Below are 72,089 nucleotides of genomic sequence, written 5' to 3' on the forward strand. Positions count from 1 at the left end.
ACAGAACTACAACAGAACTATAGTTCTAAAATTTTTTTATGGAAACACATGAATAAAAGTTCCCAAATAGCCAAAACTAGCTTGAGAAAGAAGGACAAAACTGGAAATATCATGAGCCTTTATTTCAAACTCTACTATAAAGCTAATTAATCAAAGACAGTATAGTACTGCCACAACAACAGACACATAGATCAATGGAACAGAATAGAGAGCCCATAAGTAAATCCAGGTTTCCTGTCAGTTAATCTACAATAAAGTAGGTAAGAAAACACAATGGGGAAAAGGCAGGTTCTTAAATACATGGTATATTCAGAAACTTGCATAGCTACATGCAAAAGAATCAAATTGGTTTATTTTCTCATACCATATACAAAAATAAACTCAAATTGAATTTAAAACTTAAAATAGGATATGAAACCATAAAGCTCTTAGAAGAAACCATAGACAGTATGTTTTTTAACGTCAGTCTTAACAGTGTATTTTTTTATCTGTCTCCTCTGGCAAGGGTAACAGAAGTAAAAAAAAAAACAAAAACAAATGGGACTACATTAAGCCAAAAATCTTTTGTAGGGTGAAGGAAACTGTCAACATAATGAAAGGGCAGCCTACTGAATAGGAGAAAATATTTGTGAACAATATATCTGATAAAGTGATGATATCCAAAATATATAAAAAACTATTGCCACTCAACTTCAAAAAAACAAAACAAACATAAAACTACAACATGATTAAAAAACAGGCAGAGGATCTGAATAGCCATTTTTCCAAAAGATATACAGATGGCCAACAGGCCTTAACTAACCTTATTTAATATTTTCCTGTTAAAAATATCCAATCCACCTTCTCTTCCTAAACTGATTAAGCTTTTACTAATACTGAATTATAATAAAAGAGAAGTTCTGGTCCCACATCATTTTTGTTATCTATACACTTAAAAAAAACAGATAAATTCTAAACATAATTTTTAATTTAAAAACTGATTTTTAAAAAAATAATATTAAAATTAACTTATAAAAATATTTTAGAAAAATGACATTCTTATCAACTTGGGCTTACTAAATAGAGTAGTACGTCTCTGATTTTAATGTAGTCTTTTAGTCATACTGCAGTTTTAAAGGAATTTTTAAATAGAGATCCTAATCTCATAAATATTTTTACTAAAGATATAAAGTTAATTGTATGAATGCTATCTTTCCCTTCAGTATATTTTCTAACTGTTTGGTATTTAAATATAGGAGAACAGAATTAGCAACCACAATCTGTCTTTGAATTTGTGATTTAGAGGGCATTTGTCATATCATGAAACATAGCTATATCAAGATATACAGGTAATAATTTCAAGTGAATTTTTCTCTTTTCCCCTTGTTTTTACTATCATCAGACTATTTACTTGTACCTAAGGTTACTTCAGTCCTCATGGACAACAGCCCGAGAGTCTTCACTTATGGCACCATAATTGACTTTACGATTACTCCTCTCCCAGTGGAATCCATCACAGAGGATGAGCAAAAATTCAGTGCTGAAATATCCTGAGGAAGGTTTCACAGGCTTTAAATAACTAACACCATCATAAACACCATTACCCATACTCGAGCTGATGATCATGGACTCTGGACGATGCAAGTTGCTATGGCCTTTAAATATCCATGGTTATCCAATTATATTGATCTTTAGACACCTAAGGTTTAACAGAATTCAAAAAAGGAATTTCCCTTTATGTATATCAGTGAAGTTTACTTGCATTATCTAAACAGTGAGGTCTCTTGAATTGATGGAGCCTTGGTAGAAAGTCATTCACTGCAGTGTAAGCATTGGAATATTCACTACCTTCTTTCTCTGCCTCAAAAAGAAGTCGAAATGACTGTGATATTTTTTAAATGACTGTTAATGGGAATGAAATATTTATAATGAGGCAATAAAAATGTATATATTGAGAGAATGACTTTGACCTGAGAAAGGGAAAATATTTGAAAATTCCATTAGAGAATTTTATCTACACTCAGTAATTTTTGGATGTTATTAATTATGCCAATAATGTCTATTTTTATTCTATTTTCAAAGATGGACTACATAAATAAGGAAAATGAAATATATTGAGCTAAAATAAGGTAAAAATATTTTCAATTTATTCACTACTCTCATGTAATGAATCAAACACTAACCTCGCTCTCATAAGGGCTATAAACACTATCATAGCGATTACATGAGATACTTCTATTTTAGATAATGTGCATACTACAATTTTAGATGAAGAAAGCCTCTAGCTATAAATATTTTAAGACTAGAAATTTAGAATGTGAGTGATTTTAGGCAATAAAATATGCTAATTTCTTGCAGAAATCCCTGGCAATTAAGATTTAAATAAAATAACCAAAGAACATCTTTCACTGCTTAATAGAATAAGAGTTTAAGAAGCATAATCTTAAAAGCTTTTGCACAACAAAGGAAACTATAAACAAGGTGAAAAGACAGCCCTCAGATTGGGAGAAAATAATAGCAAATGAAGCAACAGACAAAGGATTAATCTCAAAAATATACAAGCAACTCCTCCAGCTCAACTCCAAAAAAAATAAATGACCCAATCGAAAAATGGGCCAAAGAACTAAACAGACATTTCTCCAAGGAAGACATACAGATGGCTAACAAACACATGAAAAGATGCTCAACATCACTCATCAGAGAAATGCAAATCAAAACCACAATGAGGTACCATCACACGCCAGTCAGGATGGCTGCTATCCAAAAGTCTACAAGCAATAAATGCTGGAGAGGGTGTGGAGAAAAGGGAACCCTCTTACACTGTTGGTGGGAATGCAAATTAGTACAGCCACTATGGAAAACAGTGTGGAGATTTCTTAAAAAGCTGGAAATAGAACTGCCATATGACCCAGCAATCCCACTTCTGGGCATACACACCAAGGAAACCAGATCTGAAGGAGACATGTGCACCCCAATGTTCATCGCAGCACTGTTTATAATAGCCAGGACATGGAAGCAACCCAGATGCCCATCAGCAGACGAATGGATGAGGAAGCTGTGGTACATATACACAATGGAATATTACTCAGCCATTAAAAAGAATTCATTTGAATCAGTTCTAATCAGATGGATGAAACTGGAGCCCATTATACAGAGCGAAGTAAGCCAGAAAGATAAAGACCATTACAGTATACTAACACATATATATGGAATTTAGAAAGATGGTAACGATAACCCTATATGCAAAACAGAAAAAGAGACTCAGATGTATAGAACAGACTTGTGGACTCTGGGAGAAGGCGAGGGTGAGATGTTTCAAGAGAACAGCATTGAAACATGTATGTTATCTAGGGTGAAACAGATCACCAGCCCAGGTTGTATGCATGAGACAAGTGCTCGGGCCTGGTGCACTGGGAAGACCCAGAAAGATCGGGTGGAGAGGGAGGTGGGAGGGGGGACCAGGATGGGGAATACATGTAAATCCATGGCTAATTCATTTCAATGTATGACAAAAACTACTGTAATGATGTAAAGTAATTAGCCTCCAACTAATAAAAATAAATGGAAAAAATAAAAAAATTTAAAAAATTAAAAAAAAAAGAAGCATAATCACATCTACTTCAAATTTGTGCACCTTCCTGATGTTAAAATTGTTTTGTATGCAATATCTTCTTAAGCTGTAAATAATATAATTCTATATTTAAGAAAGTATTAATAGCACTAGAATGAAAGCCACAGTTTCATTTATTTTGCCTCGCGCCTCTCAGCAGATTTCTGCCATGGGTGACAGGGAAACAAGCAACCACTCAGAAGTCACTGACTTCATTCTTGTCGGCTTCAGGGTCCGCCCAGAGCTCCACATTCTCCTCTTCCTGCTTTTTCTGCTTGTCTATGCCATGATACTTCTAGGAAATATTGGCATGATGGTCATTATTATGACTGATCCTAGGCTGAACACACCAATGTATATCTTCTTAGGCAACCTGTCCTTCGCTGATCTCTTCTATTCTTCTGTTATTGCACCCAAGGCTATGATCAACTTCTGGTCTGAGAGCAAGTCCATCTCCTATGCAGGCTGTGTGACCCAGCTCTTTCTCTTTGTCCTCTTCATTGTGACTGAGGCATTTCTCCTGGCAGTCATGGCTTATGACCGCTTCATTGCCATCTGCAACCCACTTCTCTACACTGTCCAGATGTCAACACGTGTCTGTGTTCAGTTGGTGGCTGGTTCCTATTTTTGTGGCTGTATCAGCTCAGTTCTTGTGACCAGCATGACATTTACTTTATCCTTTTGTGCTTCTCGGGCCATTGACCACTTTTACTGTGATGACCGTCCACTTCAGAGGATTTCTTGTTCTGATCTCTACATTCATAAGATGGTATCTTTTTTCTTATGCAGCATTATCATTTTGCCTACCATAATTGTCATTACTGTGTCTTATATATATATTGTATCCACAGTTCTAAAAATACGCTCCACTGAGGGGCGAAAGAAAGTCTTCTCCACTTGCAGCTCCCACCTGGGAGTTGTGAGTGTCCTGTATGGTGCCATCATTTTTATGTATGTCATCCCTGACAGATTTCCTGAGCTGAGTAAAGTGGCCTCCTTGTGTTACACCCTAGTCACTCCCATGTTGAATCCTTTGATTTACTCTCTGAGAAACAAAGATGTCAAAGAAGCTCTGAGGAAGATGCTGGGCAAAAAAACTATTTTTATTTAATTCTATATTAACTGAAAATAGCAATCAAGTAAATGTAATATTCTGAAAGTGCTGAGCTTTATAACAACTTAGAGAAGCACTGATTCAAATCTTAAGAGACTTCATTTGTTTGAATCCCATATACCAAGAATACATACTTTGGAAAATGTATTTGGACTTAATCAGAACACATACATCAGGAAGATGGAATATATTTTGTCTGGCTGTTGATTTTGGAATGGAAAGACTTTCTCTGTACTTTCTTTTGGATAATGATAATGATTTCCATGTAATTTGTTTTTAAGACATATATATTCCAACTTTACTTCTGACTCTTGGAGGTTGTTGTTTGGGATGTATTGTTTATCTTGAGTCAGTACCATATGTTATGTAGATGTGTGTGTGTGTGTGTGTGTGTATATATATATATATATATATATATATGCATATTTGGTGGAGGTAACACAGTCTGATGTATTAAGAAAGACAGAACAAAATACGAGATTTACTAAAGAAATCTTGGTGAATGTCTAGTGAGAGAATCAGATACTCTGAAGTACACAGTCTGAAGTGTGAAATGTAAGTAGCTTAATTGTCCAGAGGCTAACGGAATGGCACATTCATTTCATGGTTTCTTTGGCTTGAATCATCATTATTTCTCCCCTTCATTTGAATATCTACTAAACTGATTAATTGTTTTTGAAAATTGCACCTTTTCACAAGGAAACTGTAATAAAAATAAGAGTAAAGACAATTTGTATTTTGTTATATATGCCTTAGTGAGAATTCATTCATCAAATTAATACTTATTGAATTTTTATATACTCTGTGCCCTATAAAAAGTCCCAATTTTAAATGATTTCTGTACTTGAGCTCACACTAATTGATGGAAAAAGTAGCTAAATAGAGAGCTACTAATAACATGTCATATGGTAAACCCAGTGAATAAAGTGAGTGAAAGTTGCTCAGTCGTGTCCAACTCTTTGCAACTCCATGGACAGTCCATGGAATTCTCTAGGCCAGGATACTGGAGTGGGTAGCCTTTCCCTTCTCCAGGGGATCTTCCCAACCCAGGGGTTGAACCCAGGTCTTCTGCATTGCAGGCAGACTCTTTACCAGCTGAGCCATAAGGGTAGAAGTTACAAAGACAGAGCAGCTTCTACAGATGAGTGATATAAATGATCAGGGAAAACATCATAAGTACATTTGTAAACATAAATGAACTTGAGCAAGGTGAAATAGAAAATTTTCTGTGCAAAGGCAATTAAATAATGATATGTTGAACTTGCAAAGTTTAATTCCTGATATTAATGTAAAAGAGAGGGAGTGAGAGTTAAGACTTAAAAGGAAATTCATGGAAATTGTGCACATCTAATTAAGAAGACAAGGAGGTTGGCTTATTTTCTGCAGACCACAGGGAAGCACTAGGGATTTTCTTTAAAGAATATATTGTGTTCAATTGGCATTTTAGAAAAATCACGTTGGTAACTTGTGGTAGATAAACATTCATAGAAGAAGATAATCACTATCTTATGACAGTGGAGAGAGGGAATACCTTTAAAATTACAGATAAACTAAACTGAATATTAATGGTTAAGGTAGAAGTGAGTAGACTTCTAATGTTTGAGCATCTCTAACTGGGGAAATACCACCTAACAAAATGAGAGGGAAAGTATGAGTAATAATATTTAATCATTAAGAGTTAAGAAAATACAGAGCGAAGTAAGCCAGAAAGATAAAGACCATTACAGTATACTAACACATATATATGTAATTTAGAAAGATGGTAACGATAACCCTATATGCAAAAAAAGAAAAAGAGACTCAGATGTATAGAACAGACTTGTGGACTCTGTGGGAGAAGGCGAGGGTGGGATGTTTCAAGAGAACAGCATTGAAACATGTATATCTAGGGTGAAACAGATCACCAGCCCAGGTTGGATGCATGAGACAAGTGCTCAGGCCTGGTGCACTGGGAAGACCCAGAGGGATGGGGTGGAGAGGGAGGTGGGAGGGGGGACCGGGATGGGGAATACATGTAAATCCATGGCTAATTCATTTCAATGTATGACAAAAAACCACTGCAATGTTGTAAAGTAATTAGCCTCCAACTAATAAAAATAAATGGAAAAAAAAAAGAGTTAAGAAAATAAAGTCAAATCAGACTGACTTTCTCATCCTGGTTTGCCTATGTGCTTGATAGTCAACTGTCTTGACTTTGCAGAAACTCTTATTTCTCAGTTTAATAAAAGAATACTAATGTCCAGTGAGCAAAGAACCTGTGCCTGGGATTTAGGTGAGGTGAAACTGAAAAGAATTATGAATTCCTTGAAGGCTTTTTCCATTATAGGACTCAGCGTGTTGCATGAAAGATTCTGTATTTTACAAGCAAAAGAGTGCTAGTAAAACATGCCTAAATAAATTGAAGACCTCATTTATCTAAAACATTATTACTAATTTAATCTAATCTTGTGGCATCCCATTACATTTATAATTATAGCTGACTGTAGAGTCGTAACTAGCTAATTTTACTAAATGGTAGTGTTCATGGTATTTAATCCTCACTCAGCTACTGCTACACTAACAGCAATTATATTTAAAAATTTAGCCTCCTTTTAATATTCAGTTTTTAATATAAGAAATATCTAAATAAATTGTTAGTTAATAATGAATGAATTATTTATTATAAATAATAAATATATAATTATTATAAATCAGCAAAACTAAATTTTCTGTTTTCTTGTGCAGCTTCCTTTTCTTCAGATGAAGATGAAACCTTTTCAAAAAAAAAAGATGTTTCTGAATCATTGCTCAAAAATATAAATTCTTGAATCTAAAGAAGACCTGCACCTTATTCTTTTAAACACTTTATTAAGGAATAATTGGTTTGAAATAAACAGTATGTATTTAAAGTAAAGAACTCTGTGAGTTTTGTGGCCAATAAAAGACCATCACATCAAGATACAAAATATTTCCTTCATTTCCAAATGGTTGATTACACCTTTTTTCAGGCCATGCTTCCCTCCAAACCCATCTCCAGATAACCTGGATAGTATGTAATAGAATCATACAGCATGTCATGTTTTCTCTCAGGCTTCTTCACTGTGTAAAATGATTTTGAGATTTCTTCATTTTGCCATGTATAAATAACCCAATCTTTTTAATGCTGGGTAATATTTCATTTTCCATTGTACATATATACCAAATTTTGTTTATGCACTCTGAAATAAATGGGCAATTGATGTTTGATCAGCTTTTAGATATTGTGAATACAGCTGATAAGTGTTCATATGTGTTTTCCTAGTTTGTTTTTCTTATATTTGCTGATTTTTGAAGCTTGAGATTCTGAGATCTCATAATAAATATGTTTGATTTGAAGAGACTACCCAGGGAAATATCTGGAAATAAAGAACAAACAAAAAAGTATTTACCGAACAAAATCTACTAAATCTCAGGAAGAGTGAGACTCTATGACATTTGAGCCAGGACCCACTCCCTCCCTGCCCTCTCTCATCCCAGCAGAGCTGAAAGTGCAGTCAGGCAAGTGCAGGCAGGAACACAGAGATCCCTCTGCCCCTGGGTCACAGTCAAAGGCTACCATGTCCCCTTGATTGTTGCTGCTGCAAACATTACTTGTCCCCTCCAGCTCCACATTGAAGACGGTCTATTCAATGCAAGGGTAGCTAAAACATATGATGATCTCTAGCCAGCCCCCATTCAAAAGCTCTACCCTAAGAATGCCAGGCCAAGAGTACTGGGCCCCAATTCCAGCTGCTCCCATTCTCTTAAAAGACAGAAGTTTTATGCTCAAAACACCATAGGCTAGTGACCTCACTCAGAAACCTTCTCAAAAGCAGGAGTGTCATTCTAAGCAAACTGGGCCACTGTGTCTGCTTATTTCAGAACAGAAGAACTCAGGTTTCACCTAGAAAGAAAGTTGTACCGTGATAACAGAGGGCGCCACAGCTCTCTCCACTTGAACTGACTCTATTTGGAAAAACATGTGAGGCAGTTCAAGCTTAAGTGAACTCCAAAACTTCATAAATACTCGGTATAAGCAATTAGGAGACTAGTGGTCCGATGTGAGCGAAAAGCTAACTGCAGACCAACTACAAGGCTCTCTGGTGCGCAGAGCCTTGCTCAGTCAGTTCAGTCCAGTTCAGTCCTCAGTCGTATCCGACTCTGTGACCCCATGAACCACGGCATGCCTGGCCTCCCTGTCCATCACCAGCTCCCCGAGTTTACACAAACTCATGTCCATTGAGGCGGTGGTGCCCTCCAGCCATCTCATCCTCTGTTGTCGCCTTCTCCTCCTGCCCCCAATCCCTCCAAGCATCAGGGTCTTTTCCAATGAGTCAACTCTCCGCATGATGTGGCCAAAGTATTGGAGCTTCAGCTTCAGCATCAGTGCTTCCAATGAACACCCAGGACTGATCTCCTTTAGGATCGACTGGATGGACTGGTTGGATCTCCTTGCAGTCCAAGGGAATCTCAAGAGTCTTCTCCAACACCACACTTCAAAAGCATCAATTCTTCTGTGCTCAGCTTTCTTTATAGTCCAACTCCCACATCCATACATGACCATTGGAAACACCATAGCCTTCACTAGACAGACCTTCGTGGACAATGTCTCTGCTTTTTAATATGCTGTCTAGATTGGTCATAACTTTCTTTCCAAGGAGCAAGCATCTTTTAATTTCATGGCTGCAATCACCATCTGCAGTGATTTTGGAGCCCAAAAAAATAAAGTCAGCCACTGTTTCCCCATCTATTTGTCATGAAGTGATGGGACCGGATGCCATGATCTTAGTTTTCTGAATGTTGAGCTTTAAGCCAACTTTTTCACTCTCCTCTTTCACTTTCATCAAGAGGCTCTTTAGTTCTTCTTCACTTTTTGCCATAAGGGTGGTATCATCTGCATATCTGAGGTTATTGATATTTCTCCCGGCAATCTTGATTCCAGCTTGTGCTTCCTCCAGCCCAGCATTTCTCATGATGTACTCTGCATATAAGTTAAATAAGCAAGGTGACAATATACAGCCTTGACGTACTCCTTTCCCTATTTGGAACCAGTCTGTTGTTCCACGTCCAGTTCTGCCAGTTGGTTCCTGACCTGCATACAGGTTTCTCAAGCGGCAAGTCAGGTGGTCTGGTAGTCCCATTTCTTTTAGAATTTTCCACAGTTTATTGTGATCCCCACAGTCAAAGGCTTCAGCATAGTCAATAAAGCAGAAATAGATGTTTTTCTGGAACTCTCTTGATCTAATCATGTGTTGATGGTTGCAGTTGCACTCCCAGCCTGGTAGTTTTCTGTCTGAGGCGATCCAGCCCTGAGGTCTACAGGCTTTATGGTCAGATTAATGGCAAATTCTAAGAGGGTTTACACGGAAGGGGACTGTCCAGACATCTGCTGCCAGTCCTGCCGTCCCTATGGTGAGTGCCTGATGACCCACACCTCCTCAGGACACCCTCCAACACTAGCAAATAGTTCGGTTCAGTTTGCTGTGGAGTCACTGCTCCTTTCTTCTGAGTCTTGGTGCACAAGGTTTTATTTGTTCCTTTAAAATGGAGTCTCTGCACATGCACCCCAATGTTCATCGCAGCACTGTTTATAATAGCCAGGACATGGAAGCAACCTAGATACCCATCAGCAGATGAATGGATAAGGAAACTGTGGTACATATACACCATGGAATATTACTCAGCCATTAAAAAGAATTCATTTGAATCAGTTCTAATGAGATGGATGAAACTGGAGCCCATTATACAGAGTGAAGTAAGCCAGAAAGATAAAGACCATTACAGTATACTAACCCATATATAGGGAATTTAGAAAGATGGTAACGATAACCCTGCATGCAAAACAGAAAAAGAGACACAGATGTATAGAACAGACTTTTGGACTCTGTGGGAGAAGGCGAGGGTGGGATGTTTCAAGATAACAGCATCGAAACATGTATATTATCTAGGGTGAAACAGATCACCAGCCCAGGTTGGGTGCATGAGACAAGTGCTCGGGCCTGGTGCACTGGGAAGACCCAGAGGGATCGGGTGGAGAGGGAGGTGGGAGGGGGGATCGGGATGGGGAATATGTGTAAATCCATGGCTAATTCATGTCAATGTATGACAAAAACCACTACAATATTGTAAAGTAATTAGCCTCCAACTAATAAAAATACATGAAAAAAAAATGGAGTCTCTGTTTACCCTAGTCCTGTGGAAGTCTTGCAATTAAATCTTGAAGGCCTTCAAGGTCAGATTCCCCAGGGATTCCTAGTCCCTTTGTCAGGTCCCCAGGTTGGGAAGCCTGATGTTGGGTTCTGAACCTACACAGCAGAAGGAGAACTTCTTGGTATTATTTTTCTCCAGTTTGTGGGTCACTGACCCAGTAGGTTTGGGATTTGATTTTATCATGATTGTGCCCCTCCTACTGTCTCACTGTGGCTTCTTCTTTGCCTTTGGATGTGGAGTATCTTTTTTTAGTAGATTCTGGCATCCTCCTGTCAATGATTGTTCAGAAACTTGTGATTTTAGTGCTCTCAAAGGAGGAGATGAGTGCACATCCTTCTACTCTGCCATCTTGACCTGGAAGCTGCCTGTATCTTTTTGAATTATGGTTTTCTGTGGGGTGACTTTGAAGTAACATAGGTATTAGCAAGATCAGACAGTCATAGCTGCATCTGTGATTGCAAGGCATGAGGAGAGGTGGTATTAAAGTATCATAGAAGCCTGGAAATCTCTTCAAGACTGAGAACCATGGTGACGTTTGCCCACTAGATGCTAGAACCAAAATAAGGAACAATCCAAGAAGCATACTGAAAGAGAAAGAAATACCTTCCCTCCTTACATCCTCAGTTCTGCCTTTATACTGTTAAAGCAGCCATAGACAAAGGTAAATGAATGAGTGCAAGATTTGCTCCAGAAGCTATAGTTGTATGATCACTACTCTAGAATATACAAAGATTCCACAACAAGCATGTTGGGAAATAAGAAACCATTTCTTTTAGTGCAAATTTGGCATAATGCATTCTATTAGTTCCCTTTATCCAATGAGTTTATTATTTTACCTTCAGTTCTAGCATGTTTTTCCTGGATATAGTGTTTTCATTTGGTCTCCCATCGTCCTGTCTTTTAGCACTTTAAGGAAAGTATTCTATTGTCTTCTGGTTTAAATTTTTCTGACAAAAACATCTATGCTTCACTTTTTGCTTGATAATATATAATGTTTTTTTTTTTCCTTCTTGTTGGTTTGACAGTATTTTTCATCCATTTTCAGAAATTTTATCCTCCTGTGCCTTCATTCCATTTTCTTTCCGTTTCCTTTACTTGGGTTTTTGTGAATTTTCTTGTATCTGTGTGTTTAGAGTTGCTATCCACTTTCAAAAGAAAATTTGACCATTATAGTTTCTAATATTTTTCTAATCACCTCCTTTCTAATTATATTTGTAATATTTTCTCAGTTATCACTGAATGTCTGTTAGGTCTTTTGTTTTTTTCATTTTTAACTCTATGATTGTGTTTGATTTGTTTCAATTGCTTTGTATTCATGGTTAAATTTTTCTTGAATTGTTTCCTTTTTCTCAGGAATTATGGTCATTTGCTGCTCATTGTACAGTATCTAAATATGGTTAGTTCATATAATTTCTACAAAGTTTAGATTTTGTCATGGAAGCCAGATCTTATAGTAATTACTTGCTCAAAAGTAGATGTGGAAGCATCTTAAGTTCTGTGTTTTTTCAATGTTATTTGAATTTTATATCTGTAGTATAAGCACACATTTCAGTGAGAATGTATTATTCTTTGTATATTGAAGTGCATTAGTTGTTAATATTGTGGTTATATCTTTTGAAGCTAAATTATTGATGGGGGTTGTGGCAAAGATGGCAGAGTAGGAAGACCCTGAGCTTACCTCCTTCCACAGACACACCAAAATTGCAACCACTTACAAAGCAGCTATCTATATAAATAACCTAAGGACTGTCAGAAAAATTTTCCACATCTAAAGACCTGAAGCAGGAACAACAGTGAGGTGGATAGGAGAGGCAGAGACACATTATAGTCAGGACTGACACCTCTAGGTTAGCAAACCACAAATGGAAGGAGTATCATATGTAGACATCCTTGCCAATGAACAGCACAGCTGTTCCACATCCCCACATTAGGCTTCTGAGCCCAAGATGGCCTGCACAGGGAAGACAAGCCCTCAGAAAATCTAGCTTTGACAGCTTGCAAGCTTTCTATTTGGAAAAGCTGGAAGGCTATAGGAAACAGAAACTTCACTCTTTAACAGTGCACACAAAACATCATACTCTGAGTCCCAATACACAAGCATTACTTTGAAAGAAGCATGGGTCAGACCCACCTGCTGATCTTGGAGACCCTCCTGGATAGGCTGAAGGCAACAGAGACGCCCCCTTGGAAAGGGAACACTGGGAAGTAGCCATTTGGAAGTAGCCATTTTGAGGAGCTCTTTCTACTGTGATGACATCAGCCTACTAAGTGTCACTTTGGAAACTTAAACCTATCAGTACTGGAGGACATACCCACCCATGCACAGTTCCAGCAGGTCAGTTCCAGAGCAAAGTCCATTGAGCTGTGCAGACAGCAAATCAGGGACCTCTCACCACCCCCAGAAGGCCAGCACCAGCCTGGCTGTCCCTTGGCTAAGCAGACAGCTGCATGAGGACCGGACTCTACACTCCAGTGGGCCAGCAGCAGCACTGCACACCACCCCCTGGCTACTCAACCAATCATGAGGATGGCCTCCTTTACCCTCCAATGGGTTCAAAGCAATTGTACAAGGCATAGCCACATAGCCAACTCAGCTGGGGTCCACCCCACCTGCCAGCATGCCTAATATACTAAGTCCTACCATTACAGAAGGGTGCATGCATCCCAAACGAGGGCAACACTAGGGCCTATACCTCTGATGACCAAATGAGAGAATGCCTCTGGACCTCATTGGATGTTTCCTACACAAAGTCACTTCTCCAAGATTGAAAACTATAACTGATGTACATAGGAAAATACATAGAGAACTGGGCAAAATAAGGAGACAGAGAAATATATTCCAGATGATAAAATAAGACAAAACCTGTGAAAAAGAACTAAACAGAGAGGAGACAATCAACCTACTTGATAGAGAGTTGAAGGTAATGATCTAAAAATGCTCATGGAACTCAGAAAGAGAATGAATGAACACAATAAGGATTTCAGCAAAGTTAGAAACTATAGATAAAAATCAAACAGAGCTGAAGAATACAATAACTGAAATAAAATCCACACCAGAAGGAATTAGCAGTAGATTAGGCCAGAGGAATGGATCAGTGCTCTGAAAGACAGGTCATTGGTAATTACACATGATGAACATAAAACAGAAGAAAAGAATTTTTTTAAATAAAATAATCTAAGAGACTTTTGGGATGACATCAAGTATGCCAACATTCACACTATAGAGATCGCAGAAGGAAAAGAGAGAAATGAACAGAAAACTTATGTGAAGAAATAATGGCTGAAAACAACCCTACCTCAGGAAGTAAACAGGCCCCTAGGTCCAGGAAGTATAGAAATTCAAGTTACATTAACTCATAGATCCACATCAAGACACATTAACATTAAATTATCAACTATTAAAGATAATGAGAGAATCTTAAAAGCAGAAAGACAACAACAAATAGTTACATTCAAAGCAACTTGTATAAGACTATCAGATGAATTTTTAGTAGAAAATAGGCAGGCCAGAAATGAGTAGCATGGGCATGATGCATTCAAAGTGATGAAAGGAAAAACCTACAACTAAGAATACTCTACCCAGCAATGTAATTATTCAGATTTGAAGAAGAGATAAAGATTTTTCCAGACAAATAAAAACTAAAATTGTTAAGAATCATTATATTGGCTTTATAAGCAATGATAAAGGAACTTTAAGCAGAGGGGGAAAGGCCACAACAAAAATGGGAGAATTATGAATGAGAAATCTCATTTGTAAAAAAAAAAACAAAAACATATAAAGTAGTGGATCAACCACTTATAAAGTTATAAGAAGGTTAAAAGACAAAAGTAGCAAAATATTTTATACTCACAATATGTGATAAAGATACCCAAAGCAAAAAGATATAAAATATGGTGTCAAAACCATTAAAAGTAGGGCAAGGATTTAAAATGTAAGGCTGCTAGAATGCAAAAGAATTCACCTGCCAATGCAGAACATACTAGAGATATGGGTTCAATCCCTGAGCTGGGAAGATCCCCTGGAGTGGGAAACAGCAACTACTCCAGTATTCTTGCCTGGAAAATTCCATGGACAGAGGAGCCTTATGAGCTACAGCCCTTGGGTGACAAAGAGTTGAACACAGTTGACCACTGACTGCACATACATGCACATTCAAACTTCAGAGATCATCAACTTAATCATATGTATAGAAAGAAAGAATGATAGATATATAGATAATGCTCAGTTGCTAAATTTTTTCTGACTCTTTGCAACCCCATGGACTGTAGCCTACCAGGCTCCTCTGTCCATGGGATTTTCCAGGCAGGAATACTAGAGTGAGTTGCCATTTCCTCCTCCAGGGGATTTTCCTGACCCAGGGATTGAACCCATGTCTCCTGTGTCTCCTGCATTAGCAGGCAGATTCTTTACCTTGAGCCATCTGGGAAGTCAGACTGCTGCTGCTGCTGTTAAGTCACTTCAGTCGTGTCCAACTCTGTGTGACCCCATAGATAGCAGCCCACCAGGCTCCCCCGTCCCTGGGATTCTCCAGGTAAGAACATTGGAGTGGGTTGCCATTTCCTTCTCCAATGTGTGAAAATGAAAAGTGAAAGTGAAGTCACTCAGTCGTGTCCGACTCTTAGCGACCCCATGGACCGCAGCCTACCAGGCTCCTCCATCCATGGGATTTTCCAGGCAAGAGTACTGGAGTGAGGTGCCATTGCCTTCTCCAGGAAGTCAGACAAATAGATGTTATATATATGTGTCATCTTGCTATAGAGAAGGCATGATATGAGATTAGACAGAGATATGAGACTAGACAGAGATATGAGACTAGAAATCAAGTATAAGAAAATAGCTGCAGAAAACCTTCAGAAACAAAATCATGTGGAGATGAAATAATTTGCTATAAAATAAACTGTTGGTCATTGCAGAAATCAATGAAGAAATCAAAATAACTGGAGACAATTGAAAATGAAAAACAATGATCCAAATTGTGGGAAGCAGCAAAAGACGTTCTAAGAGAGAAGATTATACTTGTATAATTCTAACTCTAGAAAGAGGAAAAATCTCAAATAAGCAATCTTATACATAAAAGAACTTGAAAAAAGAATAAATTTAAGACAATCAGACTATAAAGTGGGTAGTAAGAAAGAACAATGATCATAGAAGAAATAAATAAAATAGAGACTATAAAAAATGGAAAAGACTAATGAAGCAAATATCTGATATTTTAAAAGATAACAAAATTGATTGTCAGGGAATGTTTGACGGGAGGATTCCTTCATGCTCTTTCTCATAAATCCTCTCTTCCTTATCAGCTTCTGCCAGAAGCGAGTAGAACTGCAGGCAGCTCTCAGGACTGAGGTCATTGCGTGAGACAGTCTTGTGTCTACTTTAGTGAAACATTCTCTTTACGACAAAACTGCTTAGTCTCGCCCCCCTTTCTTGAGATATGGATTGTCTCCTGACCTTGTGACCATTATTATCCTTTGTTCCCTTGGTAACGGTTACTGTACGTTTGGTTTTCTGATCTTTATCATTATCGAAAGAAATTTCTTGTACTACAGCCTATATATACTCACAGAAAAATCATTAAAGCACCTTTGCTCCATCAGAGCTTGGGTCCCCATGTCTTTCTTTCTTTCTCTCTCTCCCTCCCTCCGGCTCTCTCTTTCACTTTCTTATCATTGACTCCGGACCGCCAGGTCCAGGTCCATTAAAGGACCCCAACATGTGGCACCCAAACAGGGACACTAGTATACGTGGCATTTCGGACGGAGTGACTCCAGGCTTGTTGAGGTCAGGGCCTATTGAGGTTGGTAAGTACTAAGACATGGGTCAAACAGCTGGAAAGCCCCATCATTTCTCTATTTTACTTCACCATTTGTTTAAAGCTCAGGGACTTTTGGTTTCACGCCAATGAATAGAGGCTTACTTTCAAACAGTGGTTAAATGTAATCCTTGGTTCCCTGATAAATGCAGTTTTGATTTAGAAATTTGGCACTGGGTCAAAGAAAATGTTGAATGAGCCACCAAACAAGGAAAAAATATTCCAATTGATTTCTGGCCCCTATGGGCTCTCATTAAAGCTGCCATTTCAAGGTAAATTCTAGCCCTTCCAATATTCGACAACAGACAGAACACTTATTACATGAATATAAATTAAATGATAAAACTTTACAAAAGGCCCAATTAAAACAACATAAAATATTTCAAAATTTTCTTACTAGCCCTGCCCCGGCTGCTCCAAATGCTCCTCCTCTGCCAACAGGCGCAACTCCAAAAGTCTCTCCTTTGTTGGAACCTAATGAAAGTTATGCTAATTTTTTAGCTAGATTAGAAACTGCTATTTCCCATACTGTAATCAGAGAAGAAAAAAAAGAAACAGCTAGAGAAATTACTTGCTTATGAGAATGCAAATCAGAAATGTCAAAGAGCTATAGCTGCAATTTGTGAGACTGGGACTATTATTGATTATTTGAAGGCTTGTCACAATCTAGGATCAAAAACTTAAAAGATGCAAATACTAGCTGAAACAATGCTACAAACTTTTAAAAAGAGAAATGAAGGATGCTTTACATGTGGAGATAAAAACCGTTTAAAAAGGGACTGCCCTAAGAAGGCTAATAAAAAGCCTCCAAAATTTGCCCTTGCTGCCACAGAGGAATGCACTGGGCCAAAGACAGTAAATTTAAATTGGATATTGAAGGAAAACCTATTCCAAGAAACTCCAAACAGGGGACCCCCCAGGTCCCCTACAACAAAAGCCAGGGGCAAATTCTATCTTTTCCCTCAAACCCTCAACATCCAGCAGTGCTGCCATCAATATACCAGCCCTAAATGATTTTTTCCTTTACCCTTAAGCAGTCCCTTCTAGAGTACCTACTGGAGTTTTTGGACCCCTGCACCCACAAACCTTCAGTCTTTTATTTGGCTGATCTAATTTGGCTTCTAAAGGAATTACTGTTCACCCTGGAATAATTGATTCAAATTATAAAGGAGAGATTCAAATTATGATGTCATTCCAGATTCCGTGGCAATTCAAAAAGGGGGACAAAATTGCTCAATTACTTCTTTTGCCTTACATTTCTATTAGCTCCTCTAATAATGTGTGGACAGGCATATTTGGCAGTACAGATCAAAAACAATCCTTATGGACATCATTGGTATCTGAATATGCCTGACCAAATATAAATATCAAAATTAATGGTAAAAGATTTTCTGGTCTCCTCAGCACTGGATCTAATATTACTATTATTTCCAAACACTTATGGCCCAAATCCTGGCCTATACAAAAGGTCTCTTGCCAAATTGCAGGAATTTCTCAAGCCAAAGTACAAGAAATTTATCAAAATATTCAAATCTACACATATGATAGACCAAAAGGCCAACCTACAACATTAAGACCTTATGTGATAGATGCACCCTTAATCTAATAGGAAGGGACTTACTTATGCAATGGCAAACTCAGATATACATTCCACATTTTTCCTAGGGGCCACTGCTCATTTTACAAACAAAACAGTTATTAAAATAACTGAGAAAATTGATGAGCCTATTTGGACAGAGCAATGGCCCCTTACGAAAGAAAAATTACAAGCTACTAAAGAACTTATAGACACACAATTAGAATTGAAACATATTGAGGAATCTTGCTCTTCTTGGAACTCTCCTATTTTTGTTATAAAAAAGAAATCTAACAAATGGTGTCTCTTAACAGACCTTAGAAAAGTTAATGCATCTATGAAACCTATGGGTGCATTACAACCAGAGATCCCATCACCTATTACTATTCCTCAAAATTGGCACATTATTATTACTGATTTACAAGATTGCTTTTTTAATATACCTTTACACCCTTTAGACTGGGAGAGATTCACTTTCTCTCTCCCTTATCCTAATCATATTGGGCCTCATAAAAGATTTCAATAGACTATGTTACCTCAAGGTATGCTTAACAGTCCTACTATTTGTCAAAATTTTGTAGCCAAGGCTTTACTTCCTATGTGACAACAATTCCATCATGCATATATCATTAATAATATACTATAACTACAAAAAGGAGAAAGGATATTTTTGACACTGAATGGCCATGATATTCTTTAGACTCCAGAGAAAACTGATTAAAATAAAATCTTTTTTGAAATTGCAAAACTGGTTCTTCTTACACGTGCAGTTAGGAAAAGGTTAACTTGTTAAAATACTTTTTTGGAGCTCCAGTTCTGCCTGGGAAAACAAAAACAGGCCTAAGAAAAAACCTAAAGTTAACTCTTATCATGTCCTTGGGATACACAGCCCACTCTATCTAGGACTCCAGCCATAAACAAATTGGTGGAGCTCAAAATAAATAAATAAAACAAATATATATAATAAATATATATATAAATAAAACAAAAATAAAAAGATATTTTAAATTTCAAATGGAAAACTATGCCTATCTATCTAAAATTATCTATGTCTCAATATATGTCTTTGTTTTTGGATAATATGAAGTTAATAAGCTCTATTTAAATTCAACTTCACATGAACTGAAAAATATTCAATATTAAATATAATGTTTATTTAAATATAAATATAATTTAAATATAATTATTTGTTAATCTAATTAAGACATGTCTTAAGTCATCAACATTATATAATACTTTTATTATGCCTAGGTTTAAGGTAAACTAAATTTGTCAACAAAAAGGTAACTCTTTTTATATATGATGAAAACTTTTAGATAAACTCTATTGAAAAGAATTGTATTTTTGATAGAATAATCTATTATTATAATCTAAAACAATCTCTTAGGATTGGGGTAACTTAAGTTTCTGGAGTTATACTAAACTAAATAATAAAAGTTTATTAAATAACTAGGTCATTTCCAAATGAAGTAAGATTTTAAAACATTAATTACTGAACATTAACTTCCTCTTACAAAAAGTTTTTCTTACAGAAAAACTAAAGAGATTTTAAGCTATTAATAAATATATAAATAAATATATACATTATAATATATAATATGATATAATAAATATATTCACCAATCTATAAAATACTAACATACAAGACACTTCATAGTTGCTAAAGAAAAATAAGATATATGCTTTTAATAAAAAGATATAAGAAATGGCAAATAAAATGATGAATACAAAAATATAAAAAAGGTTTATGACAAATGAAAGAGAATTTTATGGCAAATAGATGTAACTCATTGCCCTGAACTTTCTTCCTCTTCCTTCTTACATGTCTCGATCAATACAAATTCTTCTTTTCTAGGGGCCACACCTCTCCAAGGTAAAACTACACAACATGTTATAACCCACCTATCAACTTACTTTGTGATAATGAAAACACCTAATTCTATAAAAACAGACAATGGCCCTGCCTATATTTCTAAGCAGTTCAAACAATTTTTACATTCCTTCTCTATTAAACAGATTACAGACATTCCTTATAATCCACAAACACAAGACATAAAGAAACACATTACACACTTTCAGTTCAGTTCAGTTCAGTCGCTCAGTCGTGTCCGACTCTTTGCGACCCCATGAATCGCAGCACGCCAGGCCTCCCTGTCCATCACCAACTCTCGGAGTTTACTCAAACTCATGCCCATCAAGTCGGTGATGCCATCCAGCCATCTCACCCTCTGTGTAACTGCAAATAAAAAATTAAATAAGAGGAAATACACAGGAACACTTTTATCTTCCTTATCCAGAACAAACTTTACTAGATTCTAATGCAATATATTCTTTAAGCCTATAACTATTATTAATATAGCTTTATTTCTGTTTCCAGTCTGTAAGATTCTTAAAACAAACAACATCAACTTCAATGCCTGTTTCACAATACAAAACAAAAACAATATAAAAAAGACACCATTTGCCAAATAAGTTATTTGTTCCTAAGAATATCAAAAATGCAAAATATTCACCTTCTTTTCAGGTCTGTCTTGAAAATACAATCACCTTCTTTAACACACTGAACAGAGAGATTCAACAGCTGCCAGGCTGCATTCCTTTTCCAAGGACAAGGTCAAATATATTTGGATGTGAGCAACATTTCATTTGTCAAGTTGTTCTGCATCAGCTTTTCAATAATTTCACTTAGGAAAAAATGTTTGAATGTTTGCTTCTAATCCTTTGCCCCAAATAACACAAACCACTTAAAACACAGTCAGATTCCATTTCTTTTTATATCAGGAAAAATGTATGTACTGAATGAAGAGAAAATCAACCCATTAATTCAAAACCACAGCCAAATACCAGTCCCAAACAGATTTCTAGATGATTTTTTTCTTTTTTACTGAAATATTTGAAACCTTTTCTAATAATCTGCCCTCTTCCACTAATTTGGAAACTTTAGCTGAACAACTAGCTGATCAATTATCTAGGCTAGACCCACGCGGATGGTTTCAAAGCATTACTCACAGCATCAGGTCTGGAACTGTAATTTTAGTGATTGTCTTGACAATTATATTTGTCATCTACCATTACCTTCATGCAAAGATTGTTAAAACTAAACAAACTCTTATGGTCAGAACTCTTTTTACAAATATTATAAATAAATAAGGGAGAATTGTCAGGGAATGTTTGATGGGAGGATTCCTACATGCTGTTTCTCATAAATCCTCTGTTCCTTATCAGCTTCTGCCAGAAGCGAGTAGAACTGCACGCAGCTCTCAGGACTGAGGTCATTGTGTGAGACAGGCTTGGGTCTCCTTTAGTAAAACATTCTCTTTATGACAAAACTGCTTAGTCTCGCCCCCCTTTCTTGAGATATGGATTGTCTCCTGACCTTGTGACCATTATTATCCTTTGTTCCCTTGGTAATGGTTACTGTATGTTTGGTTTTCTGATCTTTATCATTATCGAAAGAAATTTCTTGTACTACAGCCTATATATACTCACAGAAAAATCATTAAAACACCTTTGCTCCATCAGAGCTTGGGTCCCTGTGTCTTTCTTTCTTTCTCTCTCTCTCTCTCCCTCCCTCTGGCTCTCTCTTTCACTTTCTTATCATCAACTCCAGACTGCCAGGCCCTGGTCCACTAAAGGATCCCAACAAGATAAGTTTTTAGCTAGACTCAACAGAAAAAAGAGAAAGAACCCAAATCTATAAAATCATAAATAAAAGTGAAGTTACAACCAACACCACAGAAACACAACTTATAAAACATTACTAAGGAAAACTGTATGCCAATAAAGTGGACAACTTAAAAGAAAAGGACAACATCCTAGAAATGTATAATCTCCTAAGACTGAATCAAGAAGAAATAGAAAACGTGAATAGACTGATTGCCAGTAAATAAATTTAATCAGTAATAGTAGCCTCCCAACAAACAGAATTCCAACAAACAGATTCACAGGTGAATACTACCAAAGATTTCAAGGATAGTTAACACCTATCTTCAAACTATTCCAAAGATTAACAGTGTAGAGATTCGTTTAAAAACTGGAAATAGAACTACCATATGACCCAGCAATCCCACTACTGGGCATACACACTGAGGAAACCAGAATTGAAAGAGACACATGTACCCCAATGTTCATCACAGCACTGTTTATAATAGCCAGGATATGGAAGCAACCTAGATGTCCATCAGCAAATGGATAAGAAAGCTGTGGTACATATACACGATGGAATATTACTCAGCCATTAAAAAGAATACATTTGAATCAGTTCTAATGAGGTGGATGAAACTGGAGCCTATTATACAGAGTGAAGTAAGCCAGAAAGAAAAACACCAATACAGTATACTAATGCATATATATGGAATTTAGAAAGATGGTAATGATAACCCTATATGTGAGACAGCAAAAGAGACACAGATGTATAGAACAGTCTTTTGGACTCTGTGGGAGAGGGCGAGGGTGGGATGATTTGGGAGAATGGCATTGAAACATGTATATTATCATATGTGAAATGAATCACCAGTCCAGGTTCAATGCATGAGACAGGGTGTGCGGGGCTGGTGCACTGGGATGACCCAGAGGAATGGGAAGGGGAGGGAAGTGGGAGGGGGGTTCAGTATGGGAAACACATGTACAACTGTAACAGATTCATGTCAATGTATGGCAAAACCACTACAATACTGTAAAGTAATTAGCCTCCAATTAAAATAAATAAATTTATATTAAAAACAAACAAAAATTGAAGAGGAAGGAACAGCTTTCAAATTCATTCTATGAGGCCAACATCACCCTGATGTGATGACACCAGACATGACATGACACCACATCCAAAGAAAAGGCCAGCATCATGTTTAACACAGATGCAAAATCCTCAACAAGATATTAACAAAAAAATTTTGAACAATATATTAAAAGTACCATACACCATCTTCAAGTGGGATTTATCCCCAGCATGCAAGTATGTGTCAGTACCAACAATTCAGTCAATGTCATCACCTCTTAGCTAATTAAAAATAAAAGCTATATGATCATCTCAATAGATGCACAAAAGCTTTTAACAAAAGTTAACATCCATTTTGACTAAAATGATCAACAGTGAGGGTCTAGAAGCACTATAAAGTGAAAGTGAAGTCGCTCAGTCGTGTCCAGCTCTTCGTGACCCCCTGGACTGCAGCCTACCAGGCTCCTCAGTCCATGGGCTTTTCCAGGCAAGAGTACTGGAGTGGGGTGCCATTGCCTTTGAGAAGCACTATATCTCAACATAATAAAGGTCGTATATTACAAGCCTCCAGCCAACCTCATACCTAACGTTGAAAACCTGAAAATGCTTCCTCTAAAATTAGAAATTAGACAAGGATGATAAAACAAAAGAAAAGAAAAAGAATCTGAATTGGACAGAAAGAAAGAAAACTTTCAATGTTTACAAAAAATATGATACTATATACAGAAAATCATAAAAATGCCATAAAAAATCTATTAGAAATAATATATGAATCAATAAAGTTGCAGGATAAAAAAAATTATATACAGAAATCTGTGTAGCATAGTGTTTCTATATACTAACAGTGAACTATCAGAAAGAGAAAGTAATAAAAATTCAATTTACAATTGCATCAAAAAATAAAGTAACTACACTTAAATCTCATTAAAGAGGTAAAAGATCTGAACTTGGAAAACTAGAAGATGCTGATGAAAGAAACTGAAGACAACGCAAACAAATGGAAAGATGTACTATGCTCATGGATTGGAAGAATTAAAATTATTAAAATAACAATACTATGCAAGGCAATCTATAGATTCAATCCAATCTCTATTAAAATACCAATGGCATATTTGGACAGAACTACAAGAAGTAATTCTAAAATTTGTATGGAAGCACAAAAGATCCCAAATAGCCAAAACATTCTTGTGAGAGAAGAGCAAAACTGAAAGTATCGTGGTCCTTTATTTCAAATTATACTACAATGCTAAGTAATCAAAACAGTATGGTACTGGCACAAAAACATACACATAGATCAGTGGAACAGAATAGAGAGTCCAGAAATAAGTCCAGGTTTATATATCAATTAATATACAATAAAGGAGGAAGAATACCCAATGGGGAAAGACGGGCTCTTCAATATATGGTGTTGAGAAACCTAGACAGATACATGCAAAAGAATCAAACTGGTGTACTTTCTCATACCATGTACAAAAGTAAACTCTAAATGGATAAAAACATAAATGTAAGCTCTGAAACCACAAAACTCTTAGAAAAAAACATAGGCAGTAAACTCTTTGACATCAGTCTCAGCAATGTATATATTTTGAGGAGGCAGGATCTGTCTCTTCTGGCAAGGGAAGCAGAAACAAAAAGAAGCAAATGGGACTACATCAACTGAAAAGCTTTTGCAGAGTGAAGGGATCTTTGAACATAATGAAAAGGCAGCCAACTGCATAGGAGAAAATACTTGCAAATAATATATCTTATAAGAGGTTAATATTCAAAATATGAAAAAAAAAACGCATACAACTCAACTTCAAAACCAAAAGTAAACAAACAAAAAAGAAGCAAAAAGCAATCTGATTAAAAGCAAGTAGAGGATCTGAATATCCATTTTTCACAAAGACGTATGATTGTCAACAGGCTTTAACTAACCTTAATTAGTATTTTCCTTTTTAAAATATCTAAACTGCTTTCTCTTCCTCTACTGGTTAAACTTTTTTACTAATACTGTATTATAATAAAAAGAAGACCTGGTCCCACATCATTTTGCTGTCTATACACTCATAAAACCCAGATAAAACTAAAAATGCTTTTTTTTTAATTTAGAAAATTATTTTCTAAAAATAAAATTAAATTATAAACATATTTATAAAAAATGGCATTCTTAAAAAATTAGGCTTGATAACTAGCATATTATGATTGTGACTTTAATGTAATCTTTCAGTCACCCTGTAGTTTTGAGAGAATTTTCAAATGTAGATCCTGATCTTAAACTATTTTTACAAAGGATTTTTAAAAAATGTGTTGAGTACTATCATATCGTCCAATAAATTCTCTCTGTTTTGTATTAAAATATAGGAATACATAGAATTATCAACAATTATCTCACTTTGAATTTGTGATTTAGTGGGCATTTGTCATATCATGAAATACACCTACATTAAGAAGCATAGATAATTACAAATTGAAGTGGAATTTTCTTCTTTTTAAAATCATAAGTATAATTTACTACATAACAAAATATTTACTAAACTTTTCTCATATGCAAACTGTTAAATCTCTTTTCTATGCTTACCGATATGTTGAGATAATACCATAAAGTTTTTCTTTGTCAGTAAAGAAAATAAAGTCTGGAAATATTTCCCAAAGGATATACACAACTATAGAAGGAAAAGTTCCTTGTATTTGGACTATTATCAAACTGTTTGTACCTGAGGTTATTTCAGTCCTCATGGACAACAGCCCCGGAGTCTACACTTATGTCTCCATAATTGACTTCACGCTTACTCCGCTCCCAGTGGAATCCATCACAGAGGATGAGTAAAAAGCTCGATGCTAAAATACACTTGAAAGAGGTATCAGAGATTTAAAAATAACCGAGGCCATTAAAAACACCGCTTTTGATTCACTAGCTCATGATCATAGACTCCGGGTGACACAAGGCCGCTATGATCTTTATATATCCATAGTTATCCAATTATCCTTACTTTAAGACATATCAGGTATACTAGAATTCAGGAATGGGATTTTCCTTATGTATATCACTGAAGTTTACTTTCTGTCTAAAGGGTGAGATCTCTGGAATTGATGCAGCCTCAGTAGAAAGTTGTTCATTGCGGTATAAGGATTGGAATAGTCACCAGCTTCCCTCTTTGCTTTTAAAAAGAGGGCCAAGTAATTATGACATTTTTTAAAATTAAATGACTATTAATGGAAGTTCAACATTTGTAATGAAGCAATTAAAAGTCATGTATTTTGGGGAGTGACTTTGATATGAGAAAAGGAACATATGTTTAGAAGTAGAGTTAGAGAACTTTATCTACTCAGTGAATTTTAATTTTACTTAACATACCAATATTGTCTACTTACATTGTTTTCAAAGATGGCTCCAATAACAATGGAAACTAAATATATTGAGGTAAAATAAAATAAAAATATTTCAAATATTTTGAATACTGTCATGTAATGACACAAATACTGATTTAGTTATCATGATGGCTATAAACACTACCATAGAGATTACATGCAATATGCCTATTTTAGATAAAATTTAATACTCCTAATTTGGATAAGATAATTTTTAACAATAAATATAATATGAGTAAAAATTCAGAATGTGAGTAATCTTAGACAATAAAATACACTAATTTCTTGTGGAAATCCTTGCCAATGTATGATTTAAATAAATTAACCAAATAACTTCTTTCATTGCTTAATAGAATAACAATTCCTGAAGTTCAGTAATATATAAATACAAATTCTTGCATCTTCTTGATGTTAAAACTGTTTTGTATACCTTTTCTCATTAAGAAGTAAATAATGTATATCTACATTTAAGAGAGTATTGATGAATTGATGATTCAAAGTCGCAATTTCATTTCTTTTGCCTTCTGCCTCTCAGCAGGTTTCTGCCATGGGTGACAGCGGAACAACCAACCACTCAGAAATGATTGACTTCATTCTTGTCAGCTTCAGGGTGCGCCCAGATCTTCACATTTTTCTCTTTCTGCTATTTCTGCTTATCTACACCATGATCCTTATAGGAAATGTTGGCATGATGGTCATTATTATGACTGATCCTCCACTGAACACACCAATGTATTTCTTCCTAGGCAACCTTTCCTTCATTGATCTCTTCTATTCTTCTGTTATTGCACCCAAGGCTATTTTCAACTTCTGGTCTGAGAGCAAGTCCTCTCCTTTGCAGGCTGTGTGACCCAGCTCTTTCTCTTTGCCCTCTTCATTGTGACTGAGGGATTTCTCCTGGCAGTCATGGCTTATGACCGCTTCATTGCCATCTGCAACCCACTCCTCTACTCTGTTCAGATGTCAACACGTCTCTGTGTTCAGTTCGTGGCTGGTTCCAATTTTCGTGGTTGCATCAGCTCAGTTTTTCAAACCAGCATGACTTTTACTTTATCCTTTTGTGCCTCTCGGACCATTGACCATTTTTACTGTGATGACCGTCCACTTCAGAAGATTTCTTGTTCTGATCTCTATATTCATAAGTTGGTTTCTTTTTTCTTATGCAGCATTATCATTTTGCCTACCATAATTGTCATTGTTGTGTCCTACATGTATATTGTGTCCACAGTTCTAAAAATACACTCCACTGAGGGGCGAAAGAAAGCCTTCTCCACTTGCAGCTCCCACCTGGGAGTCGTGAGTGTACTCTATGGTGCTGTCTTTTTTATGTATCTCACTCCTGACACATTTCCTGAGCTGAGTAAAGTGGCCTCCTTGTGTTACACCCTACTCACTCCCATGTTGAATCCTTTGATTTACTCTCTGAGAAACAAAGATGTCAAAGAAGCTCTGAGGAAGAGCCTAGAGAAAAGATACTTTAATTCTGTTTTTACAGTGATGTAACCGAAAGTCCTGGGGTATAACAACTTGGGGAAGAAACTGACTAAAAAAGGTACCCACTGATCTTAGAAATATTTAATCATAAAGTTTTCATTTATTAGAATTCCATATACTTACAGCTGAAAAGTATGTTTGGACTATTGTTTGCCTATTTTGATTCAAGAATGGAATGACTTTCTCTGTGCTTCATCTTCATCTTGCTTGCGTTAGTTAACATGTGTTATGTGGATATAAATGTACTTGGTAGAGGTAGCAAAATCTAATGTAATAAGCAAATGAAAATATCATATTTACTGAAGAAATCTTTGTGAAGTCTTAGTGAGAGAATCACTCTGCAGTTCACAGTCTGAAGGGTGACATGTAAGTAACTCTTAATTACCCAAAGGTTAAATGAATGACCCATTTATTTCATGGTTTCTCTGACTTGAATAATTATATCTCCCCATCATTTGAATAGTTACTAAACTGATAATTTTTGGATATCCTTCCTTTTTACAAGAAAATTAAAATAAACATGAGTAAATTTAATATTTTGTTATATGTGCCTTAGTGAGAATTCTTATATCAATTTAATATTTATTGAATTTTGATGTACTCTTTGCCCTATAAAAATTCCTAGGTATAAATAATTTCTCTACTTGAGGTCACAGTAATTGAGGGGAAAATAACTGACTAGAGAGCTAACATGCCATATGTTAAAGTGAAGTGAAAGTGAAGTCACTCAGTCATGTCCGACTCTGTGTGACCCCATGGACTGCAGCCCTACCAGCCTCCTCTGTCTGTGGAATTCTCTAGGCAAGAATATTGGAGGGTTGCCATTTCCTTCTCCAGGGGATCTTCCCGACCCAGGGATCGAACCCAGGTCTCCTGCATCACAAGCGGAAGCTTTACCACCTGAGCTACTAGGGAAGCTCTATGCTAAACCCAGTAAATAAAAGCAAATGTAGAAATACATATAGAGTGCAGTCTTTAAAGATGAGTGATCTAAATGATCAAGGAAAATTTCAAAGCTTCCTGAAATTTAGTTCTTGATTTTAATGCACAAGAGAGGGAGGGAGAGAAACGTAAAAGGAAATTCATGGAACTCATACAGACCTATATAACAAGACAAGGAAGATTTCTTTTATTCTGTGGCCAGCAGGGAAGCACTGTGGATTTTTTAAAGGATATACTGTGTTCAAATTGGTATTTTAGAAAAATTGCATTTTAACTTCAGATAGATAAATATTCATGGAAGAAGATAATCACAGAAAGCCTCTGATTATCCAAATGAGAAGTTATGATTGTTTTAATGATCTCAATCTTACATTAGACAGTGAAGAGAGGGAATATCTTTAAAACCATGGATAAACTAAGCTGAATATTGGGATGGTTAACAAAATGAGATCTGGGTGGAAGTGAATAATTATTCCAGTGTTTAAGAATCTCTCACTGGGAAAATGCTACCTCATAAAATAAGGAAGAAAATACAATTAATAATATTTAATCATTAAGAGTTAAGAAAATAATCTCAGAACTCAGACTGAGCTTTCAAATTCTGCTTTTGCCTATGTGTTCCAAGGTCAACTGTCTTGACTTTGCAGTAACTCTTGTTTCTCAGTTTAATATAAGATTACTAATGTCTAATGGGCAAAGACCCTGTGCCTGGGATTTAGGTGAGCAGGAACTGAAAAGAATCAGGAATTTCTTTCATTGAAGGTTTGTTCCATCATAGGATTCAAAGTCCTGCGTGAAAGATTTTTTATTTTACACTCGAAAGAATGCTATTTAATATATGCCTAAGTAACTTAAAGGCTACACTTGTCTAAGCATTCTTACTTCTATAAAATCATCTTGTGATGGCCCATTAGATTTATAATTATAGCTGATTGCAGTGTCATAACTAGTAAGATGCTCTTAATTTAATAATAATTCTGATAGTATTGAGTTCTCACCCATCTGCTGCTATACTAACAGCAATTATATTCAAAAGTTTCAACCTATTTTAATATTCAGATTTGTATATGAGTTATCTAAATAAATTGTGAATTAATAATAATAAATGATATTGTTTATTGTCATAAATAATAAAATATAATTATTACAAACAATAATAAATTTTCAAATTTTGTGCATAACTTTCTATTTTACAGGTGAAAAGAAAAACTTCTTTTAAAAACAAAGTATTTCTGAGTCTGCTTTACAATGAAAATACTTGGGTCTAAAAAAAGATCTAATCATTATTTTTTTAAAGCACTTTATTGAAATAAGTGTGTGAAATAAGCATTATGCGTTCAAAGTGCACAATTCCATGAGTTTTGGCATCGACGAAAATACCACTTCAAAATAGAGAATATTACCATCTTTTCCAAAAGATGATTATGCCTCCCTATCACTCTTCCCTCTAAACCCATCTCCAGATAACCAATGATCTGAATGATATATACTAGAATCATACAGCATGTGCTCTTTTTTCTCAGGCTTCTTCACCGAGTAGAAGGATTTTGAAATTTATTTATTTTGTCATGTATAAGTAACTTATTCTTTCTGTCGCTGGGTAGTATTCCATTTTCTATTATACACATATATGAAAATTTGTTTATATGCTCTTAAGTAAATGGGCAGTTGATGTGAGTTCAGTTTTTAGATATTATAAATAAAGCTAGTATAGGTTTTGATATATATTTGCCTAGATTTTTTTCTTTATCCTTGAGAAATTTTCTGCTTAAGATCCTGAGATCTTCTAATAAATATATGTTCAACTTGAAGGGCCTACCAGGGAAATATCTGGAAATAAGGAAATAGCAAACCAAACATATTTACACAGCAAAACCTAGATCTGAGGAAGAATAGCAAGAATCTATGACATTTGAGCCAGGACCCACTCCGTCCCTGCCCTCTCTCATCCAAGCAGAGCTGAAAGTGCAGTCGGGCAAGTGCAGGCAGGAACACAGAGATCCCTCTGCCCTTGGACCCCAGTCAAAGGCCACCATGTCCTCTTGATTGTAGTTGCTGCGAACATGTCCCCTCCAGCTCCACACTGAAGAAGATCTATTCCAAGCAAGAGTAGCTAAAATGGTTACATCTACCCAGCCCCCATTCATAGGGCAAAAGCTCTGCCCAGCGCATGCCAGGCCAGGAGTACCAGGCTCCAACTGTAGCAGTTCCAGTTCTCTCAAAGGACAGAATTCTATGCTCAGAATACTATAGGCTCCTGACCTCTCAGAAACCTGCTCCTCAAGCAAGAGTATAACTCTGAGCAAACTGGGCCACTGTTCCTGCTCCTGTTCCAGAACAGTTGAACACAGGTTTACCCTAGAATGAAAGGTGTACCGTGGTAACAGAGGGCTCCACAGATCTCTTCAAGTGAACTGACTCTATGTGGAAAAAATATGTGGGAAATTTCAACTAAAGTGAACTCCAAAGCTTAGTAAACACATGACGATAAGCAATTAAAGGAGACTGATGTTTCCATGAGAGCAAAACCTACCTGTAGACCAACTAGAAGGTTATCTTTTCCCGAGTTCTGTTAGTATCTTTGTGACTGTTAGTTTGAAGCCTTTATCAGATAGATTACTTCTTTCTGTTCATTAAGGTCTTGTTTCTGAGGTGTTAGCTTGTTCTTTAATTTGGAACATATTCTATTTCCTTGTTTTGCTTGTCTCTCTGTGTTGGTTTCCATGTATCGGTGAAGCATCTACCTCCCCTGGTCTTAACAGGAGATGACTGCGGGGCCTGGAAGTGCCATCCCCCCAGGCCGAGAGAGGCACGCGTGCGGGCTGTGTGTTCAGCCGTCTGGGGCGGCTCTCTGAAACCGTAGCGTGGGAGTCGGGCCAGGGGGCATGGCGGCAGCGCCGTGACTGCCAAGGACAGTGTTTGAGGGTTGTTCCAACCCCTGAAGTGCCTTTCTTACTGTTTCCTCCTGGGTTATTTTTAATAACCTTCCAGTTGGTCTGCAGATAGGTTCTGCTCTCATGGAACCCTCATGTGTGTCTCGTCGCTCAGTCGCGTCCGACTCTTTGTGACGCTGTGGACTGTAGCTTGCCAGGCTTCTCTGTCACGGGATTCTCCAGGCAAGAATACTGGAGTGGGTTGCCATGTCCTCCTCCAGGGAACATTCCTGATCCAGGGATCAAACCTGTGTCTCCTGGGACTCCTGCATTGCAGGCAAAGTCTTTACTGCTAAGCCACCAGGAAAGCCCCCTGAATATATACACAATTCTAAACACAACTGAATAAGGAAGATGCATGAAAATATACCTCAAGATTAGACAGATTCAGGTATAATTATTTGAAACTATTTTCCATTTACGTTCATATATTTTTGGAACAGCGAACGACATCTTACAGGACTCGATTTTGATGAGAGAAAGGAGGATAAACGGGACTGACAATGCCAGAAACAACTTCATCTCAGGAGGCAGAAAGGTGTTGGGGACTTTGCACATTGCTAGTTATTTCCAGTCAGCCTCCCCTGCTCAGGATGGTAGGGATGGAAACCAAGTAACTCAAAAATACTCTAATTTATTAACTGTTTTTTTTTTCATTTATTTTTATTAGTTGGAGGCTAATTACTTTACAGCATTGCAGTGGTTTTTGTCATACATTGAAATGAATTAGCCATGGATTTACATGTATTCCCCATCCCGGTCCCCCCTCCCACCTCCCTCTCCACCCGATCCCTCTGGGTCTTCCCAGTGCACCAGGCCCGAGCACTTGTCTCATGCATCCAACCTGGGCTGGTGATCTGTTTCACGCTAGATAATATTATACAGAGCGAAGTAAGCCAGAAAGATAAAGACCATTACAGTATACTAACACATATACATGGAATTTAGAAAGATGGTAACGATAACCCTATATGCAAAACAGAAAAAGAGACTCAGATGTATAGAACAGGCTTTTGGACTCTGTGGGAGAAGGCGAGGGTGGGATGTTTCAAGAGAACAGCATTGAAACATGATTTCTTAACTGTTATCCTGAAAGTTCCATCCTATTATAGGACCTGGAATCTTTCTTTGATTTAGTCAGACTTGATAACAACCACCAGATGGCAGCAACCGCAGCTGCAGCGAGTGTTTGCTTTTTGAGCCAGAACCCTCCAGGAACCCTGAGCAGTTCTGCACATCCTTGCCTGAGTCATATCGACTTCACGATAATTAGACATTTACTTTTAGAGAAAAAATATTTTGGAATTATTTCTTTCATGTTAAAGTAGAATCTTAAACCATTAGAAAAATGATTCTGCAGTATAAAACGAGCTTGAAATATTATAACAAAGTTGATTATATCCCAGGAATGCAGAGTTGGTTTCATATCAGAAAATCAACTAATGTAGCTCACCACACTCATAGAAAGCATGAAGGAAATCATTGTCTCAATAGAGTTATAAAAAACACTTGATAATGTCATGTTGTGTGTTAGTTGCTCAATCGTGTCTGGCTTTTTGCTACCCCATGGACTGTAGCCTGCCAGGCTCCTCTGTCCATGGGGGATTCTCCAGGCAGGAATACTGGAGTGGGTTGCCATGTCCTCCTCCAGGGGATCTTCCCAACCCAGGAATCAAACCAGGATCTCCTGCACTGCAGGCAGATTCTTACCAGCTGAGCTACCCGGGAAGCCCTAATAATGCAAAAGAGGCAAAATTTTACTTCTGTCCTCTGGGCCTTGGCTGGGCCTGGTAAGTATATTTACATCAGACAGAAAAATAAGAGAAAAGCATACAAATTTATTTAGTATATTTAACATGACACAGGAGCACTTATAAAAGCATGAAGACCCAAAGTGACAAAACCTGAATGCTTTATACTAAGCTGAACAAAAGAGTCAATTGTGGAGAAGTAGGAAACTTTGTGGGGAGGATAAAGGAAGTTAAGGATTATTGGAACAAGGTCTGTCTTGTGCAGAATTCGCTCAGTCTCAGTTCTCTATCCTTGATCGTAAGAATGTCATGAGGGTTTATCTCCTGCTTCGGAGTCTCAGAGACCCTCTTGCGGCTTCTCATTTTGTTGAAATACCTTTTGATCAAGAATGAGATGTGAAAGGATGAGAATCAATGTGTCATTTCATATGCTGATGTGGGAATATACATTGGCTAAACCTATTTGGATATGATTTGTTGTTATCTTCTGAAGTTGAGAAATATGCTATGATTGAGTATATTCAATCATAACAAGTAGTTTCATCAAATGCTAGTATATTTTTAGCAAACTATTTCCTCTTACATTCATATTTTAATGTATGGTAATTATCCTTCCTGATTTGCAAATATTTGACTCTCCATTCATGAGTTTTTAGAAGTCACAGCTGTAAAAAGTTATATAAAATTTCTTAAATTAACATTTTAATGATACATATCAGATTTTTTTATTGTTCAGTCGCCAAGTCATGTCTGACTCTTTGCAACCCCATGGACTGCAGCACACCAGGCCACCTTGTCCCTCCCCATCTACCAAAGCTTGCCGAAGTTCATGTCCATTGCATCAGTGATGCCATCCAGCCATCTCATCCTCTGACACCCTCTTCTCCTTCTGCCCTCAATCTTTCCCAGCATCAGGGACTTTTCCAATGAGTCAGCTGTTTGCATCAGATGACCAAAATACTGGAGTTTCAGCTTCAGCATCAGTCCTTCCAATGAGTATTCAGGGTTGATTTCCCTTAAGATTGACTGATTTGATCTCCTTGCTGTCCAAGGGACTCTCAGGAGTCTTCTCCAGCACCACAGTTCCAAGGCATCAATTCTTTGGTGCTCTGCCTTCTTTATGGTCCAGCTCTCAAACAACCATACGTGACCACTGGGAAGACCATAGCCTTGACTATACAGACCTTTGTCGGCAGAGTAATGTCTCTGCTTTTCAACACACTGTCTAGGTTTGTCATAGCTTTCCTGCCAAGAAGCAAACATCTTCTGATTTCATGGCTGCAGTCACCATCTGCAGTGATTTTAGAGCCCAAGAAGAGGAAATCTGTCACTACTTCCACCTTTTCTCCCTCTATTTGCCATGGGGTAATGGGGCCAGATACCATGATCTTAGTTTTTTAATATTTAGTTTTAAGTCAGCTCTTTCACTCTCCTCCTTCACCCTCATCAAGAGGCTCTTTAGTTCTTCCCATACCAAATAAAACTTTTAAATAAATCAAGTGCCATATAAGTATTAAATAAAGCAGATTTCAGTCTAATGAGATTATAAATATGCATCTATATATGCAAGAAATGCATCAATATTAATAAAATATGTAACTTAATGGCATATATAATACAATAAAGCAAAAATTATTGCAATGGATAAAATTACCAAAGAAAAGCTCATTCAATATTTTAACAGTTTATGATGTATCAAGAAAGCAAATGTTAATGACATATGAATAAAATTAATATTTGTTAGTTAACAAATATCTTCACAACGTGAAAACTTATAGAGGACAAAACTTTCTCTGAGCCATTGCCACATAATGTTTACCTCTATGGGCTGTAGGATCAGAAAGTTCAGGGTCCAGCCCTGGCCTTTGTTGTTACCGACTTTGCGATCCCATGGACTTTAGCCTACCAGGCTCCTCAGTCTATGGGATTTTCCAGGCAAGAGTACTGGAGTGGGTTGCCATTTCCTTCTTCATTGTTACTGGCAATGTGAAATTAAACACATTACATAACTCTTCTAAGATACAATCTCTATACACATATTAATTTATATTAATAAATTATATATTATATATATATATAATGGTACCTTCACCATAAGTCTGACTGAGTAGTAAGAAAGCATATGTGTACTTTATATAGTAACTGCAATACATAGAAAGTATTTTTTGCTAATATCAACTCTGAGGGAATGCTCATGGAAGCTTTCCAATGAGAAGCTAAAAACTTAAAACTTGACTCTTTTCTAGGCAGGCTTCAAATCTAATACATAATTTTAAAAATCTAAGTATTGAGTGACAGTTTAGCAAGCTCATATAAAATAAATAGATAATAATTTTAAAGTGAAAGTTGCTCAGTTGTGTCTGACTCTTTGCAACCCCATGGACTATACAGTCCATGGAATTCTCCAGGCCAAAATACTGGAGTGGGTAGCCTTTCCCTTCTCCAGGGGATCTTCCCAACCCGAGGATCAAACCCAGGTCTCCCTCACTGTGGGCATGTTCTTTACCAGCTGAGCTATAAAGGAAGCCCAAGAATACTGGCGTGGGTAGCCTATCCCTTCTCCAGCCGATCTTCCCGACCCAGAAATCAAATCTGCTACATTGCCGGTGGATTCTTTACCAACTGAGCTATCAGGGAAGTTAATAATTTTAAAAGTTCTTTGAATCCTTAAATTATCCATTAGGCACATAAGGTGATGAAGATTCTTGTCATAATAGCAACTAATGTATGAAATATATAATAATATGTTTACTGAAAAACCTGTGGCTCTCAAATATAGAAATTTCACACTACTAAAACTTATAGACAAGATGATGCCACAAATCAACAAAACAAGCATAGATACAGAGAACTGTTTGGTGGTTATCTGAGGGGAACAGGTTGACAGGGAAGATGAAATGAGTAAAGTGGGTCAACTGTATGATTATGGATGAAAACTAAATTTTTGGTTTTAACATGCTGTAGGGTGGCTTCCCAGGTGGCACAGTGTTAAAGAATCCGCCTGCCAGTGCAGGAGACCCAGGAGATGGGGCTTGGATCCCTGAGTCGGGAAGATCCCCTGGAAGAGGAAATGGCAACTCACTCCAGTCTTCTTGCCTGAAAAATTCCATGGACAGAGGAGCTTGGCAGGCTACAATCCAAGGGTCACAAAGAGCTGGACATGACTGAGCACACACACACATGCTGTGGTATATAGAAGTGGAAATGTAATGTGTATTTATGAAACCTATATAATAATGTGTTACAAACCAATGTTGCCACAATAAAAGGCAAATTTAAAATAGATGATAATAGTGGTAATAATAATAATTAAAGCTACTATTAGTTGAAAACTTTCTTATGCCAAAAGCTTGATTATAGTATATTATGAGTTTCCCTGGTGGTTCAAATGGTAAAAAATCTGCTTGCAAGGCAGGAGACCTAAGAAACATGGGTTTGATCCCTAAGTTGGAAAATCTCCTAGAGAAGGGAATGGCTACCCACTCCAGTGTTCTTGCCTGGAGAATTCATTGGACAGAGGAACCTGGCTGGCTACAGTCCATGGGGTGACAAAGAGTCAGACAGGACTGAGTGACTAACTCTTTCACTTTGCTTACATCTGTTGAATGAAATAGGTAAACTGATAGAGTTCATTCAACCTTAAAACCACTCAAGAACCTCTCAAAAGCTATGCTTAGTAGCAGTGCAGGGCCTCATAGCTAGGTTGTCTGATATCAAAGCGGTATTCTTACTGTTTTCTTACAAATGAGGGTTGTAAACAAATCAGTGTTTCCTAAATGCAACTCTGCTAACGTGCAAATAAGAATTCTTTTTAATGCAAAACAATTCTGAAGTTCACTAAAATAGTAATACTAGCTGAGAAATTTTTGAAAAAGATGCAGCTGTTTCAGGCATTAAATCTTATTTTTCAATAAGCATGTGATTCCAGCATAAAGAGACAGCAAATCAATGAAAGAAACAAAAAGTTTGAAATATATCTAGTATGTATAAAATGTACACTTAATACATGGTCATACAATAAGTTCCAAAAAATAAAAGAAATTAGAATTTATTAGGAATTTTATATATATTTTGGGCCCTATTGGCTAGTATTTTACCAGAATACCAGTAATTTCTTGATCCTGCTTGGCTGTGCATCCTATCATGATTTATCTGTAAAACTTATTTGCTATTTGCTGGAAGTACAGTAGTAAGCTAGAAACAAATTATTTAATTGGTGGGAACTGATTATCAGGTTGAACTCAAGTATTTGGGGAAGCCTTGAGATCTTGGAAGACATTCCCTTTCTGCCTAAGTTCCATTATGGATACTAGGTAAGGGGGGAAAAACAACCTTGCCACTATGAAATTGAATATAACTCATGTGTGAGAGGAAGAGAAATTAAAGAATTAACCTTCCGGCCTGACCAAATGTGGGTAAGTATCAGAACAGTGACAAACCACACATATAGTTTTAAAACAAGTGATGCACACCCATTAATACTTTTGACTTGATAGATTCCTAAATTCTAATTTAGTATTCACATATCTCTAAAGAAAAGAAATAAGAAAAAGTAGGGCAAAAACTTTCCTTTCCTCTCTATATTTTTTAAGTGTTAGAAAAAATGATTAGTTGATAGAAAAAACTGAGTAAAAACCTCAGTTTACATCATATAGAAAAAGTATTTTATATTAACCAATATTTTAAAATAATATATAAGGGACTTCCCTGGCAGTCACAGTTAAGATTCTGTGCCTCAAATGCAAGGGTTTGACCACAGACTGGGAGTGACGACCCCACAAGCCTCACACCATGGCCAAAATTAAAATAAAATATTGATAATAAATTTAAAAACTGACATTAGAAAATACTTGATTTTCAGTGTATAAATATATACAATTTAAAAGAGAAAAGACTAATAAAAAGAACATACTTCTCTACACCAAAAAATTGATTAAAATGTGGAAATAGAAACCCAGAATAGTATTTACACACATAATAAAAGGAGAACCATTAAATTTATTCTAGTTCCCAGACTGGCTCCACATCAATACCTCCATTCAGAAATGGTTGTTTTTAGGTTGTGAGATTACATTTTTTTAAAAAGCCACATGCTTTGAAAGATATATTTGCATAATTAAAAATTTGGAGCCATATGGGTATACAGTTTTAGGTACACCAAGTTGCTTAATATCATTTTTCTCATTTGAAAATAGTGAATAAAAATGATTATGGCATATAGTACCTGTTATGTATCAGCTTTTATTATTATAAGATATATCATTTTATATTAAGAAGAAACTGGGGCAAAAAATTAGTAGAATGTTGACATATTTTCCACCTGAAGAATTGTCCTCAAATATTATATTATGGGCATCTGTTTTATAAGAATAGTAACTCTATGGATATGATACTCCTCAGAATGCAAACCTGGAAATTTGGAGAAGGATAGACCTCATGTCAAAAGTATTCTATGTAACCAACCATTACTATTCCATTACTAATACACAGTGGGGCTGTTGTCTTGTGCAAAGAAATATCAGTTCATTTGATTTGAATTAAAGAATAGTTATTACATCTGCAGAAACTGTGATATAATATTATTCACACATATATATTATTCACACTGATATAATATTATTTTAATGAGTAATAGATGCTCTTAATATTTAATTCCTAATCAAAGTAACATTGAAATGAAAATATTGTCACATCACAAGTTGAAAACATACAATGTTTTCATACATTTTAAGGAAATAAAATAATGATCTATATACCTGTATCTGTTAGACATATCATATTATAAAACTTAGAAAAATATTTGTGTCGTATATATAACTATCTTTGGTATAGTAATTTTATAAAAACAAAGATAATTAAGACCCTTAGAAAACACAGTTTGCCCATTAAGTATTATAATAACATTACAAATATGAGCAGAGAATCATTTACTGTGTAATATTCTTTTCACAGCATCTTGCACATCCCTGTTTCTCAGACTGTATATTAGAGGATTTAGCATTGGGATTACAAGGGTGTAGAGCACAGCTACAGCCTTGTTCTCTTCTGGAGAGGAGATGGCTCCAGGTTGGGCATACATGAAGAACACAGTCCCGTAGAATAAGCTCACCACTGCTATATGAGAGCCACAGGTGGAGAAAGTCCTACTCCTGCCGTGGGTTGAAGGGATCTTTAGGACAGAAGAGAGGATATATGCATAGGAAACCAGAATGACAGTTGTGGTGGTGATGATGATGAGAGCAGACAGAATAAACAGTACAATCTCATTCACCAAGGTGTCCACACAGGAGATCTTGATCAGGGCTGGGACATCACAGAAAAAGTGGTCCAATCTGTTTTCTCCACAGAAACGCAAACTGAAGGTGAAACCTGTTTGGACTACAGCATTGATGCAGCCACAGACATAGGAGCCAGTTACCAACTGAACACAGAGTTTTGGGGACATATGCACAGGATACAGGAGTGGGGAGCAAATGGCTGAGAATCGATCAAATGCCATGACAGCCAGAAGAAAGCCCTCAGTGGTGACAGACAGAGCAAAGAAGAAAAACTGGACTGCACAGCCTCTGTAAGAAATTTTCTTTTCATTAGACAAGAAGTTGGCTAAAGTTTTGGGAGCAATGACTGTGGAGTAGCAGAGATCTAAATAGGACAAGTTTCTAAGGAAGAAATACATAGGCATTTGAAGTCTGGAGTCCATCTTAATGACAACTATCATGCTGATATTTCCCACCAGGGTGACCATATAGACCAGCAGGAATCCTAGAAACAGGAGGATCTGTAGCTTTGGAGGGGTTCTAAATCCCAGCAAAATAAACTCAGTCACCTCTGAGAGGTTCCTATTAAACTCACTCTTCATAGCTGAGATAAAGGCAGGGCTGGAGAGATAGTAACATAAAAGAAGTGAACAATCAGAATACATGTTATAGTAATAATAAGAAGGAACCAGCATGGGAGAAAATAATTTCATACTATATTGTTCCCAATATTTTACAAATCATCAATGAAAAAAAAGTAAAAGAACTACTTTCAAAGTCTTCCTAGTGAAGAGTTAAATCTGCCTGGTTATCCTTTTTCAGATATGCTTATTTGCAAATATTATGGATTCGCTCTCCAAATGTGCTTTGGTAAAGTGGAGATTCTAAGAAAATGTTTGGAAATATGAGCCTTTTCCCCCTGGATTTATTATCAGTTTGCTGGTGTTGAAAGCTGCCTCTTTTAATGGATGATGTTTCCCACTTAAGATTTTACCTGGAGTAAAATCTGTTTAATTTATAATCTCATTTTATTGTTAATGATTACTTTATCTACTTTAGAAAAATAATATGTAAATATTGTACCTGTCTTTTTATCTTTAGAAGAAACACTTCAGATCCTGACAAAAGCATGATCCTTTTCTAAAATTTTTTAAATTAATTCATTTATTGTAATTGGAGACTAATTACTTTACAATATTGTGGTGATTTTCGCCATACATTGACATGACTCAGTCATCAGTGTACATGTGTTCCTCCCTCCCCATCCCACCCCTCTGGGTTGTCCCAGTGCACCAGCTTTGAGCGCCCTGTCTCACACATGGAACCTGGACTGCTGACCTATTTAACATATGGTAATATACACGCTTCAGTGCCGTTCTCTCAAACCATCCCACCCTCGCCTTCTCCCACAGAGTCCAGAAGTCTGTTCTCTATATCTGTGTCTCTTTTGCTGTCTCACATCTAGGGTCATCATTACCGTCTTTCTAAATTCCATATATATGTGTTAATATACTGTATTGGTGTTTTTCTTTCTGACTTACTTCACACTGTATAATAGGCTCCAGTTTCATCCACCTCATTAGAATAGATTCAAATGCATTTTATACATTTACATCACATCCTTGTTTCTTCCATTATTTTTGTCCCTATGGTGACATACACTCTTAATGGCACAGTTTGCTAAAAAACAGAATGATTCTTGCTTATATTTCCTAAACACAATGAAATCAGACTTTATTGTTTTCCTTCCACCCTTCTTTCCTTCCTGAATTTTCTTCCTTTGTTTCTTCTCTCTTTTGCTTACTTTAGATTTTGCAGATTAGAATGCAAGTGGAGAATTCAAAGATCTTTGACACATTTTTCTGTCTTTTCAGAAGCAGAAAAAAATTAATTACAAATACAAAGATCTGTTCATATGCAGCATGGAAGGCACATAGAACAATTTAGAGATAGTCACAAAAGAAAAACTATGTATTTAAACAAGCTTGTACTATATTTATTTAGATTTATGCTATTTTGACTATAAAATGTCCTCAGATAAAATGCACTGAGAGGTAAAGAAAGAGTTTTTCTTCTAATTTTATGAATGGGGATATTGAGACAAAACCATATTTAAGAGATTTATTTAGAGTCACTAGGTTGAGCAATAATCATAAAATACTAAAGAAAACTGATGATAAATTTAAAAACTCACATACTATAAAAATGATACATAAAAAGCTCATGTGCTATAGAAATATCTTTTATAATAAAATTTATAATTATATATATATATAAACTATATAATTACAGTACATAAATAAAATCACATATGATCTAAATTAGGAAATGTCTCCTAAATTTTTTTATATTTTTTTGTTGCCAGTACTATGATTTTATTCCTGTGACATTATTCTCAGACTAGTTAGAATTGTGAAAGTGTATTAAAATCAATTCAATACAGTTTCAGTATCTACTTTTTTGAAAATTTTAAAGGTTATTAGAAGTGTTGACTGATAGATTTTAGAAGTCAGAGGAATGGTTAAAAAAAAAAAAAAAAAACCTCTGTCAAGACTGTCAACTACAAAATGCTTACTTTCCTTAAAATTCATATATAAAGTTTCTGATTTCAACAGAAAAAAAGTTATCTAAAAGGGAAAAGTGTTGAGAACAACTTACCTATAAAAATATACTCACAACAATGGATACTACTTCTCATCTTAGTATATCCTCTATGATAAGTATTGTATTGTACATTCATGAGGAAACAAACGTTTGAAAAGAAACAAACCTTTGTTTAACAGGAAGTTTTTCTGCAACATAGGTTGCATTCCATCACTGTTAAGATCATGTCTCAAATTGCTAAGGTGAACAGTTGCTAACACAAATTGTGGTTTATCTCTCTCTCTCTCATTTACTATACTTTTCATTGATTAAACCAACAAATATACTAGAAATGGGTCCTGAGAGAAATTCTTTCATGGGAAGGGAAACCTTGATGGTGAGCATTCCCTATGCAGGGTATTCTTCGGGGATTAAGGCCTTTCTCACCTATGATGTATTTTCTATTGATATCATAATGAAAAAAGAAAAATGAGAGAAAAAATTACTAATTAGTAAGCTCACAAGACCATTAGAGAGTTAGATACTCTCTCTAGAGGACATAAGGGCTAGAGTTATAGTTACAAAACTTAATAATTTTAAAAAACACATTTGGTTAAGAAATATTTGATTCTTCTTTTAATTCATGATTTACCCAGAGAGGTATTCATAATTTTTCATTTGAATGGGTTACAACCATTTTAGAAATTAATTTCTTATCTCTATTATAAATACATCATGCTTGTATTAATACACAGAATAATCTAAACAGTCCATGGAAGAGCTGGGGGAAAAAGTGGGGATGATTTTGAAGTAACATAGGTATTAGCAAGATCAGGAGATTATAGCTCCACCTATGATTTCAAGGCACTAGAAGAGGAGGTGTTAAAGGATCTCAGAAGCCTGGAAATCTCTTCAAGACTGAGAACCATGGTGGAGTTTGAACACTAAGTGATAGAACCAGAAAAGAGAAACAATCCAATTGAAAGAGAAACATATGTCTTGTATTCCTGTATCCTCAGTTCTGCCTGTGAAACCAGTGTGAAACCAGCCATAGACAACAGGTAAAGGAACAAGTGCAAACATTTGGCCTAGAGGCTATAGTTGGATGACTCTAGACTATATAAAGATTCCTCAGTGAATATGTTGGGAAAGAAGAAATCTTACATAAAATATTTTTAAGACTTCACAGTTATGTTCTGTGCATTTCAAAATGTTCCTTGAGATTGTTTCTTCTAATAATACTTCCCTTTAGCTAGAAAATATACTTATGCATCCTTTATTGTGCTCATCTTGCATGAAATGTTCCCTTGATATCTCCAATTTTCTGAGATCTCTATTCTTTCCCATCCTGTTGTTTTCCTCTATTTCTATACATGCAAAAGTATATATATAGAATATATATATGGGATGTATGTATGTATGCATCCCCAAACAGCAGAACACATTTTTTCAAGTGTACACAGAACATTCTTCAGGAGAGATCACATGCTAGGCTACAAAGCAAGTCTCAGTAAATTTTAAAAGATTGAAATCATATCAAGCATTTTTACTGACTACAATAGTATATGACTAGAAATCAATTATAAGAAAAAGCTGTAGAATCATAAGCATGTGAAGATGAAACAGTACACTATTAAATAACCAATGGGTCAGTGCCAAAATCAAAAAGGAAGTCATAATTAAATGAAGACTAATGAAAATGAAAAGCAATAATCCAAATTATGGGAAGCAACAAAAGAGATCACAAGAAGGAAGTTTATACTGGTACTATCCCACCTCAGGAAAGAAGAAAATCTCAAATAAACACTCTAATCTTATTCCAAAAGGAAGTTAGGGGTAAGAAAGATTAAATGAAAAGAAAAACCAACTACTACATGTGAGTAGCAGGAAAGAAATAATAAAGATCAGAGCAGAAATAAGTGAAATAGCAATTAACAAACAATAGAAAAGACCAATGAAACAAAATGCTGTTTATTTGAGAGGATAAAGAAAATTGATCAACGTTTAGCTGGAATTGTCAGAAAAAAAAGAGAGAGAACCCAAATATGTATAATCAGAAATAAAAGAGAAGTTACAAACCACAACACTGAAATACAAGTAATTATAAAACATTACTAAGAAAAAGTAAAAGCTAATAAAATGCACAAAGTAAAAGAAAAGGAGAAATTACTAAAAATGTATAATCTCCCAAGACTGAATCAAGAAGGAATAGAAAATATAAACAGGTTGATTACCAGTAATGAAATTGAATCAGTAATAGCAACTATCCAACAAACAACCAGACCAGCTTCACAAGAATACTGCCAAACATTTAAAGACTTAACACCTACCCTTCTCAAACTATCACAAAAAATTGAAGAGGAAGGAACAACTTCCAAAGTCATTCTATGAGGCCAACACCCTGATGACAAAACCAGACATAAAATGAAAAAAAAAGAAAAGTACAAGCCAACATCACTGTTAAATATAGATGCAAAAATCTTCAACAACTTATTAGCAAAAAAAAAAAAAAAAATCAACAATACATAAATAGTGTCATATACCATCTTCAAGTGAGATTTATCCCTGGGATGAAAGGATGAGTCAAATCAACAATTCAGTCCATTTGTTCACCTCATTAACTAATTGAAAATAAAAGTTATATGACCATCTCAGTAGAGCCCCAAAAAGCTTTGAACAGGATTCAACATCCATTTATGATTTAAATGATCAACAATGAGTGAAAGGCTGAAAACATTTACTCTAAATTAGGAATAAAGTAAGGATGATCAGACAAGAAAAAGAATGCTAATTGGAAAAAATAAAATAAAACTATCAGTATTTTTAAATGTTATGATACTATTTATAGAAAATCCTAGCAGATGCCACCAAAAATACTATTAGAACTAATAAGTGAATTCATTAAAGTTACAGAATAAAAATTAACATACATAAATGTATAGTGCTTCTGTACACTAACAACAAACTATCAGTAAGAGAAACTAAGAAAAATTCAATTTATAATTGGTTCAAAAAGAACTAAGTACCTAAGTTTTAATCTAATGAATGAGATAAAAAATCTGGACTTGGAAAACTGTAAGACACTGATGAAAGAAATTGAAGACAACAAAACATACAAATATCTATCATGCTCCTGAATTGTAAGAATTAATATTGTAGAAATAGCCATACTACCCAAGACAATCTACAGATTTAGTGTGATCCCTATCAAATTACCAATGACATATTTAAACACAATGACAACAAGTAATTCTAAAATTTGTATGGGAACAAAAGCTCCCAGATAGCTGAACCAATCTTGAGAAAGAAGGACAAAACTGGAAATATCATAATCCTTTATTTCATACTATACTCAAAGCAAAGTAGTCAAAATAGTATGGGACTGGCACAAAAACAAACATATAGATCAATGGAACAGAATAGGAAGCCCAGAAGTAAATCCAGGTTTATGCATCAATTAATCTACAATAACAGAGAAAAAAATACACAATAGAGAGAAGGCAGACTCTTTAATAAATGGTGTTGATAAATCTGGATAGCTGTATGCAAAAGAATCATACAAAAGGGTTTACTTTCTAATACCATATACAAAAATAAATTCAAGATGGATTCAAAACTCAAATGTAAGATCTGAAATCATAAAACTCTTAGAAGAAAGCATAGACAATACACTCTTGATATCACTCTTAGCAGTATTTTTTTTTTTTTTTGGATCAATCTCCTCTAACAAGGGTAGCAAAAGTAAAAATAAATCAAATTTTTTGTTAACTCATTTGTTGTGTTAATCAGCTCTTGAATTTTTCCAGCATCCATATCTTGAAACACCTTACTCACTTCACCAGCTTTTTTGCCCTGTCTTCAATGCCTTTCATGATTTTCTTGATTGGCTCTATTGTAAATCATGTGAAGTCATACAACATCTGGATACAGTCTCTCCAGCAGGAATTTACTGTCTTAGGCTTGATGGCTTTCACAGCTTTTTCTATAACAATGATGGCATCTTCAATGGTATAATCCTTTCAGACTTTCATTATGTTCTCTCTCTATCAGGGTTCTCTTCCATATCGTTGACAGTATTTTCCAGAGTATCATGTGTAATGAGCCTCACAGATCCATATGCCCCCTGATGTAGAGGCTGAATTAGAGATGTTGTGTTCAGGAGAAAAGTAGACGCCTTTGGTTTTTAACTCATGGGGATCTTGGTAGCCAGGGACACTATTTAATATCAAAAATAAAATAAATAAATTTAAGACATACCCCTCCAGCAAGGTACTTCCTAATTTAGGAATAAAGCCTTAGTGGGACCAATCCAGAAAAGAAAATAGTACTTATGTAGTCTTTCTTGCTATACAACAAAAAGATTGGCAGCTGCCATTTGCTTCCCTTTAGATCTTGGAGGTTAGTAGTTTTATAGGTAAGGACAGTTTTGAACATAAACCTGAACACATTTGCACAAAACAATAGGGTGAGCCTATCCATTCCTGGCTTAAATCCTGGTGCTTACTCCCCTTCCTCACTAATAAATATCCTTTGTGACAGTTTTTTCCCTAGAAAATGGCACTTTTATCTGCATTAAAACCTGGTTCAGACAGATATCCTCTCTCCTCAATGATTTTCTAAATGGCATTTGGGAACTTATCTGTCACCTCTTGATCAGCAGAAGATGCTTCCTGTGTTATCCTGACACTTTTTAAACCAAAACTCTTTCTAAAATTATGAAACCATCCTTTTCTGTCATCAGATTTTCCAGTTTTAGATCCTTCACCTTCCTTTTGCTTTACATTGTCATGTAATAATGTATTAGAATCTATAGATATGTCTTTCTTATAGCAATCCTGCACACAATAAAAGCTGCATGTTTAATACAAGATAAAAGTATTTCACAAAAGTTCAAAGTTTTCATGCCTACTGGAATAGCTACAGCAAGCTATATTTTCTCAAATTTCTTTTTTTTTTTAATTAATACTCCTTGCACAGGATTCATTCATCTTAAAATGATGGGCAACCATAGCTACAGACCTCAATTTGTTCAATGTACCAAGCAGTTCAACTTTTCCTTCCAAGGTCATGACTATTCTCTGCTTCTTAGGAGAACTTCCAGCATCACTAGTGAGTGGCATTTCGTAGGAGTCCTATAGTGTTTACTTAAGGTATTGCACTAACCAGGATGAAAAATACACAAGTGGGAGAGATCACTTTTTACTGTGGTACCCAGTGTATTGGAGAGACTAGCAGCTCACATGGAGTGTCATGTGCAGCCTTATGTATACACTCATAGGACTTGAGCTCACTACAACAGCAGCAGGGAGGCCGCTACAAAATTACGACAGTAGCACAGGATTACTACAGTCAATTTCCTATAATTATGGCTTAATGCTGCATTCTTATGTTTTCACATTTCTCTCAGTTGGAAATGGTTCCAAGTATGGTCTGTAAGTATTTGTGTGCATTTATTTTGGCAAATTTTAACTTTTTATAATAAATTTGTGTATATTTTATGATAATAAATGACAAAATAGAGTAGCACTTACATACAGTTTATGCATTCATGACACATCTAACTTTTTTCTTAATTTTTTAAAAATATTTCTAGGCCACATGGTTCATCTGCAAGTTTTTTTCAAATTGCTGCAAATATTCAAAAACTTCTAATACATTTATTGAAAACAATTTGTGTATAAGATGACATGCATATTTCAAACCAGTGTGTTCAAGGGTCCACTCTATAGTCATACAATATAATAATGGAGTTAGGGCTTAAACATATGAGTTTTGAAAAACATAATTCAACCCATAACACTTTTCTTTCTGCTTCTCATCTATTACATTAGCTAAGACTTACAGCTGGATGTTAAAAGGTTTTTGTAATGGGGACTTCCTAGCCTTGTTCCTAATTTTATCAAGAAAGCTTCAGCTCTCTCACCATAAATATGACCTTAGCTCTAGGTTTTTGGTAGATGTTACTTTTCAAGGTAAGGAAATTATCCTCTATTCCTAGCCTGCTAAGAGCTGCTTTATTTTTATGTGTTTCTACCATCCCACACATATCATTCAGGTTCAAAATGATGAGACACACCTTCTTTGCTTCATCCCTCTCATACTAATCAGTTTCTATGTTCTGCATATTTTACTTATAATTTTTAAATAAACCTTTTAAAAATTACATTGTCATACTTAAAGCCCCATAAAAAACAAACTGATAAAGCAGTTTCACTAACTCCAATCTTGTGTCCTTTAAATATATTTTCCATGCAACCATAGGAATACTTTCCTTGATGACCAAAGTCCACTCTCAGGCACCCCACTTTACAATCTTCCTGTTTACTGTTTGCATACATTAAACAATAAAATAAAATCTCTAGATTTTAATTACCTGTCCAATGATCTGATTCCAACATTAAACTGTAAATTCCCGCAAAGAACAAGTTTATTCATACCTAAGCCTACTACAAGATCAAACATGTTAGACAGAGATTAAATAAAATTAATGGAATAAATGAAGATACAGAGCCATAGTAAGTAAATTTTGGATCATACTCTATTTTGACAAGTGCCTAACTTCTTTTATTAAATATTCCTTAAATAATTAATACAGGAAAAATTACGAAGGTTCATTTAAGGAAATGATTGCTCAAAAAGATTTGTATATCTCTATCTCCCACTTTGTTGATTATATTAGGATCCATGAGCAAGCAGTCCTCAGAGCACTCCCCTATGCCTAAGACACTCAATATACAATTTCCCAAGTTTATGCATATGATGAAAATTGCTTATTGTTGGTTTCTTCTTGTTATTACTTCCTCTTGATAGAACAAGTACAGTATAGTTGATTTAAGTGAAAAGTCAACAATGATTATAAAAAAATTTGTAAACAGAAACTGAATTAAATAGAGTTGAAAGCCAAAGTGGGGGGCTTTCATACGTACAACAGAGCAGAACCCTATGAGAAGGACAAAGAGTCCTCTTCTTTCCTGTCAAGGACTCAGCCAATGAAAAGCCAAGTACTCTTTTCACTACAGCGCCTATCAAAACTTAAAAAAATACACAACATGCGAGTCATTAGTCAAATATTATTTGTAACAAAATGAAGACTATAGTCTGGGAAACAGCACCTCAGGTAGCTGCTCCAAAGATGGTCAGTATATGTATGTGATTCTGTTGAAGGGGGAGTACATGCAATCAAGCACAGATTTTTTTGCAGAAGGTTTCTGCTAGTCACAAGGAACATTCGTCATCATGAAGGATTTTAGTGCTTTTCTAGATATTAGGAGATACAAGAATTGGACTCATAAAATTGGCTCCTGAAAATATCTTTCAGAAGACCTGTCCTGCCAGTTTTTCCCAGAGCACAGAATGCCTCATTTCTGCACTCTACCCTAACTCCTTTCAGAGGTTGTTGAAAATCAGCAGCTGTACCAGCATATGATTTAATCCTTGTAGAGGTAGATGGCAATTTGTAGCTGATATGGTCAGTCTTTCTTTCCTCATCTTTAAGAGTTTTCCTTCCCATGTCATTCAGGAACTTGCCTGTGTCTGGCCTTGGATTGCAACTCTGTGCTTCTCTTCCATGTTTGCTGGCGAAATATCTGGCAGTCTATTTGCTTCAGGTCAACATTTCAGTGGTTCCCACAGGGACCAGAGAAGACTCCCAACAGCTCTAGGGCAGGTGAACAAACAAGTGTGGTACCTCATTTGAGCCCATTGTTGCATAATGTTTTTCTCACCAACCCTGGGTATTGCAGGATGTTTTTCTCCTGGAACTGAGCTTCCACTTCTTTGCCTTTGAAGCCCTCCTGGCTTTATTTGAGATCTGTTTAAAGTTTCTGACATTCTGGTTAAGGTGTTGTTCTCTAGGCTAGTACTCATTTGACATTTTGGTGTGATTTGAGATCAGACTGTTCCATGGAAACTGAATAGCCTTCAGTCTGTTCCCTGCAGAACTGGGACAGCTTCTCCTAAGGTGGCTAGCTTTCAACCCAGTTGTTCATGAACAGGGCTTTTTTTCTGAGGTGATGCTGGGATTTTCAGGCTTTGGAAGGGCTACAAGAAGATTACTCTTCTTACCTGGCAAAGATTGAGCCATTAAAAAGTCATAGACTGTTCACTAGAGCATTCACAAATTCCTCTTCCTTCTATAAAACTGTTCTCCTTCCCTTGGCATACAGTGTTGCATGTGGCTCGCCATGATTACATACCACAAATTGCAATTCTCTGCTGATCTCAAATAAACTCATCTTTGCTAGAGAAATTACTGACAGTCTGCTTGTTTCAACACCACTTAACATGCCAGATAAACTAGTGATTAAACTGAGAAATAATTTACTTTAAAAGTAAGATGGACATTCTTGTCAATGTCCAATGACTGTGTGTAAAATCTGTTGGTCTCTCAGTTGTCTCTGACTCTTTGTGACCCTATGGACTATAGCCTGCCAGGTTCCTCTGTCCATGGAATTCTCCAGACAAGAATACTAGAGTGGGTAGCCACTCATTCTCTTGAGATCTTCCCAACCCAGAGATCAAACCTGGATCTCTTGCATTGCAGGCAGATTCTTTATGGCCTGAGCCACCAGGAACTGTGTATAAGGGAAGGACCAATGCCAAAGACTAACACCATACAAAACAATTGCTTAACCACTGTAATAATATATTAAAATAGTTTCCAGCAGTATGCCATAAAAATAGAAATCAATTATGTGAAATAAAATATTATTTGAGATCAGTCTGAAGATTCATCTTGAAAAATGCTTCTGCAGTGTCCAGATAATCTCCAATATCCAGGACATTTAGGTTTGACAATGCTCACATGAAAAAAAAAGTAATATGTGGAAAGGATACATTACCTTTAAAAAGGTTTTGATAATATTTTTATGATACTCAGGAGAATAATCTTATTGATGACCAGCAGAGTACAAAATAAACAGACACCACGTCATTAATGGAAGAGAAATAATAATCACAGAATAGTACTTTTCTTCTCCAAAAGTTTGTATAGCGCCTCTTTGACATCTTTGTTTCTCAGAGAGTAAATCAAAGGATTCAACACGGGAGTGAGCAGGGTGTAACACAAGGAGGCCACTTTACTCAGCTCAGGAAATGTGTCAGGAGTGAGATACACAAAGAAGACAGCACCATAGAGTACACTCACGACTCCCAGGTGGGAGCTGCAAGTGGAGAAGGCTTTCTGACGCCCCTCGGTGGAGGGTATCTTTAGAACTGTGGTCACAATGTACAAATAAGAAACAATAATAACTAGGATGGTAGGGAAGACAATGAAGACAGAGAAGGTGAAAGAAACCATTTTAAGGGTGAAGAGATCAGAACAAGATAGTCTCTGCAGGGGGCAAATATCACAGTAAAAATAGTCAGTGGTCCTAGAAACACAAAATGATAAAGTAAATGTCATGCTGGTCTCAATAATTGAGCTGATACAGCCACAAAAATAGGAACCAGCCACCAACTGAACACAGACACGTGTTGACATCTGGACAGTGTAGAGGAGAGGATTGCAGATGGCAATGAAGCGGTCATAAGCCATGGCTGCCAGGAGAAATCCCTTGGTCACAATGAAGAGAACAAAGAGAAAGAACTGAGTCACACAGCCTGCAAAGGAGATGGACTTGCTCTCAGACCAGAAGTTGATCATAGCCTTGGGTGCAATAACAGAAGAATAGAAAAGATCGATGAAGGAGAGGTTGCCTAAGAAGAAATACATTGGTGTGTTCAACTGGGGATCAAACATAATAATGACCATCATGCCAATTTCCCTAGAAGGATCATGGCATAGACAAGCACAAATAACAGGGAGATCAGAATGTGGAGCTCTGGGCGGACCCTGAAGCCGACAAGAATGAAGTCAGTGACTTCTGAGTAGTTGCATGTTTCCCTGTCACCCATGGCAGAAACCTGCTGAGAGGTACAAGGCAAAATAAACAAATGAACTCTTGGCTGTCATCCTAGCTACAAATAATCTCTTTCAGTATAGGAGTCACAAAGCTATTCTATAATCATTATTTATTTTAACCTTAAAAATCACTAATCCATACATGCTGTGGAATTAGATCTTTTCCTTATGAAACTTATACAGTGCCTTCAAACTCAAATGCCATTCATGTTTGCAAGTATCACTTCTGTATATATTTCCTAATCACGATTTAGGCAATAAATGCAGTGTCATGAAACTAGTTGTGAGAGCACAAATATTTCAATAAATGACATTTTGGAAGCAATTTTGGTATCTTAGTTTGGTGATATTAAGGGCTTCAGTAGTCTCATTTAGTAAAACTTAGCTTGGCAAACTTAGATTACCAGCAGATACAAAGAAAATGACTGAATTTTAAGACTACTTAAAGGTTGTGACATCAGGACTTCCCTGGTGGCTCAGATGGTAAAGCGTCTGTCTACAATGTGGGAGACCTGGGTTCAATCCCTGGGTTGGGAAGATTCCCTGGAGAAGGAAATGGCAACCCACTCCAGTACTCTTGCCTAGAAAATCCCATGGATGGAGGAGCCTGGTGCAGGCTACTGTCCATGGGGTCGCAAAGAGTCGGACATGACTGAGCGACTTCACTTCAAAGTTCTGATTACTTTTTGTGGATAATGAAAACTTTGGATTTTGATGTAAGTTATATACTCACAAAGAATTAGTTGTGAACAACCAAACACAAAAATTATTATCACTTGCATGCTAGAATTTCATGCATAAATCTCAAATTCTTCAAATTTCAGATAAGCCTCAAATTCTTTTTCATAAATACAATTTTCTCACATTTCCTCAGCTAACAGCTCATAGTGTTTAAAAAAGAGATTTATACTGTCTACATAGAATTACTTTAGAAATGGATACTGAACAAAAGATACATATGAAGAAATTGTTGATTGCATTCTTATTTACCCTGAATATAAATTTCACAGTCATCATTAGTTCATTTACTAAACAGTTCAAATAAGATCACTCCTCCTCAGGCCTTTATGTGCATGACTCTGCCTAGACAACAATAATAATGGCAAACATTATGTGGAATCTTTTATAGACTACTTTTCTAAATGCTTTCATAGTAGCTCATTTAATATATACAACAATAATATGAGGTGAGTGTTATTGTATTCTCTGGTTTACAGTAAGGAAAATGAAGTACCAAGAAATAAAATATGCTGAAAGCCACCTACTAGGGTCAGAATTGAAGTCTGAAGCCCAGAAATCTGGCTCTCAAATCCATGCTCTTAATCTGTAACCTTTTTCTTTAATAAAGAAATCTGAGAGAAGTATAATATTTTGCATGAGAAAAATATGGCTTTCAGTAAAATGGTATGATGTCATTTTGATATATATTTGTTATTCACCAGCTCCATCAAAAATTAAATTTGCAGATAATTATAAAGGGGCAAGATTTTAAATAGATCATTCTTAGGATCTGAGGAAGTATAAACTATTTAGACAGTGAAAGGAAACACTGTAATTGTTGTGAAATGTTTTTTGAAAAATAATATATCTTATTTATATTTTTTTAATCCTGCCTGGGGGCAAGGTACCAGATCATTTTAATGATCCAGGAGTTGGTGATGGACCAGACAGCCCTGGCATGCTGCAGTCCATGGGGTCACAAAGAGTTGGACAGAACTGAGCAACTAAACTGAACTGAAATGATTCCTAACAAACTCATTCTAATATTAATGTTTACAGCTGAAGACATTTATATCTGACAAAAGGAGAGTGTTTTTCCCAGAGTAGTCAATAGAAAAATAGTTGGTGATTTGTTGTCAAAAACTCACATGTTTTAAAATTTACTCTTACCTTATGTTGTTTGGTAATTTGCATATTTGTAAAAAGAAGCCTCAGAATTCTGATTTTTTTGCCTTTTTATTGTTTTCATTCTAAAAAGAGTAAACAAAGTTAATGTCTATGTTACAACTACCAATACTGAAAAAATCGTTATGTCAAAATAAAATGAACTCCCTTCCTCTCAGAATTTTCAAATACATGTTCAGTATCTCAGTTTCATATTCTTCCTATAGAGAAAATAGGCTTATTTTCCTTATCACACTATGTAATAAGGATATCTGTTGGCTTATAAATTTCCTTTATGAGGAAATGTCTTTTAGTATTTGACATTGGAAAATGTTATATCCTTTGTAGAAGAGAAAGAAATGAATTTTCCAGTGATGCTTGGATAACTCTGAAATACTTTCAGTAACTATAATCTGTAGTTATGCAAAATAAACCTGAGAAATCCATCATCAGGATAGTCTCTCTCCTGCATTCTCTAGTGCTTGAATGCTTTTAAGAAGGAAAATAGATTGTCTTAGACATCCAAGTAGAGGCCTTGAGTCATCTGGAATCTCTGATAACCTGCCAAAATAACAGCAACAGTTATTCATAACAGCTATGCTTTTGGCATAACAATATAAATTTTTCTAATAATTGCAGCACTGAGGCTTCCTTTACCTTCTGGGAGACAGTCCTCCTGGGAAAGAAAGAAGTATAAGTTAGCTATTAAGATATCTAGACTTTGTTTCACCCTAGATAATATACACTATATATACAATATAGATAATATTCACTAGGGTGAAACAGATCACCAGCCCAGGTTGGGTGCATGAGACAAGTGCTCGGGCCTGGTGCACTGGGAAGACCCAGAGGGATCGGGTGGAGAGGGAGGTGGGAGGGGGGACCGGGATGGGGAATACATGTAAATCCATGGCTAATTCATTTCAATGTATGACAAAAACCACTGCAATGATGTAAAGTAATTAGCCTCCAACTAATAAAAATAAATGAAAAAAAAAAAAGATATCTAGACTCCAGAACCAAGGTCCATGAGGATCAGGGACTTCAGATTTAAAAAAGAAAAGAAGAAAAGAAAGAAAATGGGGGGAAAATCAGCCTGAGTCTAATAGGAGTCAACAAACATACAAGAACTGTTTTCTTGTGAGAATCCTTTGGAAGGGACCAAAAAGATCTTTTTAAAATCTTCAATCTAAAATAAGATATACGTGAGCCAGTGCTCTAAAACGTAACTCCTTGCATCTAAAAATGAAGCTCTACTTATGATTTTTTCTCAAATGCTTTATTGAGAAATAGTGTGAAATGAACTGTATTCATTGAGTATACGTTTCTGTGAGTTTAACCAGTTTTATACATCAGTGAAACCATCAGCATATCAAGATACAGAACATTTCCATAACCTGCAAAAGATGTATCATGCCCTTTATTAACCATGCTTCCTTCCAAATCCATTTTCAAATAACCAGTGATGTGATTTTCTTTTGGATATAAATATGCTTGCATACAGTATTCACCCTTTTATCTCAGACTTTTTTCACTGAGTAAAATGATTTTGAGGTTTATTCATGTTATATCTATAAGTAATTCATTCTTTTTATTGATGAGTATTCCACTTACATGTGTACCAAATTTTGGTACTCTTAAATTGTTGGGCAGTTGAGGTGTTTTCAGTTATCAAATATTGTGAATAAAGCCAATATAAATAGTCACACATACTTATTTGATCCAGGGCCCACTTCCTTCCTCTCCTGTCTCAGCACAGCATGACTTTCTTACAGGCAAGTGTAAGAAAAAATATACAGATTCCTCTTCCCCTCGGTACCAGACAAAGGTTACCATATCAACTTGAGACTAAGTGCCCACATGCTAAGTCTCTTCAGTCACGTCCAACTCTATGCAACCCAATGGACTGTAGCTGCCAGGCTCCTCTGTCCATGGGATTCTCCAGGCAAGGATATTGGAATGGGTTGCTATGCCCCCCTCCAGGGGATCTTTCCAAGCCAGGAATCATACCCCATATCTCTTATGTTTCCTACATTGACTGGTGGGTTCTTAACCACTAGTGCCACCTGGGAAGCCCATCACCTTGAGAGTAGTATGTTGCAAACATATCTTATTCCCTAGGATATAAATGATGCAGAAGCTCTATTCAAAGCAAGAATGGCTAAAATATTTTGGCAATCTCTTTCTTTACCTGCCTTCATTCATAGGGTAGAAGCGTGACCTCTGGCCTGATAAACTAGTTTCAGTGGCCCTTGTTCAAAGGATGGAGGTTCTATGCCAAGAGAGATAATGCTGTTAGGTTACCGACCTCACCCAGAAACCTGCTTCTAAAGCAGAGGGGTCACTCTGAGAGTACTGAACCACACACAGGCTTTGCCTAGAATGAAAGGTGTACCATAACAGAGAGATCCAAGTGAACAGACTCTGTTTAGAACAAAGTGTGGGAAAGTCCAAACACAAGTGAACTCTGAAACGTAATAAAAATTTGTGATAGCCAAAGAAGAAGAGACTATTAGCTCCATGAGAGCAAAAAGCTAACTGTAGACCAACTACAAGTACACCAGAGAGAACTTGAGGAGACAAATAGGAAATGCCCTCTTTGAGTTGGAGCAAACATAAAAAACTGGCCTTAAAGACTATCCTTGCAAAGGAGACCAAAAAGCTTTTTTTCTGTGATAGCTGATATTTCAAGATTTATTATTTTTTAATATGCTGTTTATTTAGGTAACACTGGTTTATATTATACAAGTTTCATGAGTACATTATATTTCTACTTCTGTATATACTGTGGAGTGCTCATCACTGAAGATTTAGTTTCCATCACCATATAGTTGATCTCCTTTACCCATTTCACCCTCCACTCACTCCCCCACCTCTTTCTCTCTGATAGTGACTGTTCTGTTCTCTGTATCTACATGTTTGTTTTTGATTGGTTTCGTCTGCTCACTTATTTTGGCTTTCATTTGTTTGTCTTCTGTATTCCATATATGAGTAAACATATGGTATTTGTCTTTCTCTATTTAACTAATTTCAGTTAGAATAATACCCTTGAAGTCCATCCATAGTATCACTAATGGCAAGGTTTCATCTTTTTTTAGGTTGAGTATGATTATATTCTTTATATATATCATTTCTTCTTTATCCATCCATCAGTGCACACTTAAGTTGCTTCTCTACCTTGGTTATTGTAAATAATGCTGTGGTGAACTCAAGGATGCATATATCTTTTCAAATTAATATTTTCATATCCTTTGGATAAATACCCAGAAGCAGAATAGCTGAATCATATGGTAGCTCTACTCTTAATATTTTGAGAAATCTCCATACTTTTTTCTATCGTGGCTGAGCCTATTTATAATCTCACCAAGAATATATGAGAGTTTCCTTTACTCCACACCTTCACCATCACTTATTACGTTTTGCCTTTTTGGTAAAAGCTATTCTAACAGGCATGAGGTGGTATCTCATTGTGCTTTGATTTGCATTTCCCTAATAATTTGTGATGTTTAACATGTATTCTTGTGCCTGTTGGCCATCTGTATCACTTCTATGGAAAAATATATATTAAAATCCTTTACCCATGATTTTATTTCACTCATTTATTGCTAAAACACACACTGTTGTTTGTAAATGCAAAGAAATCAGTGATGGAAGCAGAGAAAAAGCAAACCCTTACAGATCTTCAGTTCAGTTCAGTCACTCAGTCATGTCCAACCCTTTGCGACCCCATGAACCACAGCACGCCAACCCCCCTGTTCATCACCAACTCCCAGAGTCCACCCAAACCCATGTCCATCAAATCCATGATGCCATCCAACCATCTCATCCTCTGTCATACCCTTCTCCTCCTGCCCTCAATCTTTCCCAGCATCAGGGTCTTTTCAAATGAGTTAGCTCTTTGCATCAGGTGGCCAAAATACTGGAGTTTCAGCTTCAACATCAGTCCTTCCAATGAACACCCAGGACTGATCTCCTTTAGGATGGACTGGTTGGATCTCCTTGCAGTCCAAGGGACTCTCAAGAGTCTTCTCCAACACCACAGTTCAAAAACATCAATTCTTCAGTGCTCAGCTTTCTTTATAATCCAACTCTCACATCCATACATGACTACTGGAAAAACCATAACCTTGACTAGACGGACCTTTGTTGGCAAAGTAATGTCTCTGCTTCTTAATATGCTGTCTAGGTTGGTCATACCTTCCTTCCTAGGAGCAAGCGTCTTTTAATTTCATGGCTGCAATTATCATCTGCAGTGATTTCGGATCCCAGAAAAATAAAGTCAGCCACTGATTCCACTGTTTCCTCATCTATTTGCCATGAAGTGATGGGACTGGATGTCATGATATTAGTTTTCTGAATGTTGAGCTTTAAGCCAAGTTTTTTACTCTCCTCTTTCATTTTCATCAAAGGCTCTTTAGTTCTTCTTCACTTTCTGCCATAAGGGTGATGTCATCTGCATATCTGAGGTTATTGATATTTCTCCTGGCAATCTTGATTCCAGCTTGTGCTTCATCCAGCCTAGCATTTCTCATGATGTACTCTGCATATAAGCTAAATAAGCAGGGTGACAATATACAGCCTTGATGTACTCCTTTTCCTATTTGAAACCAGTCTGTCATTCCATGTCCAGTTCTAACTGTTGCTTCCTAACCTGCATACAGGTTTCTCAAGAGGCAGAATTTTCCACAGTTTATTGTGATCTACACAGTCAAAGGCTTTGGCATAGTCAATAAAGCAGAAATAGATGTTTTTCTGGAACTCTCTTGCTTTTTTGATGATACAGCAGATGTTGGCAATTTGATCTCTGGTTCCTCTGCCTTTTCTAAAACCAGCTTGAACATCTGGAAATTCATGGTTCACATATTGCTGAAGCCTGGCTTGGAGAATTTTAAGCATTACTTTACTAGCGTGTGAGATGAGTGCAATTGTGCAGTAGTTTGAGCATTCTTTGGCATTGTCTTTCTTTGGGATTGGAATGAAAACTGACTTTTTCCAGTCCTGTGGCCACTGCTGAGTTTTTCCAAATTTGCTGGCATATTGAGTGCAGCACTTTCACAGCGTCATCTTTCAGGATTTGAAATAGCTCAACTGAAATTCCATCACCTCCACTAGTTTTGTTCATAGTGATGCTTTCTAAGGCCCACTTGACTTCACATTCCAGGATGTCTGGTTCTAGGTGAGTGATCACACCATCGTGATTATCTGGGTCATGAAGATCTTTTTTGTACACTTCTTATGTGTATTCTTAATAACTTCTGCTTCTGTTAGGTCCCTACCATTTCTGTCCTTTATTGAGCCCATCTTTGCATGAAATGTTTCCTTGGTATCTCTGATTTTCTTGAAGAGATCTCTAGTCTTTCCCATTCTATTGTTTTCCTCTATTTCTTTGCATTGATTGCTGAGGAAGGCTTTCTTATCTCTCCTTGCTATTCTTTGGAACTCTGCATTCAAATGGGTATATCTTTCTTTTTCTCCTTTGCTTTTTGCTTCCCTTCTTTTCACAGCTATTTGTAAGGCCTCCTCAGGCAGTCATTTTGCTTTTTTGCATTTCTTTTTCTTGGGGATGGTCTTGATTCCTATCTCCTGTACAATGTCATGAAACACCATCCATAGTTCATCAGGCACTCTGTCTATCAGACATTTCTCACTTTCACTGTATAGTCATAAAGGATTTGATTTAGGTCATACCTTAATGGTCTAGTGGTTTTCTTCACTTTCTTCAATTTTAGTCTATTTGGCAATAAGAAGTTCATGATCCGAGCCACAGTCAGTTCCTGGTCTTGTTTTTGCTGACTGTATAGAGCTTCTCCATCTTTGGCTGCAGAGAATACAATCAATCTGATTTCGATGTTGACCATCTGGTGATGTCCATGTGTAGAGTCTTCTCTTCTATTGTTGGAAGAGGGTGTTTGCTATGACCAGTGCATTCTCTTGGCAGAACTCTATTAGCCTTTGTCCTGCTTCATTCTATACTCCAAGGCCAAACTTGCCTGTTACTCCAGGTGTTTCTTGACTTCCTACTTTTGCATTCCAATCCCCTATAATGAAAAGGACATCTTTTTTGGGTGTTAGTTCTAAAAGGTCTTGTAGGTCTTCATAGAACTGTTCAACTTCAGCTTCTTCAGCATTACTGGTGGGGCATAGACTTGGATTACCATGATATTGAATGGTTTGCCTTGGAAACAAACAGAGATCATTCTGTCATTTTTGAGATTGCATCCAAGTACTGCATTTCGGACTCTTTTGTTGACTATGATGGCTACTCCATTTTTTCTAAGGGATTCTTGCCCACAGTAGTAGATATAATGGTCATCTGAGTTAAATTCACCCATTCCAGTCCATCTTAGTTCACTGATTCCCAGAATATCTTAGTTCACTCTTGTCATCTCCTGTTTGACCACTTCCAATTTGCCTTGATTCATGGACATAACATTCCAGGTTCTTATGTAATATTGCTCCTTACATCATCGAACCCTGCTTCCTTCACCAGTCCCATTCACAACTGGGTGTTGTTTTTGCTTTGGCTCCATCTCTTCATTCTTTCTGTAGTTATTTCTCCACTCTTCTCCAGTAGCATATTGGGCACCTACCGACTGGGGAGTTCATCTTTCAGTGTCCTATCTTTTTGCCTTTTCATACTGTTCATGGGGTTCTCAAGGCAAGAATACTGAAGTAGTTTGCCATTCCCTTCTCCTGTGGACCACATGACCACCATGGCCTGGCCGTTTTGGGTGGCCCCACACTGCATGGCTTAGTTTCATTGAGTTAGACAAGACTGTGGTCCATGTGATCAGATTGGCTAGTTGTCTGTGATTGTAGTTTCAGTCTGTCTGCCCTCTGATGCCCTCTCTCAGTGCCTACTGTCTTACTTGGGTTTCTCTTACCTTGGACGTGGGGTCTCTCTTCACGGCTGCTCCAGCAAAGTGCAGCCACTGCTCCTTACCTCTGATGTGGGATAGCTCCTCTCGGTTGCTGACCCTGCCCTTGGGTGAGACATTTTTTTTTATTTATTTTTAATTGGAGGATAATTACTTTACAATGTTGTGCTGGTTTCTGCTGTACAACAGCATGAATCAGCTCTAAGTATATGTATATCCCCTCCTTCTGGAACCTCCCTCCCAATTACCCATTCCAGCCTTCTCAGCACCAAGTTGGGTTCCCTATGTTATACAGATATTTCCAGATATTTTACCCATGGTGGTGTGTATATGTCAATCATACTCTCGCAGTTTGTCTCCCTCTCCTTCCCCTGATAGGTCCACAAGTCCTTCTCTATGTCTCTACCCATTTTTTAATCAATTTGTTTGGGTTTTTTTGTTGTTGAATTTCATGCATTCTTTATATTGTCCCCTTAAAGGACAAATTTAATTGCATTGGAATGTAGAGAAAAATATGTCCCTGAATAATTTTAAAATGATACAACAAGAAGAATTACTGGAGGCAATTTGCCCAGTAGGGAAACTTATAGATGCACATCAATCAACAAATGGTCATCTGTCAAATAATCTCTCAATCCTACATCAGTATGGCTCTATATGATACAAAACACTGTATGTTATTCATATTACTAACATTAAACATCAAAAATGAGAAGATAAAAAATATAAAAAAGATAATGTGAAAAAGGACTTTGCATTTATTTACAGGTGTAAGGATTCTTTCACCTGTATCAATGCAGGTGTTTTGTTAACTAAAGCACAACATGAATGCTTCATGGGAATTCTGTAGTCAGTATAATTCCTTCACACTAGCCCAACCTATGCAACTAATCAATGAATTATTATAAAGTTTTTAAAACATGCAGTATTATAATCATAGTTATAATACAGTATTAGAAACATTGTTATATTTTTTAAAACCCACCTACCTATGATGGTAATATGCAGTTTCTCTAATTACAAGAGAGACAGGTACACATACCATGCATTCATGCTCAATTGCCAAGTCATGTCTGACTCCTTGCAACCACGTGGACTGTAGCCCTACATGTCCTTCTGTTCATGGGATTTTTCCAGCCAAGAATACTGGAGTGGATTGCCATTTCCTCCTCCAGGGGAGGAGGTCTTCTCAACTCAGGGCTTCCACCTGGGAAGCCCACATATACTGTGGTGGTGGTTTAGTCACTAAGTCGTGTCTGACTCTTGTGACCCAGTGGAGTGTAGCCTACGAAGCTCCTCTGTCCATAGGATTTTCCATGCTAGAATACAAGAATATGTTGCCATTTCCTTCTCTAGGGGATTGTCTTGACCCAGGAAACCTGAGTCTCCTGCATTGCAGGCAGATTCTTTACCAACTGAGCTACAAGGGAAGCTCCATAGTGTAATTCATTATGATGTAATTCATAATGTGTTGGGTAGGCCAAAAAGTTTATTCCAGTTTTTCATACCAGTGTACAGAAAAACCGTAATGAACTTTTTAGCCAACCCAATAATAGAAGGGTTCATGGTATAAAAGAAGTCCAAAGCAGTCGTAAATGATTGGAGTCCTTTTGCCTGATTGCCTGATGTCACTTGTCTCTGGCGCTGCTTCTTCTGCGTCCTCCTCCTGGTCATCCGGCATGGACTGAGAGCCACTCATCTCCGTCAGACCTCTGTTCATTCCTTTGTTGGGGTATTTAGCAGTTCTTGGATTTTGGATGTTCTTGAACATCCATACCTTGAAACAAAATACCCACTTCACCACTTGCCCTGTCCTCAATATCTTTCATGATTTTCTTGATTGGCTCTGCTGTAAATCATGTAAAATCATGTACAGCATCTGCACACAGTTTCTCCAGCAGGAATTTACTATTTCAGGCTTGATGGCTTTCACAGCTTTTTCTATAACAATGATGGCATCTTCAGTGGTATAATCCTTTCAGACTTTCATGGTGTTCTCTCTGTCAGAGTTCTCTTCCGTATCATTGACAATATTTTCTGTAGAGTATCATGTGTAATGAGTCTTAAAGATCAATATGCCTCCCAAACTAGGGGCTGAAATAGAGATGTTGTGTTAGGGGCACAAATAGACACTTTTGAAATTTAACTCATGGAGTTCTGGGAAGCCAGGGACACTGTCCAGTTTAAAAAAAAAAATTAAGGCATACCTTCACAGTACTTTCTACCTTAGCACCAAAGCATCCATGGAACCAATGCAGAAAAGAAAAGGGTACTTGACTAGTCCTTGCTATGCAACCTGAAGGCTTACAGCTGCAGTTTACATTTCCCTTTAAATCTTGGGGATTAGAGGTTTTATAGGTAATAAATCTGAATACATTAGCACAAAACAGTAGGGTGAGCCTATCTGTTCCTGCCTTAAATTCTGGTTCTCACTTCCGTTCCTCACTAATAAATATCCTTTGTGATTTTCTCCCCCAGAATAGGGTACTTTTATCTGCATTAAAAACTGATTCCGGCAGATATCCTCTCTCTTCAGTGATTTTCTTGGCATTTGGAACTCCTCTGCTGTTCATTAATCATCAGAAGCTGCTTTTCCTGTTATCGTGACACTTTTTAAGCCAAATCTTTTTCTAAAATTATGAAACCATCCTTTGCTGTCATCAAATTCACCAGTTTTCAATCCTTCACCTTTCTTTTGCTTAAAGTTGTAATATAATGACTTTGCTTTTTCTCAAATCATATTAGAATGTATAGATATATGTCTTTCTCCTGGCAATCCTGCACCCAGTAAAAGATTCATTTTTAATATGAGATAAGGTATTTCACAAAAATGCAAAGTTTAATGCTTACTGGCATAGCTACAGGAAGCTACAGCTTCATGAATTTCTTTTTGAAAAAATAATAGTCCTTACACTGGATTCATTCATCTTAAAATGGCAAGCAACTATAGCTACAGACCTCAGTCTTCAGTAGGTACCTAGGAATTCAGCTTTTACTTGTAAGGTCATGACTATTCTCTGCTTCTTAGGAGCACTTCCAGCATTACTAGTAGCATTTCATAGGAGCCTAATGGTGTTAATATTCAAGGTATTACACTAAATATGATGAAAAATATACAAGACGTGGGACATATCACTTTTTATTGTGGTACCCAGTTTATTGGAGAGATTAACAAGTCACACGAAGATGATTAGTATCATGTAGTGTTTTAAGTGGATACTCACAGCACTCGAGCTCACCATAACAGCAACAGGAGGTAGCACAAAATTATGACAGCAGTACAATATGCACTACAGTCAATTTCCTGTACTTGTGATTTAATACTGCATTCTTAGGGTTTTTACATTTCTCTCAACTGGGAATTGTACCAGGCAAGTATGGTCTATAAGGATTTGTGTTCATCAGTCTTGGTAAATTTTAACATTTTGTGATAGATTTGTGTTTTGTGTGCTAATAAAGACTTGTCTGTGAATGTCCCGGAATCTCCAGCCGAGCCCTGGGGTGACAGTGGCCTTCTGCATGCACTGAATACAATAGGGCATGCAAAAGACCTTTGGAAGGAGGTCACCATTATCTTCATTACTCCTGTCATTGTTTGCCTGCAGGTCAAACAACAAGGAGGGAACACAGCCCTGCCCATCAACAGAAACTTAGATTAAAGATTTACTGAGCATGGTCCCGCCAATCAGAACAAGACCCAGTTGCCCCCACATTCAGTCTCTCCCACCAGGAAACTTCCATAAGCCTCCTATCCTTATCCATCAGAGGGCAGACAGAATGAAAACCACAATCACAGAAAACTAATCAAACTGATCACATGGACCACAGCCTTGTCTAATTCAATGAAACTATGACTGATGCCTTATAAGGCCATCCAAGACAGACAGGTCATAGTGGAGAGTACTGACAAAACGTGGCCCACTGGAGAAGGGAATGACAAACCACTTCAGTATTCTTGCCTTGAGAACCCCATGAACAGTATGAAAAGGCAAAAAGATATGACACTGAAAGATGAACTCCCCAGGTCAGTAGGTGCCCAATATGCTACTGGAGAAGAGTGGAGAAATAACTCCAGAAAGAATGAAGAGACGGAGCCAAAGCAAAAACAATGCCCAGTTGTGACTGGTGATGGAAGTAAAGTCCAATTCTAAAAGAACAATATTGCAATGAAACATGGAATGTTAGGTCCATGAATCAAGGCAAATTGGAAGTGGTCAAACAGGAGATGGCAAGAGTGAATATTGACATTTTAGGAATCAGTGAACTAAAATGGACTGGAATGGGTGAATTTAATTCAGATGACCATTATATCTACTACTGTGGGCAAAAATCCCTTAGAAGAAATGGAGTAACCCTCATAGTCAACAAAAGAGTCTGAAATGCAGTACTTGGGTGCAATCTCAAAAACAACAGAATGATCTCTATTTGTTTCCAAGGCAAACCATTCAATATCACAGTAATCCAAGTCTATGCCCCAACCACTAATGGTGAAGAAGCTGAGTTGAACGGTTTTATGAAGACAAGACCTTCTAGAACTAACACCAAAAAAAAGATGTCCTTTTCATCATAGGGGACTGGAATGCAAAAGTAGGAAGTCAAGAGATACCTGGAGTAACAGGCAAGTTTGGCCTTGGAGTACAGAATGAAGCAGGACAAAGGCTAATAGAGTTTTGCCAAGAGAATGCATTGGTCATAGCAAACACCCTCTTCCAACAACACAAGAGAAGACTCTACACATGGACATCACCAGATGGTTAATACCAAAATTGGATTGATTATATTCTTTGTAGCCAAAGATGGAGAAGCTCTATACAGTCACCAAAAAAAAGTCACCAAAGATGACTGTGACTCAGATCATGAACTCCTTATTTCAACATTCAAACTTAAATTGAAGAAAGTAGAGAAAACCACTAGACCATTCAGGTATGACCTAAATCAAATCCCTTATGATTATACAGTGAAAGTGACAAATAGATTCAAGGGATTAGATCTGATAGACAGAGTGCCTGAAGAACTATGGATGGAGGTTCATGACATTGTACAGGAGGCAGTGATCAAGACCATCCTCAGAAGATGGCAAGATCAAGACCATCCTCAAAAATAAGAAAGGCAAAGTGGTTGTCTGAGGAGGCCTTACAAATAGCTAAGGAAAAGAAGAGAAGCAAAAGACAAAGGAGAAAAAGAAAGATATACCCATTTGAATGCAGAGTTCCAAAGAATAGCAAGGAGAGATAATAAGAAAGCCTTCCTAAGTGATCAATGCAAAGTACACTAGAACAATAGAATGGGAAAGACTAGAGATCTCTTCAAGATGTTAGAGATACCAAGGGACCACTTCATGCAAAGATGAACTCAATAAAGGACAGAAATTGTATGGACCTAACAGAAGCAGAAGATATTAAGAAGAGGTGGCAAGAATACACAGAACTATACAGAAAAGATCTTCATGACCCAGATAACCACGATGGTGTGATCACTCACCTAGAGCCAGACATCCTGGAGTGCAAAGTCAAGTGGGCCTTAAGAAGCATCAACCATGAACAAAGCTAGTGGAGGTGGTGGAATTCCAGTTGAGCTGTTTCAAATCCTAAATGATGATGCTGTGAAAGTGTTGCACTCAATACGCCAGCAAATTTGGAAAACACAGGACTGGAAAATGTCAGTTTTCATTCCAATCTCAAAGAAAGGCAATGCCAAAGAATATTCAAACTACCACACAGTTGCACTCATCTCACACACTAGCAAAGTAATGCTCAAAATTCTCCAAGCCAGGCTTCAACAGTATATGAACTGAGAACTTCCAGATGTTCAAGCTGAATTTAGAAAAGGCAGAGGAACCAGAGATCAAATCGGCAGCATCCATTGGATCATGGAAAAAGCAAGAGAGTTCCAGAAAAACATCTATTTCTCCTTTATTGACTATGCCAAAGCCTTTGACTGTTTCACTGTGTGGATCACAACAAACTGTGGAAAATTCTTAAGGAGATGGGAAACCTCCTGAGAAATCTGTATGCAGGTCAAGAAGCAACATTTAGAAATGGATATGGAACAATAGACTGGTTCCAAATCAGGAAAGGAGTACATCAAAAAAGGGTGTATATTGTCACCCTGCTTATTTAACTTATATGAAGTGTACATCATGGGAAATGCTGGGCTGTGTGAAGCACAAGCTGGAATCAAGATTGCTGGGGAAAATATCAATAACATCAGATATATGGATGACACCACCCTTTTGGCAGAAAGCAAAGAACTAAAGCACCTCTTTATGAAAGTGAAAGAGGAGAATGAAAAAGTTGACTTAAAACTCACATTCAGAAAATGAAGATCATGGCATCTGGTTACATCACTTCATGGCAAATAGATGGGGAAACAATGGAAACAGTGACAGACTTTATTTTGGGGGGCTCCAAAATCACTGCAGATGGTGATTGTAGCCATGAAATTAAAAGATGCTTGCTCCTTTGGAGAAAAGCTATGACCAATCTAGACAGTATATTAAAAAGCAGAGCCATTACTTTGCCAACAAAGGTCCATCTAGTCAAAGATATGGTTTTTCCAGTAGTCATGTATGGATGTGAGTGTTGGACTATAAAGAAAACTGAAGGCCAAAGAATTGATGCTTTTGAACTGTGGTGTTGGAGAAGACTCATGAGAGTCCCTTGGACAGAAAGGAGATCCAAGCAGTCCATCCTAAAGGAAATCAGTCCCGAATATTCATTGGACAGACTGATGCTGAAGCTGAAGAACTGACTCATTGGAAAAGACCCTGAAGCTGCAAAAGATTGAAGACAGAAGGAGAAGAGGATGACAGAGGATGAGATAATTGAATGGCATCACCGACTCAGTGGACATGAGTTGAGCAAGCTCCGGGAGTTGGTGATGGACAGGGAAGCCTGGTGTGCTGCAGTCCCTGGGGTCGCAAAGAGTCGGACACGACTAAGGGACTGAACTGAACTGATGTTAATAAGTGACAAAATAAAGCAGTATTACAAACATTTTATACATCCATAACATACCTTGATTTTTCTTAATTTTTTTCAGTATTTCTAAGCTACGTAGTTCATCTGCAATTTTTTTTCAAATAGTTGCAAATATTTTTAAAAATTATAATACACTTATTGAAAGCAGTTTGTGTATAAGTGAACCTGCATGGTGCAGATCATTGTTGTTCAAGACTCAACACTATAGTCATATGCTATAATACTGGATTTAGGGCTTAAGCATTTGAGTTTTGAAAAACATAATTCAGTCCATACTACTTTTCATTCCTTTTCTTATCTATTGTATTAGCTAAGACTTACTGTTGGATGTTGAAAAGGTTTTGTAGTGAGGACTTCCTAGCCTTGTTACTAATTCTAACAAGAAAGTTTTTGCTTTCTCACCATAAATATGACCTTAGCTCTAGATTTTTGGTAGATGTTACTTTTCAAGTTAAGGAAATTCTCTATTCCTAGCCTGCTTAGAGCTCCTTCATTTTTATGACTTGTACCATCACCACACATATTATTTAGGTTCAAAATGATGAGACACCTTCTTTGCTGCATCTTTCTCATACTAATCAGTTACTGTGTTCTGGGTATTATACTTATATTTTTAAATAAGCCTTTTAAAAATTACATCGGCATACTTCAAGCCCCATCAATAACATAAACTGATAAAGCAGTATCCCTGCCTCCAATCTTACATCCTTCAAATATATTTTCCATATATCCCTAAGACTTTCCTTGATTAACAACACCCACTCTCAGGCACCTCACCTTACAGTCTCCATATTCATTTTTTGTGTGCATTAAACAATGAAATAAAATTTCTGGATTTCAATTACATGCCCAATGATTTGATTCAAACATTAAATCGCAAGTTCTATAAAGAATAAGGTTATTTATACCTAAGCCTACCACAAGATCAGATGATGTTAAAGATTAAATAAAATTAATAGAACAAATGAAGATACAGAGGCATAGTAGGAAAAGTTTGAATCCCATTCTATTTTGATGACTGCCTAGCCTCTATTCTTTTATTAAATATTCTTTAAATAATTAATATAGGAAAAATTTTGAAGGTTCATTTAAGGAAATGATTGCTCAAAAATTTTATATATTTTTATCTCCCACTTCGGTTTTTTATATTAGGACCCAGGAGCAAGCAGGTCCTCAGAGCACTCCCCTATGCCTGAGACACTCAGTACACAATTTCCCAAGCTGATGCATAAAATGAAGATTATTTATTGTTTGTTTCTTCTTATTATTACCTTTTGATACACCATATATAAAATAGTTGATTCAAGTGAAAATTTTAAAAAGGTTATAAAAAATTAGTAAACAGAAACCTCAATTAAATAGAATTGAAGGCTCAAAGTTGGGAGTTTTCACACCTACAACAAAGTAGAGCCCAATAGGAAGGACAAAAACTCCTCTTCTTTCCTATGAAAGACTCAGCCAATGAAAAATCAAGGACTGTTTGTTCACTACAGCACCTGTTGACTTAAAAAAATACACACATGAGAGTCTTGAGTCAAATTTTATTGGGGGCAAAATGAAGTCTATAGTCTGGGAGACAGCCCTAAGATAGCTCTGAGAAACTACTCCAAAGATGGTCAGTATATATGTGATTTTGTTGAAGGGGTATACATATTTTTTGCACATTTTTTTGTTCAAAAATTAAGCACACATTTTTTGAAGGTTTCTGATGCTTACAAGGAACAGTTGTCACCATGGATTTTAGTGTTTTTCTAGATATGAGGAGACACAAAAATTGGGTTCATAAAATCAGCTCCTGAAAATATCTATCTGAAGACCTGTTCTGCCAGTTTTTCCCAGAGCACAGAATGCCTCATTTCTGTTCTCCACCCTGAAATCTATTCAAAGAGTGTTGAAAATCAACAGCTGTGTCAGTACTTGATCTAATCCTTACAGAGGTATATGGCAAATACCAATTTGTAGTTGACATGCTCAGTCTTTCTTCTTTAAAAGATTTCTCTTTCCATTGTCATTCGGGAACTTGAATGTATGTGTCTTGCCATGGTGGCAGACCTTGAATTGCAACTCTGTGCTTCTCCTGCATGTTTGCTGGAGAACTATCTGGCAGTCTTTTTGTTTCAGGTCAACATTTCCGTGGCCCCCACAGGGACCAGAGATGACTCCCAACAGCACTAGGCCTGGTGTGCAAACAGGCGCAGTACCCTCTTTTGAGCCCATTGTTGACTGCTGTTTTACTCACCAACTTTGGAGAGTGAAGATGTGTTTATCCTGGAACTGAGCTTTCACCCTCTTTGCATTTGAAGCACTCTGGCTTTATTTGGGATCTATTTAAAGGTTTTGACTTTCTGGTTAATATGTGGCTCTTTAGGCTAGTAGTCATTTGGCACTTTGGTGTGATTTGAGATCAGACTCCTCCGTGGAAACTGATCAGCCTGTTACCTGCAGAGCAGACATTGCTTCTCCTAAGGTGGCTAGCCTCCAACCCATTTTTAAAATTTATTTATTTATTTTAATTGGAGGCTAATTACTTTACAATATTGTGGTAGTTTTTGCCATGCATCAATGTGAACAGGGCTTTTTTCTCTGAAACAATGCTGGGTTTTTTAGGCTTTCATCTATTCCTTTGGAAGGGCTGCAAGGAAATTACTCTTTTTCCCTGGCAAAGACTCAGCCAGTGAAAAAGCAAGGACTGTGTTCACTACAGAGTTCCCAACTTCCATTTTTTTCTATAAAATGGTTCTCCTTCCCTTGACACGCAGAAACTTGCATATGGATTGCCATGATTACAGACCACAAATTATAATTCTCTGCTGATCCTAAACAAGCCCATATTTGCTAGAGAAAGATCTGGTGGTCGGTTTCAGGTCAAAACCCTTTAGCATGTTAGAAAAATCAGTACTAATTCAGGAATCATTTACTTTAAAAAGTAAGTTGGACATTTTTTTCAATATCCAATGCTTGTGTGTAAAATGTGTTATTTGCTCACTTGTGTTCGACTCTTTGTAACCCCTAGACTGTAGCCCTCCAGATTCCTCTGTCCATGGAATTCTCCAGGAAAAAATGCTAGAGTGGGTGGCCATTTACTTCTTCATGAGATCTTCTCAACCCACGGATTAAACCTGGGCCTCCTGCATTGCAGGCAGATTCTTTACAGTCTGAGCCATCGGGATTGTGTATAAGGGAAGGAGCAATTCCAAAACTAACACTGGACAAAATAATTGTTTAAACACTATAATAATGTATAAAAATAATGTTCAGCAGAATGTAATAAAAACAAATAGAAATCAGTTTTGTGAAATAAACTGTTATTTGAGATTAGTGTGAGGATTCATCTTGGACAATGCTTCTGTAATGTCCAGAGCATCTCTAATATTCAAGATTTACATTTGACAATGCTCACATGGAAATAAAGTATTATATGGAAATAATACCTTACCTTTAAAAAGCTTTTGATAACATTTCTATGATACTCAGGAGAATAATTTCATTGATGACCAGAGGAGTACAAAGTAAACAGACACCACTCATTAGTGGAAGAAAATAATAATCACAGAATAGTACTTTTCTTCTCCAAAAGTTTGTTTAGAGCTTCTTTGACATCTTTGTTTCTCAGAGAGTAAATCAGAGGATTCAACATGGGAGTGAGCAGGGTGTAACACAAGGAGGCCACTTTACTCAGCTCAGGAAATGTGTCAGGAGTGAGATACATAAAAAAGACAGCACCATAGAGTACACTCACGACTCCCAGGTGGGAGCTGCAAGTAGAGAAGGCTTTCTGACGTCCCTCGGTGGAGGGTATCTTTAGAACTGTGGACACAATATACAAATATGAAATAACAATAACTATGATGGTAGGCAAGATAATGAGGCCAGATAAGGTGAAAGAAACCATTCTCAGGATGAAGAGGTCAGAACAAGATAGCCTCTGAAGTGGGCGAGTGTCACAGTAAAAATGGTCAATGGTCCGAGAAGCACAAAAGGATAAAGTAAATGTCATGCTGGTCTGAAGAACTGAGCTGATGCAGCCACAAAAATAGGAACCAGCCACCAACTGAACACAGACACGTGTTGACATCTGGACCGTGTAGAGGAGTGGGTTGCAGATGGCAATGAAGCGATCAT

The 72,089-nt window shown here is 36.6% G+C and overlaps 3 protein-coding genes and 2 pseudogenes across 3 annotated transcripts in view; 2 read left to right on the top strand and 3 right to left on the bottom strand.

Moving 5' to 3' along the window:
• Positions 1-3,758: 3,758 nt before the first annotated feature.
• LOC139034228 (olfactory receptor 9K2-like) lies at positions 3,759-4,700 on the top strand. The gene has a single exon (XM_070464690.1). The coding sequence runs from the start codon at positions 3,759-3,761 to the stop codon at positions 4,698-4,700; it is 942 nt and encodes a 313-aa protein (XP_070320791.1).
• Positions 4,701-26,911: 22,211 nt separating this feature from the next.
• On the top strand, positions 26,912-27,867 carry LOC110152921 (olfactory receptor 9K2-like; annotated as a pseudogene).
• An 11,540-nt stretch (positions 27,868-39,407) lies between these two features.
• On the bottom strand, positions 39,408-40,343 carry LOC110152924 (olfactory receptor 9S13-like). Its single transcript, XM_020916744.2, has one exon. It carries the CDS (start codon positions 40,341-40,343, stop codon positions 39,408-39,410), a length of 936 nt encoding a protein of 311 aa, XP_020772403.2.
• Positions 40,344-51,277: 10,934 nt separating this feature from the next.
• On the bottom strand, positions 51,278-52,275 carry LOC110152922 (olfactory receptor 9K2-like; annotated as a pseudogene).
• Positions 52,276-71,514: 19,239 nt separating this feature from the next.
• The window catches only part of LOC110152923 (olfactory receptor 9K2), a 943-nt gene continuing 368 nt past the window's right edge, over positions 71,515-72,089 (bottom strand). Inside the window, 1 exon segment of the mRNA XM_020916743.2 lies at positions 71,515-72,089. This exon segment is cut by the window's right edge and continues 43 nt beyond it. Within this exon segment, the coding sequence (XP_020772402.2) occupies positions 71,515-72,089 (575 nt within the window).

Source organism: Odocoileus virginianus, unplaced genomic scaffold, assembly GCF_023699985.2.
Source record: "Odocoileus virginianus isolate 20LAN1187 ecotype Illinois unplaced genomic scaffold, Ovbor_1.2 Unplaced_Contig_59, whole genome shotgun sequence".
Classification (NCBI taxonomy): Eukaryota; Metazoa; Chordata; class Mammalia; order Artiodactyla; family Cervidae; genus Odocoileus; species Odocoileus virginianus.

What these genes read in the sequence shown, in the direction of transcription:
- LOC139034228 (XM_070464690.1), top strand. Translation starts at nt 3,759, where the DNA reads ATGGGTGACAGGGAAACAAGCAACCACTCAGAAGTCACTGACTTCATT.
- LOC110152924 (XM_020916744.2), bottom strand. Translation starts at nt 40,343, where the DNA reads ATGAAGAGTGAGTTTAATAGGAACCTCTCAGAGGTGACTGAGTTTATT.